Genomic DNA, 71,482 nt, shown 5'->3' with positions numbered 1-71,482 from the left:
TCTTAGAAAATAAAAAGAGACACCAGGTGAATAATTGGAGACAGTGAGTAGAGACCACTGTTTTGAGAAGCTCAGTTGTAAAGCAGAGAGAGGTAGCTAAGCGTGGGATTTAAAGTACTTTTTTTTTTAAGCTGGGAGAAGTTATAGCATGTTTGTATACTGCTGGGAATGATCCAGTAGAGAGACATTTCATCTGTAATAACAGGAGGGGGGGCAGCAGGAAGGTGAGGAAATATGCTGGGGCAGCTTGTGGAAGTTCCCTTCTGACAGCTTCTATTTTCTCAGTGAGGTAGAAGGAAGGTCATCAGTCAAGAGTGAGGATGGGGACAAAGTGTTGGAGGCTGAGAAAAGGTACGAAGTGGTGGCTTATGAAAGACAGAGGGGAATGGGCTTGGGACTGGTCCTCACGGGTCGGATGGATCCCCAGACCTGCACAGTAGCATCACCTGGGCATTGTTGGAAATGCAAACGATCAGGCCCACCCCTTCTTATCAGGGATTCAGAAACCCAGGGCGTGGGGCCAGCCATCTGCTTAACAAGCCCTCCAGGTGCATCCACTGCCTGGTCTGATCTGAGAAGGTCCAGTCTACTTCAATATGATGTAATGGCTGGGTATTAGCATCCGTAGGAGGTTAGTGGACCTGAGAGGCTGGTGTAGTGGTTCTGAATGTAGATTCTGGAGCCAAGCTGCCCGGGTTCTGTTCTAATTCTTCCACTTAATTTTGTGATCTTGACCTTGCTGTTCCTCCATGCTCTCATCTTGAAAATGGGGATGATGATGATAGTACCTTATAGGATTGTTATGAGGAAAAAATGACTTATTACATGTAAAGCACTTAAAATTTGCTGTACACCTAAAACTAACACAACACTGTAAATCAATTATACCCCAATAAATTTTTTTTTTTTAAAGTATGTTTGGGCTTCCCTGGTGGCGCAGTGGTTGAGAGCCCGCCTGCCGATGCAGGGGACACGGGTTCGTGCCCCGGTCCACGAAGATCCCACATGCCGCAGAGCAGCTGGTCCCGTGAGCCATGGCTGCTGAGCCTGCGCGTCCGGAGCCTGTGCTCCGCAACGGGAGAGGCCACAACAGTGAGAGGCCCGCGTACCGCAGAAAAAAAAAAAAAAAGTATGTTTTTAGGATTTTATTTATAAAACACAATGTGTTACCAATAACTCTCAGTCATATTTTAAAATATCAACAATAAAAGCCTGGTTAAATAAATGATTTAGCAACATGAGAGAATATTATGCAGCCACTGAAATTATTACTTTTTTTTTTTTTTTTTTTTAACCTCACTGTGCGGCTTGCAGGATCTCAGTTCCCTGACCAGGGATTGAACCCGGGCCACTGCAGTGAAAGCCCAGAATCCTAACCACTAGGACACCAGAGAACTCCCTGAAAATATTTTTGAAAGATATTTTTGAGATATCTCCTGAAAAATGCTCATGAGATAATTTGGGGCTTAGAAGCAGCAGAGTACAAAGCTGCATTCAGGTGATTACAACTCCATGATTATATCGTCATTAGGGCTCACACTCAGTGACCTCTGCATACCACGCATGATATGATTTGATCTTCATATAACTCTATAAAGGAGCTACCCCTGATTATCCCCATTCTACAAATCATTCGGTTAAGTAAGTTGCCTGAGATCATCGACTAGAAGGAAGCAAGGTCAAGGCTGCAGTCTGGGCAGTCTCTCTCAGAGCCCTGATTTAAGCACTGAGCTGGCGGGAGGTAGAGAGGCCAGGGTCGGGGGAGGGCAAGACATCAAAAATGTCCTGGGTCATGGGATTAAGGTCTCAGGAAATGAGAACTACCACCTTCAGGTGCTCAGACCTAAAACCTTGGGGTCATCTTGATTCCCCTCTTTCACACTCCACATCTGTTCCATCAGCAGATCCTGTCGGCTCTGACTTCCAAATATGCTCAGTCTGGCCCCTTCTCACCTCCTCCACCGCTTCCACCTGGAGCCGCCGACATAGTCTCTCTCTCTCTCTCTTTTTTTTTTTTTTACATCTTTATTCGAGTATAATTGCTTTACAATGGTGTGTTAGTTTCTGCTTTATAACAAAGTGAATGTTATACATATACATATGTTCCCATATCTCTTCCCTCTTGCATCTCCCTCCCTCCCACCCTCCCTATCCCACCCCTCTAGGTGGTCACAAAGCACCCTGATCTCCCCGTGCTATGCGGCTGCTTCCCACTAGCTATCTACCTTACGTTTGGTAGTGTATATATGTCCATGCCACTCTCTCACTTTGTCCCAGCTTACCCTTCCCCCTCCCCATATCCTCAAGTCCATTCTCTAGTAGGTCTGTGTCTTTATTCCTGTCTTACCCCTAGGTTCTTCTTGACATTTTTTTTCTTAAATTCCATATATATGTGTTAGTATACGGTATTTGTCTTTCTCTTTCTGACTTACTTCACTCTGTATGACAGACTCTAGGTCTGTCCACCTCATTACAAATAGCTCAATTTCGTTTCTTTTTATGGCCGAGTAATATTCCATTGTACATATGTGCCACATCTTCTTTATCCATTCATCCGATGATGGACACTTAAGTTGTTTCCATCTCCTGGCTATTGTAAATAGAGCTGCAATGAACATTTTGGTACATGACTCTTTTTGAATTATGGTTTTCTCAGGGTATATGCCCCCGACCTTCCATGTGCCCAGCCCCAGATACCATCACATTGATATCACATAGTTGCCTAATGGTGGTAGAAGAGTGGGGTTGTTCAGGATCTTCAACATATTTTAATCAAGTTTTAATAGTGTTACAAGGAGAGTGATACCCGTGTAATCCAAAAATGTCAAAATAGAAGATTGCCTAGCGCCCTCCCCTAACCCCCAGCCTCAGGCCCCCCAAGCTGAGCAGCTGCTGCCCTAATTCTTGGCTCTTCGAGCCTGGGTCTCTGCACACCTGCAAGCTTTGGAAGCCCCTCATAGAAGGTGACCTCTTGGCATCCCGTGGCCTGAGGAAATCAGCAGCCGGCTGCTGGGGGTGAGGACCTCCTCAACTTGAGGGTCCTACCGGCAGGCCCCAGCAGGCTTGTCTGGTTGCTTTATACTGTCCAGTTTCAGTTTCCTTCCTGTTCATTGTCTGTCAGGGGAGGGGCGTCTGGCAGGCTCAGGGGCTTTTAAGTTAATGGCTGCTTTTATTTCCTCCTGGAGTCTGGGGAGCTCTTAGGCTCTTGTTCCATTGTTCCCCACAGACTCCTAGTCAGGCTGGAATGCTCCTTATCACACACCTAGTCCAGCATTCACAAAATGGGTCTGATGCTGAGCTGAGGGTGGCTATAAGCATTAAAAAAAAAGAAGAAAAGGAAAGGAAAAAAAGCCAGTATCTTAAAAATCAGGAGATATCTTGGTTTCCTCTTTCTCTGAGAAATCTAACAAACTGGGAATAATGGACCCAAACTCTGGAGCTGGAACAATCAGGGCAGGACAGCGGGCGCCTCACTTGGGATGCGCCGTGAGCTGTCTGGTTCACCGCAATCCTCACCACTCCCTGTTGTCCCCCGGCACCTCGGCTGCATGGCCCTTGAACATGCTATTAGGAGGTGCTGTTGTCTTCCTTACAGAGCAGAGTACTTCTCTATCCCTGTGTCTCCTTCAGAGTGGGGAGTGGGGGTAGGGAAGTTACACAGGAGGGCTGTGAGAGCTTTCTTCCACCCAGCAAGATTCTCTCACATTGTCTTCCTGACCCCTTGGTCCCCCTGGGTTTGTTTCTCACCCTGGGGATCTAATCCCATCCCCTCCTTTGACAGAGGAGAAACTGAGCCCTGTGGAAGGAGAGCTGCTTGCCAACTCCCCACAGTGAGTTTACACAGCACTTGTTTTAGGCTCTAAAGAGCAATGTCCTGGGACTTCCCGGGTGGTCCAGCGGTTAAGACTCTACCCTTCCACTGCAGGGGGCCCAGGCTTGATCCCTGGTCGGGGAACTAGATCCTGTGTGATGCAATGAAGAACCGGCACATGGCAACTAAGACCTGGCACAGACAAATAAATTAATTAATATTAAAAAAAAAAAAAAGCAATGTCCTAGGAAGGTTCTGGCATGTTTTGAGTGACACATATTAGAGAGAAGTTTGTACTTCCATGTACCTTTCTTCTTTTCATAGTCACAACAGTCTTTTAAGGAAACAATAGTTCCTCCTTTTTACTACCAGAGAGCATAAGTGTCCAGGGTCTTACAACTTTCTGAGTCTCTTTTGAAAACTGGGGATAATGCCTTACCAAGCTGAAGTCTGAGCCAGCTGATTCCTTCAGACTCCATTAGCTCTGCGGCCCATATGTCCCTCATTTATCTATTAATGCAGGAAAACTGTATGGACCACCTCCTTTACGTAAGGCACTGTCCTTGTCTTCAAGGAGCCTAAATGGTGTGAGGGTAAATTGTAATGTTGGGGAGAAGGGGAAATTTTTGCCCCAAGGATTGCCCATGGAGGGGGATGGGTGAGTTCAGATTAAGAATCAAGGTATAGAATATCTTTGGGAGGAAACATAAAGGGGTGTCTTAGTCTATTCAGGCTACTATAACAAAATACCACAGACTGGGTCATTTATAAACAAGAGGAATTTATTTCTCAGAAGTTCTGGAGGCTGGGAACACAAAGAACAAGGTGCCAGCATGGTCACATTCTAGTGACCTCCTGGTTCATAGCCAGCACCTTCCCGCTGTGTCCTCAACATGGCGGAAGGGGCCAGGGGTCCCTCCAGGGTCTCTTTTATAAGGCACCACCCTCATGACCTAATCGTCTCCCAAAGCCCCCACCTCCTAATAGCATCACCTGGGGGTGTTAGGATTTCAACATATGAATTTAGGAGATGGTGGGGACACAAACATTCAGACCATAGCAATGGGCTTCCTCTGGGGTAGAGTTCAGAGGGACCAGAGGTGGGAGATGGGTTAGCTCCATTTGCAGGACCCAGTGCTCAATGAAAACATGGCGCTCCTTGTTCAAAAAGCAGCGAAAAGTGCTGTTAAAGTTATTAAAATATAAAGTTTTTTTCCTTTCTTCTGCCATCTCTCAACTTGTCTTTGTTTTATTTGCTATTTAAGGTTCTAAGTAAAGAAAAACTGGGAATTCCCTGGCAGTCCAGTGATTAGGACTCTGTGCTTTCACTGCCAAAGCCCAAGGCGTGGGTTCAGTTCCTGGCCGGGGAACTGAGATCCCACAGACCACATGGCATGACCAAAAATTTAAAAAAAGAAAAATTTAAATATTACTGTGAGTTTTATCATTCATCTTTATATTGTGCATTGCCACTTTTCAATGCAAAAGTAAAAGTATTTAACTCATATGCAGGATCCCTGAAATCACACAATTCATATTTCACAGTTTTTACGTTCAAATGTATTTAGTTTATATAATAGCAGTGGAAATGCCGCACACAACTAATGAAACTTTTAATTTCACCCCTTTTTGTTTTGGGTTTTTTTTGTTTCTGTTTTCTAATAAAAATTGTATACATTTAAGGTGTACAACATGTGTTTTGACATACATATACATAGAGAAATGATCACTACAGTTGAGCTAATTAACATATCCATCACCCCATCATTGTACATAGTTACCTGTTTTTGTTGTTGTTGTGTTTTTTGTTTTTTGGCTCCCCCACTTGTGGAATCCTTGTGGCCAGGGATGGAACCCGTGCCCCCTGCCTTGGAAGCATGGAGTCTTATCCACTGGACCACCAGGGAAGTCCCTAAAATGCAGTTTTACTATCTACAGACACTATGCCGTGCATTAGATCCCCAGAACCTACCCATCTTACAGGACTGCAACTTTGTACCCTTTGACCAACATCTTCCCGTTTTCCCCAGCTCCCCACCCCTGATAACCACTGTTCTCCTATCTGCTTCTATGAATTCAAGTCTTTTAGCTTCCACGTGTGATACCATGCAGTACTTGTCTTATTGTGTTTGGCTTATTTCGCTTAGCTTAATGCCTTGCAGGTTCATCCATATTGTTATGCATGACAGGATTCCCTTCTTTTTTAAGGCTGAATAATATTCCATTGTGTATATATACTACAATTTCTTTATTCATTCATCCATAAATGGGCACTTAGCCATGTCTTGGCAATTGTGAATACTGTTGCAATGAGCTTCTTGAGATGTGCACATCTTATCAATACTCTCTACCTCTGGCTCACTCATGAGTCGGGAAGAGAGGAAAGGAAAAAGAATGACAGGTTGCCCCACCTTTTCCTTTCCTTCTGTGTCATGATACATGGTAGCTTAATACAAGGAAGCAACACCAGTAAGAAAGGCTGTGATAGGCTTCCTGGGTCATTCGTATTTCTCAGAATGTTATTGCCTTCTGTTATGGGTTGAATTGTGTCCTCTCCCCCAGATATGTTGAAGTCCTAATATTTTATTTGGACATAGGGTCATTCCAGATATAGTTAGTTAAGATGAGATCCTACTGGAGTGGGGTGAGCCCTTAATCCTAGATGGCTGACTACTGTCCTTATAAGAATGTTGTGAAGATAGGGGCAGACAGTGGAGTGATGCAGCCATAAGCAACAGATGGACGGCCACCACCAGAAGCTCAAAGAGGCAAGGAAGGCTTCTACCCAGAGTCTCAGGGGGAGCATAGCCCCACTGACACCTTGATTTCAGGGTTCTAGCCTCCAGAATTGTGAGAGAATAAATTTCTGTTGTTTTAAACCACCCAGTTTGTGGTATTTTGTTTACAGCAGCCTTTAGGAAATGGTCACACCTTCTTTTTGCATTCAAAGCAAGTCTAGTGCAGTGCAAGTATAGCGTCTCAGGGTTGTCAGTTCCTCCTGCCCTCCAGGTATAGAGGTAACATGCTTACCTTCTACTTCTTTGGATTTCACTAAACTCCCAGGCCTAGGAGGTCCACTAGAATTCCATGCTCACGGGGCAGCAAGGAACAGCAGACACCTATGTCACAGATGTCATCTGCTCATATGCATGCTCCTCTGTCCTCCTGGACTTTGTTTACAAAACACAGGTTCAAAGACAAAACTCTTAAGAATTTCAAGGTGGGGACAGTAGAACATTAAAGTCAAGCACAAGGCCCTCCTGAGCTTGAGCCTGTACAACTCAACCCAGGAACTGGCCCAGCGAGAGGGAAATTTTTTTTTTTTCTTATTCCTTTTGTGCCTTTTTGATCTCATACTATTTTTTTTAATGTATTTATTTATTTATTTTTGGCTGCATTGGGTCTTCACTGCTGCATGCAGGCTTTCTCTAGTTGTGGTGAGCGAGGGTTGCTCTTCGTTGTGGTGTGCGGGCTTTCATTGTGGTGGCTTCACTTGTTGGGGCACTTGGGCTCTAGGGTGCACAGGCTTCAGTATTTTTGGCATGTGGGCTCCGTAGTTGTGGCTCACAGGCTCTCGAGCGCAGGCTCAGTAGTTGTGGCGCATGGGCTTAGTTGCTGCAAGGCATGTGGGATCTTCCTGGACCAGGGCTCGAACCCGTGTCCCCTGCATTGGCAGGCAGATTCTTAAATTAACCACCGCGCCACCAGGGAAGTCCTCTCATACTATTTTTTTAATTGAAAAAAGTAGTATGGACCAGCTTTATAAATATCCTAGGTTCTGAGTTTTGTTTGCAAAATGCTGCTTTTTAAAATTCTTCCTGCTGGGGTCTCAGACCTAATCTGTAGAAATATATCTCAAGAATTTCTAATCAAGGATCATAAAGGATTTGGCCAATGTCCTTTAGACTATGTAGAGCACAGAGCTAGAAAGAGTTTAACGGGGTTGGCTTGGTTTTTGGTTAAAGACCAAAGTGGTAAACAAGGCTTATGTCTCAAAGTTTATAACCCAGATGTCTTCCTTCTGTCCCTATAAACTGAGCCAGGCTTCATGCCTTTGGTCCTAAATGGAGCAATGCAAACCATTAAGACCCTAAGGAAGTACTACTCAAAGTCTTTGCCTCAGCTTAGGACCTGTAAAGCTGAGTGGCTGAAGAATTTATGTCACTGACCATCCTGCCACCCAGGATATTCACTGCAGTGTGGTTATGGCAGCAAAAGACTGGAAACAACCTAAGTATCCAGCAAAAGAAGACTGGTTACATACATCATGATGGATCCATACTATGGGACTATGGGATAACTGTGCAGCTCTGCAGGCACTGCCATGAAACAACCAAGAGGGAACAAGAAGGTGCAGAAGGATGCATTCCATATGCTGCCATTTGTGTAAAGGGGGGAAAGGCATGGGTGTTCATGTTGGTAAGTGTGTGGATCACTTCTGGAAGGAAACACAAGGCGCTGCTTACCCTTGGGGAGGAGAACAAGGCCTAGGACCAGGATGAGAACACGTTCATTTCACCATAAATATATTTTTAATGTGAGAGCTTATACCCTATGGAAAAAAAAAGACAAAGGAAAGTTAAAGTGAGCAGTTTATAATATTAGATTGATTTGTCCTCTGTGGAAGATTGGAAAGGTCAGAGGAAAAAAAAATTTTTCTCATTTTATACCTGGTAAAGTTTGAGGTAGGATGGCCTTGCTCTAAATCTTTGGTTCCGAACCTGTGAGCTTCAGAGATTGGAAGTGGGAGGGTGGTAATCGGCTCACAGTAAGCACTTGATACAGTTTTACTTTTTGAGTGAATCAATGAATAAATGAATGGATACTTCTTAGCTTAGTTGGGAATGGAGTGGGTGGGAGAAGTAACTCCAGTTGTGTTGTTCCCCTGCTGTGCACCAGAGAAAGCTTCCTCTGCTGAGGGCACCAACATCATTTCTACCTGCGGACAGGACTCACTACCAAAACCATCAGTGCAACACGTTTTTATCTTTCAGAGACACTGGGAAAACGAGAGACTCCTGAGAATGATACAAAAAGGACTGCAGAATACGAATGATGTTTAGTATCTTCTTAAAATACCCTGGTACAAAAGCCCCAAAATTCTGTCTCCCTCTCACCTATCGGAACTCCAGATAACTGAGAGCTGAAGTTTAGGAAAAGAAGACTCCAGATCAGTGAATAATAAAGGTCTGTCCTCTTTTGGTGTAGCCTGAGAAAGAAATAATACTGCTATGAAAAAAACAAAACAAAACCAAAAACAAAACAACACTGTGAATTGTTATTCAATGGAAGGCCACTCTAGTAAATATATCGGTGATTACTTAAAAATAACATTCACTCTTTTTTCCTTTTTGCGAAAGTAATGCATGTTTCTTATAGAAATTTAGAAAATTCAGATATACTAGAATAAAAAGTTAATTAGAATTACCCATAATCCTACCACTCTGATTACACAGTTAATATTTTTACGGACTTTTTTTTTGTTTCTTTTGTGTTTGTGTGTGAATGTAATATACAATTGGGATCATAATCTAATCTCCTTTTTCACTTAATGTCTTGTGAACATTTTAAGTCATTATTCATTCTCTTTAAAAATGGTAAGAGCCAAATTACAGTCCCTGTTCTAATAGTTCACTATGATAAAAGAGCATTTGTTGATGAAACCCCTTGTAAAGAAATCTTTCGGGGCTTCCCTGGTGGCGCAGGGGTTGAGAGTCCGCCTGCCGATGCAGGGGACACGGGTTCGTGCCCCGGTCCGGGAGGATCCCACATGCCGCGGAGCGGCTGGGCCCGTGAGCCATGGCCGCTGAGCCTGCGCGTCCGGAGCCTGTCCTCGGCAATGGGAGAGACCACAGCAGTGAGAGGCCCGCGAACCATAAAAAAAAAAAGAAATCATTGTGCTCATCTGCATATTTTTTTATAATAAATTTCCATAAGTGGAATAGTTGGATACAATGATACTTTTTTTTTTTTTTTTTTGCGGTGGCACGTGGGATCTTAGTTCCCTGACCAGGGATCGAACCTGCGTCCCCTGCATTAGAAGGTGGATTCCTTACCACTGGACCACCAGGGAAGTCCCTGAATTTCTTCTATCATGCATGCCTGTTCATCCTTTTCTGCATTTCAGGTATTAGCGTTTTATAATATGTATTGATTTACAATAGGTCTATATAGTAAGATCAACCTTTACCATGTTTGTTAAAAACATTTTCTCCAATTTGTCATTTTCCCTTTTGGTGATATTTGATGTCTAAGTCTCGCATATTTATTAAAATATATATACTCATCCCGGCCTTTTGTTTCTTCCTATGCCTTAAGCTCTAGGCCTTCTCCTCTGAAATAACCTGCGTTTTCTTTTAGTTCTCTTGTGATTTTTTTTGGGGGGGGTGTTGATATTTCATTGTAGTTCTTTGGGTTTGAAAAAGTTAAATTGTATGTTGGGACCCACCAAATGGAGGCTGCCCCAGTGGCCTGGCCTACATCACAAATCTAAACTTAAATCAGTCTGCACTTATGGGAAACACCTCGCTGTCTAGAAAACCTAACTACACCAATCACAGTCCTCCAGCTCAGTTAAAGCTGGCTCACCTTACCCTAGAAAACAGGACCTCCTACCCAATCATGCCCTGTTTCCTCGTTGCCTCTTCTAATGCTCTACAAAACTCGCTTTTGCCCCAAATCCCTTGGGAAGAATGTTCCACCACTTGTGAGGCACTGCACTCTCCCAATTCATGAATTGTTTTCCCTTCAATAAAGAACATCAAACTCATTACTAAATTGTCTTAGTTTTGTCATTTGACAAGTTCTTATATTTATTTTGATGATGCTTTAAATAAATCCCTAGTTTTACTTTTTCCCCCCAAGTTAACTAATTTCCCCTGCCCAATTTATTGAAGAATTTATCCTTTTCCCCTCAAAAGTGAAATGCCACATTTCTCACACAGTTAGTTTTTAAGTATGTAGGATGTTTCTAAACTTTCAATTATTCCACTGATACTTATCCATCCATTCTTTTTTTTTTAATCCATCCATTCTTGTGTCAACACCACTGTTTGAACTATAGCTTTGCAATATGTTTTAAGATTTGGCAATATATAGATCTATACCCCATTTTTAAAATATAAAAATCTTAGCTTTTGCCATAGATATTCCTCCATTTGAGTGTTAGAAAAAGTGTCATCCCTCCCCCACCCCCATCTACCCACAATCGTTAGAATTTTATTGCGTTAATTTGAGTAAAGTTGATATTTTCACCTATTTCTATTTCTTCAAGCCTTTCTTATTATGTTTAACCTTTATAATTTCTTTATTAAGAGCCTGCACTTATTGTTTATTCTTAGATATTTTTCACTTTCACAGTAGTTTTTTTTTTAAACTAGATCCTTTATCTACAATTTCCCCTTTCTTCTTTTGCCTTTAATATTTATTTATTTATTTTTGGCTGTGTTGGCTCTTCGTTTCTGTGCGAGGGCTTTCTCTAGTTGCGGCAAGCGGGGGCCACTCTTCATCGCGGTGCGCCGGCCTCTCACTATCGCGGCCTCTCTTGCTGCGGAGCACAGGCTCCAGACGCGCAGGCTCAGCAGTTGTGGCTCACGGGCCTAGTTGCTCCGCGGCATGTGGGATCCTCCCAGATCAAGGCTCGAACCTGTGCCCCCTGCATTGGCAGGCAGATTCTCAACGACTGCGCCACCAGGGAAGCCCCTCACAGTAGTTTTTAAAATTTATTTTTTACATTAAAACTTCTCTTTAAGCACCTATTGAAGCTTATTAAAGCTGATTTAAACATTTTTTTTCCAGGTGGGTACTTGGGTACCAGTCAGAAACCAAAGGCTCTTTAGTGGCAGCTATTTGTTGTTTGTTTTATACTCGGCATGGCGATTATCCCTTTATATGAAGTATCTTATTTAATGATACAGTATCTCCAGCAGGTTGGTGCAATTTTTATTCCCAATTTACACATGAGGGTTCCAAGCTTACAGAGTCTGAGGAACATGGCAAAAGTCACCCAGTTGCTAGCTGGATTTGAAACAGATCTGTGAACGTCCAGAAGAATCACAAAAACCAATCAATCTTCTGTGCCATCAGAGGAGCTAATTAAAGGGCGTGCCTTTCCGAAAACAATCAACTCAATTAAAAAGACAATGCCTTCCATCCAGCGGGTCCTCCAAAAAGACTGGTTTTCTCCCAATGTAAGGCGTACAATTTATACCTTGCAGGAGCACAAAAAAAAAATCCGTTGATTTACTGAGCCTCCTTTAGAATCAGGGACTCGTGAATAATCAAGAGCGGATTTTCTGGCGATTTCGTGGGAACTGTCCGTTTGGAAATCCACCTCCCCATTGCAGGGCCGGTTAAAAAAAAAAAGAAATAAATAACCAGGTGGAACCGACGAAAGGTTGGCTAGAACAGCGCACGCGGGAGAACTTTCTGGGGGCATTCTGCCCGCGCCTTTCACGAGTGGCGCGCGCAGGTGGCGCCGCCGTCCCGGCGCCGCGGTCCCAGCGCTGCCCGCGTGAGTCCGCGGGGTGCCCAGGAGGCCACCCGGCGCCCACGCGAAGGTGAGAGGAAGCTTTCCACAGAGGCGGGGGAGGAGGGCTGACAGGAAACGCAGCCAGCGCCGGCGAAAGAAAGACTCCAGTTCCCAGCCCCCCGCCCCGCGGGGTGCGGGGGCCGGCGGCGCATGCGCGAGGCCCGGCCCCCAATTCCCCCGGCGAGGGAGGAAGGCCCCCGGCGGCCCCGAAGCTGCGAGCTGCGGCGGGACCCGAGCGCACGCAGGGGCGCGGCGGTGGCGGGGGCTAGCCGGGCTACGGAGGCGGCAGTCAAGAGCGTGGAGCGCCCAGCGCTAGGGCCCATCCGCGTGCAGGCACCCCAGGGCACAGCCAGCTCGGCCCTGGGCCGGGGGGGCCTGGCGCCCGCAGCCCCCCACGCCCGGAGAGGGATGCGTGAGTTTCGCCCCGGCTGGAGGGCAGGATGTGGGAGCAGGACAAAGGCTGGGCGGCGGGGGAGGAGTTGGGGACGGCGAGCCGGTGGCCGCTGCCTGAGCCCTGGCCTCTGGAGAGCTAGCGAAGTCGGCAACTTTCTCTGCAACTTTTGCAAAAGGGAAGATAAAAATTCTGCAAGTTGTTGCACAGCTCCAGGTCGCCTCAGGTCCCGCGAATAGAGGGGAGGGGGCACTGCAACCTTCCCGGGATGGGAGGCGACCGCCAGCTCCGCTGAGCGGGACAGGAGGGGGCGCCCGGCAGAGACCCCGGCCGAGGACGAGAGAGGATGGGATGCCGGGGGGCGCGCTACGGCCGCTGAAGTTGCCCGTGTCCACACAGGGTGCGCCCTGAGAGCCCGCTAGCCTCGCGTCGCGGCGCTGTAGACTCGATGATGGATGAGCCGTGGTGGGAAGGGCGTGTCGCCTCGGACGTCCACTGCACCCTGCGCGAGAAGGTCAGTCCGTCCCCGCCCTTGTCACTCGCAGGTCTGGGTATTTAAAGTCCCTTTCGCTCTCGACTCCGTATCCTCAGGTCGCCCTGCGTGGGAACTAGGAACTCCCGGTGCTTTTCTTTCCTCCTGCTCTTAGCCTCCTCCTGGGACAGTCGTGAGGTGAGAAAGGAGACTGGAGAGCTTAAATTGGTTTTACTGCTTAGGAGCCCAGAGTTCTCAGACAACTAAACTGTACCCCTTAAGGTGGTATTTCCCATAGTACTGTCACCCGAGATTATTTTAAAGGGTGCATGAATGAACTTAAAAAAAATAATCATCGTGTATTTACTTTAACGTGCAATTTAAAAACGTATATATCGAGCAAGTTCTGCATAGGCTAACTGATGATGATTTTCCATATATTGTAACGATGTAGTTCCTTTTAAAATAAATTTAAGTAAAAGTAGTGACTTTACATAAAGAATAATTAGGTAAATGATAGTATAATGCATACGTAGTTAATGCCCCCACCCCAAATATATCTAGGATGGGACTGAATAAGATTTAAGGAACACTAAAGTAGAGGCTACACAGCACTATTTACAGTAGCCAGGACATGGAAGCAACCTAATCGACAGATGAATGGATAAAGATGTGGCACATATATACAATGGAATATTACTCAGCCATAAAAAGAAACGAAATTGAGTTATTTGTAGTGAGGTGGATGGACCTAGAGTCTGTCATACAGAGTGAAGTAAGTCAGAAAGAGAAAAACAAATACCGTATGCTAACACGTATATATGGAATCTAAAAAAAAAAAAAGAAAAAATGGTTCTGATGAACCTAGGGGCAGGACAGGAATAAAGACGCAGACATAGAGAATGGGCTTGAGGACATGGTAGGGAGGGGGAAGCTGGGGCGAAGTGATAGTAGCATCGACATATATACACTGGTATATATACATATATACCAGATGTAAAATAGATAGCTATGTGGCTAGTGGGAAGCAGCCACATAGCACAGGGAGATCAGTTCGGTGCTTTGTGACCACCCAGAGGGGTGGGACAGGGAGGGTGGGAGGGAGGGAGATGCAAGAGGGAAGAGATATGGGGATATATGTATATGTATAGCTGATTCACTTTGTTACACAGCAGAAACTAACACACCACTGTAAAGCAATTATACTCCGATAAAGATGTTAAAAAAAATAATAAAATAATTAAATAAATAAAGGAGAGGCTACAAAACTAAGAGAATATGGGGAGACAACAAACACTCCCCTGCCAGTTTGCCGTTGGTGGCAGAAGGTGGAGGCACCTGAAATGTGATCTCTGCTTTCCCCTCACCTCAAAGGGAGAAGTGCTGATGGGCTCCTGGAAGGTGGAAGAGTCCAGGTGGGTTAGAGATGTGGCCTGTGTGTCTTGTCTCCTGCCCCTGGGCTGAGACTGGGAAGGGTGGTTTGGGGAACAGGTGTGAAATAAAGGTGTGTATTGGTTTCCTAGGGCTGCTGGGACAAAGTACCATAAACCTGGGGACTTACACAATAAAAATATGCTCTCTTACAGTTCTGGAGGCTAGAAGTCCAAAATCAAGGTGTTGGCAAGGCCATGCTACTCCTTGGCATTCCTTGGCTCGTGAGGCATCACTCCCATCTCTGTCTCTGTTGTCACATGGTGTTCTATCTGTATCTATTTTCTCTCCTTATAAGGACACCTGTCATTGGAATAGGGGCTACTTTAATCCAGTGTGACCTCATCTTAATTTAACTAATTAATCTGAAAAGACCCTATTTCCAAATAAGACCATTTTTAGGTTCTGGGTAGACATGAATTCTGGGGGACACCATTCAACCCAGTACAGGGAGGGAGAGGTCTTCTTAGTGGATTAACTGGCTCCCTACACAAACAGGTCTCATATCCAGTGCATTTGCACCCGATGTCTATGGAGTTCTGCTTAAAAAGTCACCAGCTTTTCAGGGTTTTTTCCTCATCAGGGGGTAGCTGTCTTCTAGTAAAATTATTTTTTCTTTTTTCCTGTACCTAGTCTGTCTCCATCTTGCATTGCTTGTCTGGGCTGTGGCTTTCCTCTGCTCCCCTTGGTCTTCTTCCCAGAACAGAATGGCCCAAGGTGCAAGCATATTTTAGGCATCTGGAGAAGAAATCCAGGTCTTGGTGTTTCAATTAAAAAGCTGGGGCAGTGGGATGGTGGACCAGGCAGTAAGGTCTTGGTCCTTTTCTGGAGGTGGTGGCTAAATAAATTAGTGAGGTCTGCCGTGGAAATTGGGCTTCCTTGTTCATTGTAGGCTCAAGTGGTTGTTAGTTCTGCTCATAGCTTAGGAGGAATGGCTTTGACCTCATTGGTCCTTTCTTGCAGGAAGGATTTCTGAGAGCAGTATAAACTCAACCAGCTCAACTACCTGAGAATCCTCAACCTTTTGTATATAAGCAAGATTGTTCTAATCTCTCTTCCAGCCACTCAGAGGAGCAGGGCAGGCAGTTCCCCATTAATTGTGCCTCACCCATGCCATAATGCCATATTGGTTCACTGTTGGGCTGCCTACCTTGAAGGAGGACGGGTTTGTCCAGGTTTTTCAGGTTAGAGATAGAAAACTCACTCGGGTTGATACTCGGGGTCACCTGTGACTTGAAGCTGGTCTTATTAGGGTAAATCCTGGGTTTCTTTTTTTTTTTTAATTGAAGTATATTTGATTTACAATGTTGTGTTAGTTTCTGGTGTACAGGAAAGTGATTCAGTTATACATACATATACATATTCTTTTTCATATTCTTTTCTGTTATGGTTTGTTACAAGATATTGAATATAGTTGCCTGTGCTATACTACAGGACATTGTTGTTTATCTACGCTATAGGTAATAGTTTGCATCTGCTAATTCCAAACTCCTAATTTATCCTTTCCTCACCCTCTTCCCCCTTTGGTAACCATAAGTTTGTTCTCTGTGTCTGTGAGTCTGTTTCTGTTTTGTAAATAAGTTCATTTGTATCATATTTTAGATTCCACATATAAGTGATATATGGTATTTGCCTTTCTCTTTCTGACTTACTTCTTTTAGTATTATAATCTCTATGTTCATCCATGTTGCTGTAAATGACATTATTTCATTCTTTTTTATGGCCAAGTAGTATTCCATTGTATATATATATCACATCTTCTTCATCCATTCATCTGTTGATGGACATTTAGGTTGCTTCCTTGTCTTGGCTATTGTAAACAGTGCTGCTGTGAACATAGGGGTGCCTGTGTCTTTTCTGTTCATTTCTTTTTTTAAAATTAATTAATATTTTATTTTTGGCTGCGTTGGGTCTTTGTGGCTGCGCACGGGCTTTCTCTGGTTGCTGCAAGCGGGGCTACTCTTCGTTGCTGTGCGCAGGCTTCTCGTTGTGGTGGCTTCTCTTGTTGAGGAGCACGGGCTCTAGGTGCACTGGCTTCAGCAGTTGTGGCTCGCGGGCTCTGGAGCGCAGGCTCAGTAGTTGTGGCGCATGGGCTTAGTTGCTCCACGGCATCTGGGATCTTCCCGGACCTGGGATCAAACCCGTGGCCCTTGCATTGGCAGGCAGATTCTTAACGACTGAGCCACCAGGGAAGTACTGCATGTATCTTTTCAAATTAGAATTTTCTCTGGATATGTGCCCAGGAGTGGGATTGCTTGATCATGTGGCAACTCTAGTTTAAGTTTTTTGAGGAACCTCCATACTGTTTTCCATAGTGGCTGTACCAATTTATATTCCCACCAACAATGTAGGAGGGTTCCCTTTTCTCCACACTGGTTTTCCTTGCTTATAATGTCATACTCTTTGTTGAATGCTGCCAGATGAATACAAAGTGTGTTTCCATCTAGGCTGTTGAATTGTCATCATAGAACCAGGAGCAGTTATCCTCACTTGACTGGTACAGGAAGCAAGCCTGGGATGACAGAGATAGTGGGAGCCCCCCTCTTTGTCAGATATGAGATTCCAGTATAGTGTTATACTACAGTATATAAAATGTGACACTGGGGAAACAAACCTTGGTGTTGAATGCAAGCTACTAATGGCAGTGAAACCTTGAGGTGCTTATTTAGCCTCTCTAAACCTCTTTAAACCTGGCCCCATTGTTCATTCTTCCCACAACAGGCAGAACTTAGATTGTGTCACTTCTCTGCTTAAAGACCTCTACCGTCATCCCATTGCAGTTATAATTTCCAGTCCTTATCACCACCTCTGTTACCTGACACAGTCCAGCCCTGGCCTGCTCTCCTGCCTTGTCTCCTACCCCATACCGTTCTGACCTCCTTTCTCTTCCTTGAATAAGTCAAGCTCCTTCATGCCTCAGGGCCTTTGCACAAGCTGTTGTTCCCTCTATCTGGAGTCTCCTTTTCTCTATAACTGTTCCTCTGTGTCCCTCAATCGAATCATCCTGTTTTGTTTTCTATATAGCGTTTAACGAGTATCTGGGATTATTTTCTGTTTGCTTATTATCTTTTCCCCCACACGAGAATGTACATTCCACAAGAACAAGCCTGTGTTTGTCGTGTTCAGTGCGGGGCCGCAGTGTCCAGAACAGAGCCCCCCTCTGCAGAAGGATGAGATGAGTGAATCTTCTTTAATTTCCTCTTCTGTAAACTGGGGGAAATGTTTTCTAGGAATGTTAGGATTCAGTGAGAGAACCTGAGAGCCGTGTGAGGCACGTGGTGGCTACTTGACAGGTGCTGTGCTTTTCTATGCTTTTCCACTTAACGACCACTCCGGGGGAGGCCGACAGCCCCTTTTGTGACATGCGTGGTTAGGGTAAGGCTTGGAGTTTGTGACCACCCTCTCTGAGGGTTCGCGAGTGTGACAGGGTCTTCATAAGAAAGGTAGCAGTGGACCTTTGGATGGTGTTGGGGCTGAGGCTGGGAAGGGCAGCGGTGGGCCATAAGTCATGTGCCTGCCGAGGGGTAGGACACAGGAACTAGACCCCATCCGCAAGATCTTCTACCCAGCCCCGGGAAGGCTTTCTGACTAGTGAATGGGAGGGTGGAACCTCTTCCCGCCCAAATTGCTATGGAGAGATGGCTCCCTTTCCTCTCTGTGCAGGCCCCCTTTATCCGGTGCTCAACCTTAAAGTACTCCTATTTATTTATTTTATTGAAATATAGTTGATTTACAATGTTATGTTAGTTTCTTGTGTACACCAAGTGATTCAGTTTTTTATATATATATATACTTTTTCATATTCTTTTCCACTATGGTTTATTACAGGGTATTGAGGGACTTCCCTGACGGTCCAGTGGTTAAGACTCCACGCTTCCACTGCAGGGGGTGTGGGTTCAGTCCCTGGTCAGGGAACTAACATCCGGCATGCCACGTGGTGCAGTTAAAAAAAAAAAAAAAAGATACTGAATATAATTCCCTGTGCTCTACAGTGGGTCCTTGTTTATCTATTTTATATGTAGTAGTGTGTATATGTTAATCCCAAACTCCTAATTTATCCCTTCCCACCCACCTTTTCCCTTTGGTAACCTAAGTTTGTTTTCTACGTCTATGAGTCTGTTTCTGCTTCCTAAATAAATTAACTTGTATCATATTTTAGATTCTGCATATAAGTGATATCATATGGTATTTGTCTTTCTTTCTGTCTTACTTTACTTAGGATGATAATCTCTAGGTCCATCCATGTTGCTGCAAATGGCATTATTTCATTCTTTTTAATGGCTGAGTAACATTCCATTGTATATATATGTACCACATCTTCTTTATCCATTCCTCTGTTGATGGACATTTACGTTGCTTCCATGTCTTGGCTATTGTAAATAGAGCTGCTGTGACCTTTGGGGTGCATATACCCTTTTGGACCATGTTTTTCTCCAGATATATGCCCAGGAGTGGGATTGCTGGATCATATGGCGACTCTATTTTTTCATTTTTTAAGGAACCTCCATACTGCATACTGTTTTCCATAGTGGCTGCACCAACTTACATTCCCACCAACAGTGTAGGAGGATTCCCTTTTATCCATACTCTCTCTAGTATTTATTATTTGTAGACTTTTTAATGGCAGCCGTTCTGACCAATATGAGGTAATACCTCATTGTAGTTTTGATTTGCATTTCTCTAATAATTAGCAATGTTGAGCATCTTTTCATGTGCCTGTTGGCCATCTGTTTGTCTTCTTTGGAGAAATGTCTGTTTAGGTCTTCTGGCCAATTTTTGATTGGGTTGTTTGTTTTTTTGTTATTGAGTTGTATGAACTGTTTGTATATTTTGGAAATTAAGACCTTGTAGGTCACATTGTTTTCAAATATTAAATTACTCCTTTGATCATCCTACCTGGACTTACTGCTTCTGCTGGAGCAGAGCTAGAGCCCTCCTCCTTTGACTACTTTTCTGCTGGGGCTGGGGGTGCCAGTCAGTACAGGGGAGTCAGGATTCTTCCTCATCACACCTGTGCCCTTGAACTTCTTCACTGAACATGGGGGGAGGAGCAGATCATCCCCACCATGCTGGTGGTGACAAAGAGGCTGTTGGTGTTTTTCTGGTAACCAGCTGTATGCCCCAAGGAGTGTTCAGATTAGACTGACAGCCACTTTTTTTTTTTTTTTTTTTTTTTGCCAAAAGATGCATCCACCCAAGTTTAAAATTAGCAGGTTCTGGGTACACATGATGAAATTAGGTCATGGGATGGCTGTCAGCTTGAGGGCCAACTTCCTGGTCCTTCAAGCCTCTCTCCCTTACCCCATGTGTCCTGGCCCCAACCACATGCTTCTTTCGTTGTCCTTGTCACCTGTGTAGTAACTTGTCCTACTCACTAGATTGTGAGCCCCTCGCAGGCATGAGGTGTGTGTGATATCTCGGGATTCCCAGACCAGTGTGATGAGGTGTGGAGGGAGGGCAAGGGGTGTCCATCCCTTCACCTGCTGCAGACACAGCCACTGGGGGAGCACAGAATGGAAGGACGAGGCTCAGGTGTACTTGCAGGGGCACGGTGAACGGCGGTGCAGGAATGCTTCCCAGGGACCCTCCGTTGGGTCTTGGGCATGTCCCAGGAGGTGGTATTTGTCTTTTTGAAGAAAGTAAAATTCCCCCCGACAATCCCACCCCTTGGAAGTAATTTGTTGACATTTTGGTGTAGGTTCTTCTGTTCCTTTGTGTGCCTGTCATCACAATACATTTTTATTTTGGAGTGTTTTTTAGTAAAAATGGAAAATATCTTTTCTCAGAACACTTTGTTGATTTTGTAGTATGTCATGCTCACATTTCCATATCATTCTTCTCCACCCAACTCCTGATTATTGGACTTTAGCAAAAAATTAGAAACGATTGTGTTTATTTAGAATAGACAATATGAGAACATGGCAAAAAGGAAAAACACCCAGGTTATATGAAAGGGTGGATGGTGAAGAGGCTCTAGTTTTCCTCCCTGAAAGGTACCACTGATCCCAGTTTCTCATGAATCCTTCCAGAGTTGTTCTCTGCATGAACAAACCAAGTGTGTGTGTTCTAACACAAGTGGTAGTAGCATTTACACACTTCCCTGTACCATTTGATGTTTTTAAATGTGTACAGTTTAATAATTTAAATATTTTTTATGAAACGACCAAACAGAGGCTCCATGACGAGAAGGGATTTTTTTTTTGGTCTTTTCTGCTCATTGTAACAATAAAGGTATAGTGTAGATACTCAATATATTTGTGTTGAATGAATGAACAAAATATTTCTTTTTGGTAATTTTTTATCCAAATATATACATTTTATTTTATATAAATGTTATCATAGTATATTATAGTTTCATAACAATTTTTTTCTTAACTGCATATACTAAGTAACTTTGTATGTAATTAACTATTCTTCTCCGGTATCATGCATAATGTTTTATTGTATGGATATACCATGATTTAACTCGTTTCTTTGTTAGATACTTAGATGGAGCTGCGTTTTCATTTTTTTAAATTGAAGTTAATTTATATACAATACAATGTACAGATCTTAAGTGCATATGCAGTTTCGAGTATACAGTGAGTTTTGACAAATGTATATACTCATGTAACTACCACCATAGTCAAGATACAGAACATTGCCATCAACCTAGAAAGTTCCCAGGTACCTTTTCTCAGTCACTCACCCCATGATGCTCCCAGCCCTAGGCAATCACTGATCTGTTTTTTTGTCTGTGTGGATTAGTTTGTGTTTTCCAGAGTGTCATATAAATGGAGTTACATGTATGTGCTCTTTTCTGTCTGCCTTTTTTAACTTAGAGATGCACTTTTTTTTTTTTTTTCCTTAGAGATGCACTTTTGAGATTCACTTTTTTTTTTTTTTGCGGTACGCGGGCCTCTCACTGTTGTGGCCTCTCCCGTTGCGGAGCACAGGCTCCGGACGCGCAGGCTCAGCGGCCATGGCTCACGGGCCCAGCCACTCCGCGGCGTGTGGGATCTTCCCGGACCGGGGCACGAACCCGTGTCCCCTGCATCGGCAGGCGGACTCTCAACCACTGCGCCACCAGGGAAGCCCCTGAGATTCACTTTTGAGAACATTTTTGAGATTCACCTATGTTGTATCAGGAGTTTATTTCTTTTTTATTGCTGAGTAATATTCCACAGTATGTGTATTACATAATTTGTTCATTCATCTCCCTCTTGATGGTCTTTTGTGTCATTTCTCCTGTACCATTTGATTTTACACAGCACTGCAGTGGTGATCCTATTCTTCTGTCTGCAAGTGTGCTCATGAGAATAAATGCCTAAAATGGAATTGCTGGTCTTGGGGTGTGATTTTAAGAACTTTGAGTTTCACCAGTTGATAAATTATCAAAACTTGCACCAGCCTGCACTTGCACCAGTGGTGTGGGAGGGTGTCAGCTTCCCAGTAACTTCGCTAACCCTGGATATTAGCCTTTAAAAAAAAAAAGAAAAGTCCATGCCGGGCTTCCCTCGTGGCTCAGAGGTTAAGAATCCACCTGCCAGTGCAGGGGACACAGGTTCAAGCCCTGGTCCGGGAAGATCCCACGTGCTGCAGAGCAACTAAGCTCGTGCACCACAACTACTGAAGCCCGTGCGCCTAGAGCCCATGCTCTGCAACAAGAGAAGCCACCTCAGTGAGAAGCCCACACACTGCAACGGAGAGCAGCCCCCGCTCACTGAACTAGAGAAAGCCAACACGCAGCAACAAAGACCCAAGGCAGCCAAAAATAAATAAATAAAATAAACATAAAAAAAAAAAATTCCATGCCATTTCAGTAGGTCAAAATGGTGTCCCTTGGCTATGTTTAAAAGAATCAGGAACCCAGAATGGGAAAAGCGCTAACGGATGGAAAGGAAGGGGTAGAGAACTCTGAATACTTTCCAGGATCTGGGGAGGCCCATATGCAGCAGGGCACCAGCCTGAGACCTGTGTCAGGCTGGGTGAGGGCTGCTGACCTTCGGCCCTGGCCAGAAAACTCCCCAGGCTCCCTCTGAGCCCCATTGTTGCAGTGTGTGCTTCCCTCTACCCCCAAGTGGCAGTTACTTGGAAACTTGAATCTTGAGGCGGAATTTGAATTGTCCTGCGGCACTGGCTCCCTTGCAAGGTCACTGGAGCAGATGGTACCAGGGCCTGGACCTTCTTTGTGGTAGGGACATCTCCCCTGGTAGCACCAGCTACTTACTTAGTCCAAAAACGGTCATCCATTGACTTGCGTGGGTGGGTTGGGATGACAAGGAGTGAGGTGGATCCTAAGAACAGAGAAAAGCATCAGGAATTGGATGGATTCACTTATTGTAAGGAAAACTTGGAGAAAACCTAAATGCCCATCAGAGGGGAATTGGTTTCACTGTGGTTCATGCATACACTAAACTAGGTGGAGTTATCAAATATGATGAGGTAGATAACTTTCTGCTTAATATCAATTAATTTCCTGATCCTTGTAAAAAAAAAAATGCAAGTAACTCAGTACTGCTGACTCTTTGGAGTGCACCACTGTGTTTTCCTTTTTATTATAGAAATTTAAAAGGATACACAAAAGTAGAAAGAAAAGTGGAATGAATCCCCATGTACCCTCTACCCAGCTTCAGTACCTGTTTCATCTTCCCCAGACAGCATGTCATTTCACCCATAAATATCTACTAAGCAATAAAAGCCTCTTTTTTTGACATAACAACTATGCCATTATTACAAAACTCACTGTCATTCATTAATAATCTGTTGCTCAGTCCATAATTCAGTTCTCACAGCTGTCTCAGAAATGGCATTTATAGTTGGCATTGTTCAGAATCACAATCCAGATAAGATCCATGCATTATATTTTTTTAATTGAATGTAAGTTTCTTTAAATTCTATAGTGCTTTATTAATTTTCAAAAGTTTCACATACATGATTTCATATAATCCTGTAATAACCCTTTTTTTAAATCCCCTGCTTCTATATTGTCCCACCCTCTCCCCACTGATAACCACTAGTTTGTTCTCTATATCTGTAAGTCTGCTTTTTTGTTATATTCACTAGTCTGTTGTATTTTTTAGGTTCCACATATGATATCATACAGTATTTGTCTTTCTTTGTCTGACTTATTTCACTTATCATAATGCCCTCCAAGTCCAGCCATGTTGCTGCAAATGGCAAAATTTCATTCTTTTTTATGGCTGAGTAGTATTCCGTTGTATATATGTACCACATCTTCTTTATCTGTTCATCTGTTGAAGGACACTTAGGTTGCTCCCATACCTTGGCAATTGTAAATAACGCTGCTATGAACATGGAGGTACCTGTATCTTTTTGAATTAGTGTTTCTGTTTTTTGGGTTTTGTTTTTCCACATATATACCCAGGAGTGGAATTGCTGGGTCATATGGTAGTTCTGGTTTTAGTTTTTTGGGAAATCTCTTACTGTTCTCCACAGTGGCTGCACCGATTTGCATTCCCACAAACAGTGTAGGTGGGTTCTCTTTTCTCCACATTCTTGCCAACATTTGTTACTTGTGCTCTTTTGATGATGGCCATTCTACAGGTGTGAGGTGATAATCTATCTCGTTGTGGTTTTCATTTACATTTCCCTGATAATTAGTGATGTTGAGTGTCTTTTCATGTGCCTGTTGGCCATCTTCATTTCCTCTTTGGAAAAATGTCTGTTCAGTTCTTCTGCCCATTTTTTAATTGGACTGTTTGTTTCTTTGATGTTGAGTTGTATGAGCTGTTTATATATGTTGGATATTAACCCCTTATCAGTCATATCATTTGCAAATATCTTCTATTCAGTAGGTTTTTAAAAAAAATTACTTTTAAGTCTTTTTTTTTTTTTTTTTTTGCGGTACACAGGCCTCTCACTGTTGTGGCCTCTCCCGTTGCGGAGCACAGGCTCCAGACGCGCAGGCTCAGCGGCCATGGCTCACGGGCCCAGCCGCTCCGCGGCATGTGGGATCTTCCGGGACCGGGGCACGAACTCGCGTCCCCTGCATCGGCAGGCGGACTCTCAACCACTGCGCCACCAGGGAAGCCCTACTTTTAAGTCTTTTATTCTGTAATGGTTTCCCTGTCTCCCAGCTCCTTAAAATTGTTTTTTTTCATGCCATTGGGTTTTGGAGAAACCAGGTCATTTGTCCTGAGGACACCCCCTGTTCTTAATTTGGCCTGTGACTTCCTCATGGTATCCTTAACTTGCGTTCACTGTTAACAGTTTGGCTTGTATACTTCCCTACTCTGTGGGACTAGAATATGCTGCAATCTCCTTGTTCTCTAGTTGGCCGTCAAACATCACTTCCTCAGAGGAACCTTCTCCCACTCGCACACAAGGTCAGTCTACACCCCAGTGACGTTCTCAGACTACGCTCGATTATGCCTTCAGCACCGGGCATGACTTGTAATTGTACATTTCTTAGTGGGATTGTTCCATTTGGATTTGGCTCCGTCTCTGGACGGCAGGTGCGTGAGAGCAGGCTGGGGCCGTGTTTCCCCAGTTCTGAGCAGAGTAGCCACAAGCCCCTTGGTGTGTGCTCATCACGGATGCCTGGTCTGGGGTCTGTGCCCACACACACATCGCCTTCCTGGACCTCACTGTCTGGTGGGGTAGGTTACTGGCTGCCAGTTACTGGCTGTTACTGGTAGTTACTGGCTGCCAGTAACTCCATCTACTGGGAGAGAAACAGCCTCCAAGGGCTTCAGCACTTGGCCAAGGCCCCCATTAAGTGGGGGAGCTGGGACCTTAAGACCTCGCGGTCTGCTGTCTGGAGTCTGACTTTGAAAAAGCAGAGGAGTCGCACGCAGCCTTGAAGGCAGCGATGTGTAACAGGGACTTCCCCTCAGTGGGGGTTCCACCCCCGGGCGAGTGGTACAGAGCTGTTGGCTCTGAATGGAAATCTCTTGTTGGTCTTTTCTTTTGTGTTAACTTTCTGTTTTGAAGTATTATCAAACTTAGCAGAGTTGCCAGCACAGTACACAGTTGTAAACACTTTAACACATTTGCCTTATCATCCCCTTTTTCTGTCAGGTGGTTTTTTTCCCCTCTTGGACCAAGATGCAGACATAATACTCCATTATCCCTTAATATTTCAGGGTTTATCTTGCATGGTTACTTTTAAGATGGGCCATAAAGCACTTTCTGGGGGAACTTGAGTCAAACCCCTAGCGACACCTTCTCAGGTAGGAATCCTCCCTGGAAGGCTGGTTCAGGTGAAGGGGATTCAGCATTTGGATCAGGAGGGAGGAAGCCGGGTGGCCACAGGTGGCCTGGCCGTGAATCTGGAAAGGCAGAGTTCTGGCTCATTTCCTTGGACCATCCCCGTGGCTTATTGGCAGACGGCTTCTTCATTAGGCAGTCATTTACTGAACCCTGTGTATGACCTGCAGACCCTAAGAGGCTCTCCCAGGAGATACCACAGCCCCAAGCCCCACTCCGGTCCTGGGGGTTGGGAGTGGGGGGGTGTTCTTAGCACAGCTGAGGCTAATCATCTCAAACCACTTCTGGCCATTCTATTTGTTAATGGTCCTAAAAGCCAGTGAAATGTAGCAATGCTGTTCCCCGTTAATGGGTGCTTGTTGTATGCTTGATGTATGTTCCCTCCTGTTATCTAAATCCTCTGGCAACCCCCTCTAGTAAGTACTAAATTATCCTCATTTTATCCCCACTTTCCAGATGAGCCTGCTAAAGTACAGAGAGTTAAATAACTTACCCAAGGTCATACAGCAGGTAGATGGCAGAGCCAAGATTTGAACCCAGTCAACCTGGCTCCAAAGCACACACTCTATTTTTTTTTTTTTTTTTTTTTGTGGTACGCGGGCCTCTCACTGTCGCGGCCCTTCCCGTTGCGGAGCACAGGCTCCGGATGCGCAGGCTCAGCGGCCATGGCTCACGGGCCCAGCCGCTCCGCGGCACGTGGGATCCTCCCAGACTGGGCATGAACCCGCGTTCCCTGCATCGGCAGGCGGACTCTCAACCACTGTGCCACCAGGGAAGCCCCAAAGCACACACTCTTAACCACTGTACCAGCGGTGACACCCCATTGCCTAGGGAAGTGTGAAGAGCTTCCAAGAGAAGGTGAGATGTGGAGGAAGTTCATCTACCAGGGCTCAGGGCCGCGTGTGATAGTCACACATCAGTGACCTGCCAGGGGCGCTCTGGTGAGTAGGGGAGGAGGGGGAGATGGACCGGGAGCATTGGCTCTGGGATGCAGGTCTCTGTAGGTGTTTACATTTATCCTGAGACACATGGAGAGCTGTGAGGAGCGAGGGCTGAATCACTGGAAAATGACCTTGGCCTTGGAGACCTGGGTGTTAGTAATGATCCAAGGAGATGGCTTCTGAACCAGGGCAGGAAGTGGGGAGACTTGAGAGTTTTAGGAAATAGGGTCAAAAGGACTAGTTAACAAACAGTGAAAGATTTCATGTTTCTTACTTGTTGGAACAAGGAGATTTTCCATTGCTGAGGGATTGGCCTTTTTCATCATGAGCGGTGTTCTTAGAAAGCTCCTTCCAGAAATTAATTGCTAGTTTCTGTGTAATCTTTCAAGACTCCCACTGCCCTCTAATTTAAGGGAGTAGGCGTTTATTGGGCACAGTATGCCAGACGTTGTTGAATGTTTGTTGCACATTATCTTATTTGATAATTAAAGTTGCCTTAATGTCCTGACCAAGCAAGGCACTAATAGTTCTCGCGCATCGGCGCAGGTTCATTCTTGCATTCAACACGTTTTTTAGCAGCCGACCACATGCCACACACTGCTAGCTACTGGGGATATAAGTGATGAACAAAACAAAATTGTCTTCACGGAGCTTATAGTCAAGCATCAGGCTCATATGAAGTGCTTGTAAAGCATATTTAGGTGCCCGACTCCATCCCAGGACGTCTGATTCAGTAAGTCAGGAAATGGGGAGTGTAATAGATTCCTAGGGCTGCCTCAAACTGGGTGACTTAAAACAACAGAAGTTTATTCCCTCACAGTTCTAGAGGCCCGAAGTTTGAAATCAAGGTGTCTGCAGGGCCATGATCCCTCCAAAGGCTCGCAGGGAGGATCTTTCCTTGTTTCTTCCAACATCTGGTGGTTGCCGGCCACCCTGGGCGTTCCTTGGCGTGTAGCTGCATCCCTCCGTTCTCTGCTTCCATCCTCACCTGGCCCTCTGCATCTGTTTGTCTTTGCCTAGTCTTCCCTTTGTATGTTTGTGCGTCTCTGTTTTCTCTTCCTATAAGGACACCAGTCATTGGATTAGGCTCCACACTAATCCAATGTGACCTCATTTTAACTTGATTGCATCTGTAAAGACTGTTTCCAAATAAGGTCACATTCTGAGGTTTTGGGTGGACATGAATCTGGGTGAAACGCTATCCAACTCAGTACCTGGGGGCAGCCTCCATGTTTCAGTAGATCCCCAGGAGATTCCAGTGCCTGTGATCAACTGACCACGGTTGCAGAAACCCAGGTCAGCAAGGGACTGGAGTCCCAGCTGGAGTGACCAGGGGTTAGTGGTGGTGGTTACCCTAACTGACGCGTTTTGGGCTGCACAGTAGGGTCTGGGTGCCCAGGAGAATCCATCAGAAGGAATCTGGAAATTGGGGAGGGGAGCTGGAAGTGTGGAGTGAAGAGCTTTTGAGGCCACAGCTTAGGAATGGTGACCCAGGGGAACAGGAAGAGAGAGTCAAGGGTTGGACCTGTTGCAGAGAACCACCGTAGAAGGGGGCACATCATGACCCCTACCCCTAGGTGATGGAGGGTGTGGGAGAATGAGGGGCACCCCCAGTCGAGAAGGTGTGGGGCATGGTCATATCAGGAAGCTGCTGAATGCAAGAACTCTGGGGGCGTTTAATAAAAAGGTTGTGGGTGTTTTCGGTTCTGGGAATGAGGAGGTGTGTTTGGAGCTGGCCTTCCTGCCATTTGCAGAGTTCAGGGGGCCCGGGAGAGATGGGGTGGCTGGGGGTGACCTTTCTCTCTGCTGGAAGGAAGCTGCAGGCCAGATATCAGCAGGAGAGGATGTCACCAGCATTGTTGGCTTCATGTACTGCAAGCCACCCTCTCGAGAATGTTGAAATAGCGTTCCCGCAGAGAAGTTGATTCTTTACGGAAAATGTCTCCTCGGGGTTTATGAAGCAATCGGGCAAGAGTGGAAGGGAGGGTGAGTGATCCTCCGGCTTTGCAGGGCCTCCTAGGTCTGTGGTGTGTCCTCCTGAGGCCTCTGAAGAACCAACCCACCTCGTCCCCTTTCTTTTTCCCTTTCAATTTGCATGTCTCCACTTCCTGTTGGTCACCTTGGTTACCCATGGCGTTTCTTCATGTCTTGCTGCTCTTTGTTCTCAGGCCGACTCAACCCCTGCAGTTGTTTCCCAAGGAGCTGGCCCAGAGCCTGGAGGCCCAGCCTCCCTCGGGAGGTAGCCGTTGGCAGCAGGGAGGATGAGCATGGTGGGAAGCACGGGAGGAGACCCAGAGTGGTTTTCTTTCAGTGGCTGGTGTGGGAGAGCAGCTCAGCCGTGCTCTGCACCTTGGGCTGTATGAAGCAATTGTCACATTCAAAGCAATGTCACACCCCGGGCCCGGCCAGCTCCTCTGATGTCCAAGCCAGGATTTGCCACTAACCTGGAATGTGGCCTTGGCCACTGAACTTCTGTGCCTCAGTCTCCTGGGTACTATTGTTAGTGGCAGTACCTCTGCCCGGGCCCATGTCAAGATGGTGGGTGTTGGGATGGAGAGCCTAAATTGGGTTAAATTGTCAGGGGTGTCTGTGTGCAGAGAAACAGTGTCAGAAGGGCATATATCGACACTCATACATACTCACAGTTATCTCCTGGTGGAGAGATTGCTGGTGATTTAAATTTTCTTTGTGTTCATCGTATTTTCTACAATTTCTGTAGTGATGAGATATTTTATAATCAGTTAACTATAGCATTATTTTGGAAGGAAAACACAAACCTAAACTATCCCATGGGGACCCCAAAACATAGTGTTAAGATCACGGAGTCAGAAAGCCCAGATTCACATCCGTCATTTATTTAATTTAATTTATTTATTGATTTTTGCGGTACGTGGGCTTCTCACTGTTGTGGCCTCTCCCGTTGCGGAGCACAGGCTCCGGACGCGCAGGCTCAGCGGCCATGGCTCACAGGCCCAGCCACTCCGCGGCATGTGGGATCCTCCCGGACTGGGGCACGAACCCGTGTCCCCTGCATCGGCAGGCGGACTCTCAACCACTGCGCCACCAGGGAAGCCCACATCCATCCTTTATTAACTAGGAGCCCTTCGGCAGGTTACTTAGCCTCTCTGAGCCATCCTTGTCTGGAATACTGGCATGCTGACAATCCCCATCTCCTGGGTCTGTTGGAGGATGAGAGGACAAAATGCATGGGATGCAGTGTCTGGCAAATGACATAGAAGCTTTCAAATTATAAATATACATATATATAAAATGGTATGTATAATATGATACGTATATATAAGCTTTCAAATTATAAATATGATACATGTTTTCAAATTGTAAATATGATACATTCGTCATAATGAGCAAGTCCAGGTACTCATGAAGACCAGAGGGGAGGTATAAAACTCAGGGAGCTGAATTCCAGGGGAAAGAGAAAGCTCTGTCTTTGCCTTGGGGTGACATGTGCCTCAGTCTATCCAGTAGCAACAGAGGGTAACCAAGGAGGAACCAGGTCTGTGGTTTACGGAGAATTGGGAGCTGCCAAAGTTATAAATATATATATATATATATATATATATATATATATATATATATATATATATATATATGAGATGGGACAGGGGCAGGAGATTTAATCTTGAGCCCAGTCCCTGGACCCCGCAAGGCAGGGCAGCCAGCACTTGGCTGCCCGGGGCTTCTGTGGCTGGCATCTGTGGCCTCTTGTGCCCCTCCTAGGCTCCTAATACCACAGCCATGTGGAAATTCTTACCAGGGGCCATTCTTCAGGTGGAAGCTGTGGTTTTTAATCTCAGCAAGCTTTTCAGTTAATCTCTTGATTTCGAATCATCAAATTATTAGGCAGTGAGCCAAGGATTTTCACCAGAGTCTTGCCTTGCAGATGTGCCGGCGTTTCATTTTCCCCAGCGCACCAGGGCCCAGCTGCCAGCACCCTAAAGCACCATTTCACAGAACAAGCTCTCTGGTATGTTGTTAGTCTGCCCCTGAAAAAGGACAGCAGGTGGTGGTGGTCTGTGGATAAATAAATTTAACCTAGCGTTTCTCAAGACTATGTAAGTTTTTTCCTGAACAAATGTTTCAGGGCCTCTAATGGGCTAATATGTATGTAGTGTTTCCCGAACTAATGGTCCAGAGAACCCTTTTTTCGGGGGCTGGGGTGTCATGGAACACATGTTGGGAAGCATTACCTTTGGAATGACCAAGTGTGGAGGGCATAATTTATGATTCTTAAAGCTCCCAGCCCTCTGTAAACACTGACCTTCTTCCTCCTCGGTCACCCTGTGTTGCTGTTGAGTAGACTGAGGTACACACCACCCCAAGGCAAGGACAGCTTTCTCTTCCCCTGGAATTCAGCATTTCCCCCACCCCCACCCCCCCTGCCCTCACACTGCCAGGCTTTGTGAGTAGTTGGAATTGCTCAACTAGATGAATAGTTTTATTCAACCTGAGATCAGGAGCAGCTCATTTTTTCTTACCTTTTCATTTCAAGCATTTGCGGTTCCCCAAATTTGGAGATTTGGGTAAGTATTGAGTATCTCTTTTGTGTCAGGCGCTGGGGTCACAGAGCCGAACAAGATGAACCCAGTCCCTGCCCTCGTGATGCCCAGTCAGGGGTGAAGAAGGTGGTGCTTGTATAGGGAGAGGGAGGGAGGGGTGGATGGAGGGATAGATGGATGGATGGCTGGAAAGTCCTGGATGCTCGGAGACTGACAGGGGCATGACCAGGGAACACTTTTCAGAAGTGACTTTTAAGCAGAGATCGGAAGAAAGAGTGGGTTAATAGTCAATTAGAAAGTAACACAGTGCAGGACACCAAGAGGTCAAATGAAGACTTCCCTTTCTCCCCTAATATGAGAAACCAGGGGTGACTGGCTGAACTTTCACAGTACGCATGACCTTCAGAGCCCTCTGAGGTAAGCCTTAAAATGCCGGCGGAGGCTGTTTGTGAGGGGCACACACTGAATTTTCTTCCCCGTCTCTCCTGCAACAGTGATGGGCTGGGGTCCTGGCTACGGGCTCAGGGTCTGTTGAAGTGCACTTGGGGCTGGCCTTGCCCATGTTCCCACGCACATCTGAGCCCAGCACAGGTGCAGAGGGTTTGCCAACCTCTGCCAAGGTCAGCACCTCTGTGCTGGGGGCAGGGGAGGGGGAAGCATGGAAACCTCCAAAGCCTCTACAGGTGGCCCTGCTGCCTCTGTGTGTAGCTCGGTTTGGGGCTTCATGTGGGTCATGATTCACTTGTCCCTGGCCTCTCTTGGAGCCCTGCACCTCTCAGGTGGTCCTCTTTCTGCTTTGAAAGCCTCAGGCAGAGCTCTTAGGCAGCAAGGAGAGTGTTTCTAAAGGACTCAAGCCTGTCTTGACAGTCACCGCCTTCCTCTCCCCCAAAATGGCACCTCTGGTATCCCTGGGGTTTCCCACTCGGGGGCCGTTCCCCCACCCCGTTGGTTACCCCAGGGAAGGGTGCAGGACCAGGTAAGGGAGACTCGGGGGAGGAGGTTAGAGAAGGCCCCAGGTGGAGGGAAGTTTCCCCAGTTGGTGTTTGCTTGGGTCGCAGCTGTGTTCATCACAGAACACTCCATTCATTCATTCATACATTCATGCACTCATTCAACAGATACTCATTCGCCCTCACTGTGTGCCGGGTACCAGGGGTACAACCAAGACCTGGAAAGAGGTGGCTCCCTCCCTCCCGGAGATCACATTGTGGGTGGTGGGGGCAGGGAGGGGGCGACAGATGGAACACTTGAGTCAGCAGTAACCGCTGATTGTAGGGGTGCTGCAGCAGAGGGGGGGTCAGGGAAGGCCTCTCAGACGACACCCGAAGGAAGATAGGAGATACAGCCCACATGTCCAGAATCGGGGTCTGGTTAAGTCACAGCACAACCTCACAGTGAAACTCCAGGCAGCCATTGAAACCACAGATTCCTGTGAAAGGGACGTGCTTGTAGATGAGGATCCTGTTCTGTGAAAGTTTGCACAGAGAAACATCCGAAGAATCCATGTGAAACTTAATAGTACTTCTCGCTGCACCGGGGATTATCAGTGATATTTGTTATTCTTTTTTACTTTAGAAGATTTATCAGTGAGCACCTAATTTATAATTAGTAAAAAGAAGAAACAAAGAAAAACACTACTTCTGGGTAGTGCCTTGGTGGGGTCTATGCATCTTGTGAGGGTGAAGCGGGATATTTAGCCCAGCACTGGCAGGGGGGATGCTATTATTAAAGAGCTGATTTTGTCAAAGTGATGATGCAGGGTTGCCAGGGAATCCTCGGGGATAAGGTTTGAGCTGGGCCTTATTATAGTGGGTATCCAGTCCCTCTCTCCATTTTTTTCAAACTGGAAACACAGTAATTGAAGTAATAAAGCGAATGTTTTTTTTTTTTTACAGTGAATGTTTTTTAAAAATCTGGGCAGTGTTAAAAAGCGTGAAAGTAAAAATCATGTGGGATCCCAGCCCTCTGAGATAACCACTGTAACCACTTTGGTATACGTCTAATAGTTTTTTTCCTAGTCCATTGTTATTATTTTTAAAAATATGATAAACTACTGAGATAACAAGAGCAGGGTTTTTTTTAAGGTGGATCCCCCTGCCCTCACCCTATCATGGCCATCTGTCCCTGTGCTCCCGCCTCTAGATGTACCTGAGGCACAGGTGCTCTCCCGTCTGGATCAGGTGATAAAGAGCCAGAACTGGGGAGGGAGAGTTTCAGGAAGCTTCTGCCTGCCCCTCCACCCCTCCTCTCAGTGCCTTCTCCGCAGCTTTTGTGCTGGCCACACCGATGCTGCCCCTGGCCCCAGCTGGAGCAAAGTCACCCTGCCTGACTGGTTCCTGCCCCCTTTCTGCCCGCGCCAGCTGCTGCGTGCCTGCCAAGTGCCTGCCTAATCCAGGAGAGCTTCCTGAGCCGCCTCTCAGCAGGCTGCTCTTTGGTTTCTGGAATCCAGGCCACTCAGCACTCAACGGAGGGTCTGGCTTCATGCACCCGGAGCTGACTTAGGTCAAGAGTGCTTGGGGAGGAATGCGATCCTTAGAGCAAAGCCCTTGTAATGAATGCCTTTCCCCGCTAATTGGGTTAGGGGAGTAATCGGCTGGACTGTCAACTAAGCAGGGTAGGCATGCTGGCATCCCGCATTGTTGTTCATTTGCCAAAGAATTGCCCTGCTCTGAGGTGCAGGAGAAAAGCAGAGGCTCAGAGCTCCTAATTCCCTTTGGTTCCGGGGCTCCACAGAGCACGTGGAGTGGTCAGGCTTCCTTTTCTGCACAGACCCCCAGGCCCAGCTATAACCCCTCAGGTAGAATGTCTCGTTCCACCGTACAAAGCAGCTTCCTATGAGAGCCCGACAGAGACAGATAAGCTCAACTTACCTGAGATTTGATTGCCCAGTTTGAGGGAAAGGCCACTGACGCTTGCTTAAGTGCTGTTAAGTGCCAGATGCTTTACATTATGGCACTGTGACCCCGGTTTTTTGCATGAGGACACGGGTTCAGAATTCACATGCCCAAGGTTAGTAAATAGTGGAGGTGAGACTCCACCCCAGAACTGCCTGACTTTACAATCTGTGCCAAGTTGCTCCCCTATATATGGCAGGGATGGGTGTATTTGGAACAGGGAGGGATGTCCTTGTGTTCATTCTTTTTTTTTTTTTTTTAAATTGACTTTGTTTTTTAGGGCAGTTTTTGGTTCACAGCAGTACTGAACGGAGGGTACAGAGATTCCCCATGTACCCCTGCCACCCCCTGACATACACACAGCCTCCTTCACTATCAACAACCCCCCCACCAGAGGGGTCCATTGGTACAGCCAATGAACCTACATGGACACATTATTGTCACCCAAAGTCCACAGTTTACATTGGAGTTCACTCTTGGTGTTGCACATTCTGTGAGTTTGGACATGTATCCATCATTATAGTATCACACAGAGTAGTTTCACTGCCCTAAAAATTCTCTGTGCTCCCCCTGTTCATCTCCTCCCCACCAAACTCCTGGCTACCACTGATCTTTTCTCATTCTCTCCATAGTTTTTCCTTTCCTAGAGTGTCATATAGTTGGAGTCATAGCATGCAGCCTTTTCAGATTGACTTCTTTCACTTAGTCATATGCATGTAAGTTCCCTCCATGACTTTTGATGGCTGTTCATTCCTTTTTGCTCATGCAGATATTTTTTTGAGCACCTGCCCCTGGGCCAGGCTCTGGGCGCTGGGCAGATGGTATCGGCAAGATGGACGTGGCTCCTGTTCTCTGAAGCTAGTGTTTAGCAGGAAAAGACACATAAATAAGTAAATACCTGGCTGTGAAGAACAGCGTGCTAAGAGAGAAAACAAGGGGCACCTGATCTGGAATGATGAAGGGTCAGAGAAAGCCTCTCTCAGGAAGTGACCTTTAAACCCGTGTCTGAGGGAGGAGAAGAAATGGGGCTGGGAAGCATCGCAGGCATCTGTTCTAGTGTTCAGAAGCCTGCCCACACTTGAGACCAGCCTTTTCCAGGAAGCCCTACCTGCTAACTCCTTCCGGAGCTATTGTTGCCTGTTCTGAAGGTCCATAGCTTTTACTTTTATGCACCGATGGCCTCCTGTGAGAATCTGCTCAAGCCAGTGGGCCCTTTTCGCAGGGGAGTGTTCAGAGGAAAGACTAACAACGTATTGCTTTGAGTTTCTCTGGACACAAGGGAAAATCCAGAGGGAGGGAGTGAAGCTTGGCTGGGCTGAGCTGAGCCGGGAGGGAAGTCAGGACATTGCATATCTGACTTACTGTGTTTGGGGCCTTTGAACTGCCTTGATGAGGGCAGCGCGGCCTGGGCCAAAGGTCGCTTGGCTAATTTCCCCCAGCTGCTGCCTGTGGAACACCAAGGATCTGTGGTGTGACTGCTTGCTTCTTGTCAAGAGCCGTAGAGCCCTCTGCTTAGAGGAAGTGCCCAAGTAGGCTGCAAGCTTGTGGAGGCTGCTGGAGGGTGGGGAGAGGGCCCTGTCGTTGAGGGGCTGCAGCCACACGCTGGCTGCTGATACCAGCTGTCTGGCTGTAGCCCAGGACGAGCCTGGCTGAGAGGTCTTCCCGCATGGCTGCTGCGCCCGTGTCAGTGCCCTGCTCTCAACCCTTCGCTGGCTCCCCATTGCCCTCAGGGCAGGCCGGATATCTTAGCAGGACATACAGTCTGGGACCCTGCCCACCCTCGCAGCCTGCTTTGTTCAAGCATACCCTCCCTCTCCGGCTGTTCCAAGGGCTCCAGATTCCCCAGACGGGACACCAGTGTGGCCTTGCAGGTGCTGTTTTTCCTGCTGAACTTCCTTTCCTTTCTGCTTCTTCAGCAGGTTAATTCCTAGACATCCTTCCAGAATTTGGCTAGACAGGTCTCTTCTCCTTGAAGTCCCCACGGACCTGCTACTCTACACAGATAGCCACACCTTCCTCTGGGCCCCGGGTGGTTGATACTCATCACTGCAGTCCCTCCCTTCCTGTTCCCCTCCCTTCCTTCACTCCTTCACTATTTAGTTTCGGGCACCTGACCATGTTCTCATCACACCAGGGTGGTGGCAAAACAAACATAAGCAAGAGCAGACCCAGACCCCCACATTCAAGGAGCAGCATGAACCCATCAAACAGTGCAGATGAGTAATACACAGAGAAGTCAGATCTTTTCCACAAAGAAGTTAAGATTTTCTCCATGATTGAAAAAGTCTACAAATCATAAATGCTGGAGAGGATGGGGAGAAAAGGGAACCCTCCTGTACTTGGTGGGTATGTGAATTGGTGCAGCCACTATGGAAAACAGTATGGAGGTTCCTTAAAAAACTAAAAATATAATTGCCGTATGATCCAGCAATCCCACTCCTGAGCATATATCCTGAAAAGACAAAAGCTCTAACTCAAAAATATATATGCTCCCCAATGTTCATAGCAGCACTATTTACAATAGCCAAGACATGGAAGCAACCTAAGTGTCCACTGACAGATGACTGGGTAAAGAAGATGTGGCACATATATGCAATGGAATATTACTCAGCCATAAAAAAGCATGAAATAATGCCATTTGCAGCAACCTGGATGGACTGACCTAGAGATTGTCATATTAAGTGAAGTGAGTCAGGTAGAGAAAGACAAATATGTGATATCACTTATATGTGGAATCTAAAAAACAATGCAGATGAATTTATTTATAAAACAGAAACAGATTCACTGACATAGAAAACAAATTTATGGTTACCAAAGGGGAAGAGGGAGGGTGGATAAATTAGGAGTATGGAATTAATAGATACGTACTACTATATATAAAATAGATAAACAATAAGGATTGTTTACTGTATAGTATAGGAAACTATGTTCAATATCTTGTAATAACCTATAGTGGAAAAGAATCTGAAAATATATATATATATATATGTTAACCAAATCACTTCGCTGTACACCTGAAACTAACAAAATATTGTGAATCAACTATACTTCAATTAAAAAATTGTTTATTAAAAAAAGATTTTCTCCATGATTTAAAAAAAATAAAAGGTTGAGGAAGAGGCTACATTAAAATTCTTCTAGTCTCAGATCTAATATTGCTAGTTAGTTAAGCCCTGGGGTTTGTAGGACTTTGTCAAACTCAGTTTCTTCATGTATAATGTTAGGAACAGGAAATAATTGATTGAGGCTTTGGGCATCTTCCTTGAGCACAGCCCTAGGGCTACTGAGAGAGCTGTGTGGTGGACTCAGGGCTCTGGGGGAATAAGCCAGAAGAAAAGAGATCCCAGCATGAAATCTCCACCAGGCTTTGCTTTCAGAGGAGCTTTCCCAGAGTCCACAGCTTTCCTCCGTAGTGTTGATCATGGTTTGGAATTCTGCAGTTGCCTTATTCTTTGATGGCCAGCTCTTTCTAACTGGGCCATAAACTCCATGAGAGTGGGTGATGTGTCCATCTTATTTTTTTATAATAGCTTTATTGAGATGTAAGTCACACACCATAAAATTCACCCATTTGAAGTACACATTCAGTTGCTTTTAGGGTATTCACAGAGTTGTGCAACCATCCACACTATCTAATTTCAGAACATTTTCATCATCCCTGAAAGAAACCCCATATCCATTGGCAGGTCCCCCCGCCACTAACCTCCCCAACTGCCCCCAGCTCCCAGCAGTTGCTAATCTGCTTTCTGTTTGTATGGATTTGTTACCGAAAGGGGGGCCGCTTCCAGGGCCCAAGAGTGGGCTCTTGTCTAACGCTCGGAAATGTATTGTCCGAGGAGACACGTTATCCTTACAGGGCGAAAGGCTTTATTGGGAAGGGGCGCCTGGGCAGAGAACAGTGGAATAAGGGAGCCCAGGAGAACTGCTGTGCCGCGTGGCTCACAGTCTCAGGTTTTATGGTGATGGGGTTAGCTTTCCAGGTTGTCTCTGGCCAGTCATCTTGCTTGTGCCCCTGTTTGGTCTGACTAAGGTCCTTCCTGATGGTGTGTGCATCTCTCAGCCAAGATGGATTCCAGCGTGAGGGTTTCTGGGAGGTTGGCAGGACATATTATGGGCCAGCGTCTCCTCCCTCCTTTTGGCCCCTCCCGAATTCTCCTGGTTAGTTTGCAGCGGCAGTGTGCCCTATCGGGACCTCCTGTTGTGACACAACTCATGCAAGTGGTTATTATTGTGCCTGGCTGAGGCAGGCAGTTTTGGTCAACAGATTTTCCTATACTGGACATTTCATATAAAGGGAATCACAGGATATGTGGCCTTTTATGATTGGATTTTTTTTTACTTAACATAATGTTTTCAAGGTTCATCCATGTCGTAACACGTATCAGTATTTCATTTGTTTTTGTGGCCTAATAATATTCCATGGGATGGACAGACCATATTTTTCCATTCATCAGTTGATGGACAGTTGGGTTGTTTCCATTTGGGGGCTATTATGAATAGTGCCACTATCAACATTCCAGTACAAGGTTTTGTGTGGTCCTGTGTTTCCATCTCTTGGGAATACACCAAGGATTGGAACTGCTGGGTCATGTGGTAACTCTGTGTTTCACGTTTTGAGCAGCTGCCAGATCGTTTTCCACACTGGCTGCACTATTTTACTTTTCCACCAGCAGTGCATTGAGGCTTCCAGTTTGTTCCATTTTGTCCACATTCTCGCTAACACTTGTTTATTTTCTCTTGTTTTGGTTTTTATAATAGCCATTCTAATGGATGTGAGGTGGTATCTGATTGTGCTTTTGATTTGCATTTTCCTAATGATTAGTAATGTGAGAATCTTTTCATGTGCTTATTGGCAATTTCTATATCTTCTGTGAAGAAATATCTATTCAGTCCTTTGCCCTTTTTTTTTTTTTTTTTTGTGGTACGTGGGCCTCTCACTGTTGTGGCCTCTCCCATTGTGGAGCACAGGCTCCAGGCTCAGCGGCCATGGCTCATGGGTCCAGCCGCTCTGCGGCATAGGGGATCTTCCCGGACCGGGGCACAAACCCACGTCCCCTGCATCGGCAGGCGGACTCTCAACCACTGTGCCACCAGGGAAGCCCTTGATGTTATCTTTTGAAAGTTTAAAATTTTGAAGTCTAACTTATGCATTTTTTTCTTTTTTTGTTCCTTCTGTCTTGGATGTCAGATCAGAGAAGCCATTGCCTAATCTAAAGTCATGAAGATTTGCTCCTGTGTTTTTTCCAAGAGTTTTATAGTTTTAATCTTACATTTAGGTCTGTGTCTATCTCATTCCAGATTGTACCTCCTGTGCCTAAAATAATGCCTGATGTATAGGAGGTACTTGATACTGAGTGAAATGAATGAACTGATATCTCTTGAATGAGTGAGTGAACAGATATCTTCTCATCCCAGAGCTGTTGCTATTTAAGTAAAGCCCCAGGGTTAAGAGAGGGCATTAGACGGAGGATGGGCACCAATTTGTTTTAATCTCCTCCCCCAGGGAAGCTGCCCTTAGTGAGCTCTCACAATTCCCTTTCTGCCAGCTTTTCTTTTCCTGTTTTTCCTCAGTTTTGTTTCCCTATTTGACAAAATGTTGCTAAGACATTTCCTAAATAAATTGTGTCTTGTCTACTTTGGTTAAATTATAAATATGGTAGATATACAAGAAAAATTTTTCCGTCATAAAAATCTTGGTTGGGTGACATTTCTCTTGTTGGTTTTTATTGCGTTAGACTAAATAAATTCAGGTGACACGGCAGTGTATGAATTACAAAGGAAAAGTCACCTCCTAGGGGGATATATGATGTCTAGAACTTACTTTTAGAAAAAAGCACGTATGTCTGCAGAGAGAAAACGTAATATGTCAACAACTAATGAATCTGGGTGAAGGCTATCTGGGAGTTCTTTGTACTGTTATTTTAACAACTTTTTTATGGTGAATTTTTTCAAGATAGGTGCTTCACATCCATTTTTCATTTAATCCTCTGCTGTTGAGGAAGAAATGAAGGTGAAGGCAGGCTGACCAAGGTCCGTCAGACTGGTTGAGTAGAGGAACCAAGATTTGGATGTGGGTCTCCAACTCAAGGCCTCCTACATGTTTTATGGCCTCGTGCATCTCAGATAGTCGAGCTTTTGCTGGGAATGACCCGCTCCTTCACCTGCCTCTGTCTTCATGTTCTTGACACTTTACAAGCCTATGCTCAGTGAGGGCAGGTGGGAGACGGTCCAGGAGTTTCTAGAATAGAGGAACTGCCATCCTGGGACTTGAAGGAAAACGAAGAGGGTGTGGAGGGAATCAGTGCTTCCTCACCAGCCAGCAGGTGGGCCTCTGAGGCTCTCGGGAGACAGCCCTGACCCCCCTTCTGCCCTGCCTGTTCCAGGAGCTGAAGCTGCCCACCTTCCGAGCCCACTCCCCGCTCCTGAAGAGCCGCCGGTTCTTTGTTGACATCTTAACCCTGCTGAGCAGTCACTGCCAGCTCTGCCCCGCTGCCCGGCACCTGGCCGTCTACCTGCTGGACCACTTCCTGGATCGCTATAACATCACCACCTCCAAGCAGCTCTACGCCGTGGCAGTCTCCTGTCTTCTGCTCGCAAGTACGTGGAACCCACTTCTTTCCCCGTGCTGTTTCCTCAGCCGGTGAGCCCGGGCGCTCCCGAATCGTTCTACATTTCCATGGTCTTTGCACGTCTTCCGTGCTCATCCTTAGCTGGATGCGAACCACAGTGATAACAACCAACATTTTCTTTAGCATCTGTAACGTACCAGGCCAAGGGATGGGGATTTTAGCAGCTTGACCTTAATGAATCCACACAGTGACACTAGAAGACAGATACTTTTAGTACCCCCGTTTCACCGAGGCACAGAGAGGTTAAGAAACTTGCCTTGGGTCACCCAGCTCATCTATAGCAGACAGGATTTGAGCCCAGAACTGCATGGTGCCAGAACCTGTGTCTTAACCCCATGTTACCTGCTTTCTGACATAGGGCTTCTGAAATTGCTGGGGGGGGTTGAGGGGGGGAGCCCTAGCAACCACTGTTCTTAGAGGTGTTTAGAAATGTGACTGTTTGTGTGGGCCCCAAGCAGGACCCATTGTGTAATTCTCCAGGCCTGGGCGCAGGCCTCTTGGAGTTTGTATCTTCCAGTGAGGCCTCACTAACACACGGCATGGGGACTTCCCTGGCGGTCCAGTGGTTAAAACTTCGCCTTCCGATGCAGGGGGTGTAGGTTCGATCCCTGGTCGGGGAGCTAAGATCCCACATGCCTCACGGCCGAAAAACCGAAACATAAAACAGAAGCAATATTGTAACAAATTCAACAAAGACTTTAAAAATGGTCCACATCCAAAAAAAAAAACTTAAAAAAACAAAACAAAACACGGCATGGCTTTGACCATCTGTCTGCCTAGGTAGGAAATGAATATGCCACTACTCTGGTCATCTGCTTAAAGCACAGTCTGCCGTGCCACGCTGCAACTAAAAATTGCCCCCGATTTACCGACAGTCTTAGAACGACCGTCCGTCAGGGTCCTGCCTCTCTGACCTCAGGCCTTTCTCCTCTTCCATCCCTAGGTTCCAGCCAAGCCCCTCCTGTCACAGATCTTTGCACATGCTGTTCCCTCTGCCCACAGGACTTCCCATTCCTTCCCCCTGCCCATCTGGTCCTGGTTAAATGGCGCTCGGGCCCTGTACTCACATCCCTGAGAAAGCCTCCCCTGCCGCCTTGGGAGTGGGGTGTACATAAGGCCTCCCTGAGGTACAGCTGCACGGCCTCATGGACTTTCGATTGACACTCACCTCCCCCTGCTAAGCAGTGAGTTTCAGGGAGGGAAAGGAACACATAGTAAGGCCTCAAAAAATAAGATTTGTGGACTCTCGTGCTTCCAGAGCCGGGGGCGGGAGTTCTATCCCTGGTTGGGGAACTAGGATCCCACATGCCGTGTGGTGTGGCCAAAGAAAATAAAATGAAATAAAATGAAAACAATATTTGTGGGCTAAAGGAAATGAATGGAGCCAGAGTTTCCCTTAGAGTTGGGCCAAGTTGCCCTTCATGCAGACGGGTGGGACACCCCAAAGTGGCCAGCTGCAGTCACATTTCTTTGACATCTAGTCTTTTCTCCTTAAAATTCAATCACATCTTACATTCTCCGCTACAATATGTTATTGTCCTATTTTATTTTATGGGTCCCTTCCCCATTCCCCAGTGCTTGATTCCCTCTGATGCTTTGAGACCACCATGCCCATTTTCTCCTGTGGCTTTGTCTGTCCCTGGCATGCTGCTACAGACCCTCCAGCACAATCACCCAGGTCCAGACACGTGGCTTTAGAGTTTTCAGAATTCTGCCTTGTTTTCCACCCTGGCACCTGCCACCTGCTGTTATCTTAATCCCTTTGGCTGCTCTGGGTTTACAGCCTCCTGACTTGTGATTTTCTCTACCTTGAGCCAACTGGATTTCCCATGTTATACAGGGTAGCCTGTCTTGCTGGGAGTCCAGCCTGCTCACTACTTCAAAGTCTCAAATCAGCACGCAGCTCTGTTTTGTCTTGGGAGGAGCTGGGGGGTTTGTCCCCGCTGCAGCGGCCCTCGAGGAGTCTGCGGCCCTCGAGGAGTCTGCACCGTGGCCTCTGGCCTGCTGCCGTCTGTGATCTGTGGGTTGCCTCGAGGGCCCTGGGGGCAGGGGACTCGGATTTCCATGGGTTCACCGAGGCTCCCAGCATCTGTCTGGGGAGCTGGGATGAGAGGTGCGCACTGGGGACTCCTTTGTGCCTGCTGCCGTGGCAGAGGGAGGGGGCCTTTCAGAGGGAGAGGCAGAGGCCCTCACCCACATGTCTGAGGACAGCAGCCAGCCTTGGGCAGCAGGAACGGATTTTTCAGGACACCTGCCATATGCTCAGAGGCCCCAGGAAAGAAAAGTTTCCATGACAGCCTGAAATCCTATTCATTCCTCCCTCCCCTCTCGCCAGGCCGACTGTCAGCCACAAGGGGGTTCACCTTGCCTCAGGAAGTTCTGGGTTCTGCTAATTTTGTTGCAAATAATTAATTCCCAGATAAGAAGGGGGATAGTCCTTCTTGCCCCCATCTGTCCATTCTTAGGTTTTTAAAGCTGCTTCCAGGTAAGGGCCTTTGCATAGGTGGAGCCCTCTCACCTACACATAGCCCCTTCTGCCCCCATAAAACAGGAGCCAGTCAAGGACGCATGTCTCCAAGCCTGGGGAAGGGGGCAGAAAAGCAAGAGCTTGTGGGTTGTTCCTTGGGGGACCACTGGCAAAGCCACCCTTTGCCTTTCTAGGACCAAGTTAACTTCATTTCCTACCTTGACAGAGGAGAGAATTCTAGTATAAATATAATCTAGATATAAATATACCATAAATAGGGAAGAGCCACTCTCTTCTTTAGTCTTTCATCTCACACAGCACCCCTCCCCAACTGTCTTTTGCTTGTTGGTGTTTAACTAAAAGGACAATTTGACAACACAGAAACCCCACCACTTGCAGGTGAGTTGGCTTTCACAGTGCCACGTAATAATCGTCGTCCCGGCGGGGGCAGCTTCATTGCTCACTGGTCCCCTTCTATGCGCCCAGCCCCGTGCCACGCACTTTACACACACATCACTTGGAAGCCTCACGACCAGCCTGTGTGATTGTGCTGTCATCTGACCATTCTGTAGGCTCAGAGAGGCCCAAGGTCACACAGTTTGGAACTTTGCTTTATTTTTTTTCAATTGAGGTAGAAGTCATATCACAACATAGACTCTACCATTTTAACCACTGTAGAGTGTATAGTTCCATGACATTTAGTACATTAACGCTGTTGTGCAGACATCACCTCTCTCTAGATCCAGAACATGTTCATCACCCCAAAAGGAGCCCATGTATCCATTAGGCAGTAACTCCCCATTCCTTCCCACCCCTGGCCCCTGGCAACCACCAGTCTGTTCTGTGTCTGTATAGAGTTGACTGTTATGGGTATTTCATATGAAAAGGAGTCATACAACACGTGACCTTTTATGTCTGGTTTCTTTCACGTTCTGTTTTCAGGGTTCATCCGTGTTGTAGCATGTATCAGTATTTCATTCCTTGTTACGGCTAGATAATCTCTGTTGTATGGATAGACCACGTTTGTTTTTATCCGTTCCTCTGTTGATGGACATTTGGGTTGTTTTCACGTTTTGGCTATTAGGATTAGTGCTGCTGTGAATACTCGGGCACCAGTTTGTTTGAACATCTATTTTCAATTCTTTTGCGTAGCAACCTAGGAGTGGAATTGCTGGTCATATATGGTCATTCTATGTTGAACTTTTTAAGGAAACTTGGAGTTTTACTTTTGCCTGGTTGTCACTGCTCGGAGATGACTGGGTGCTGAGTTCTTAGCTTCAGGGCATGGACCAGCCTGAGGAAGGAGAGAGGGAGGGAAAGAAAACCGGAAAGACAAGAGGCATGCTTGCTATGCTATGTTATGCTATGTAGCGTGGCCTTAAATGTGATGATACAAAAAGTATGAAATACATTTTTATTGTTAGAAACATACAAAAGATACAGAAGGACTTACTGTAAAAAAATTGTTTCCCCCCAAATCCATAGTCCCATTCCCAAAGTTTGGGGTGTATCCTTCCAGTTCTAGATGTACTTACGTATTTTCAGAATTTGGAAAACAAACCTATTTTCATTTCCGGGGGTGAGAGGAGGGAATGAATCATAGATTAACAGCCGTATAAACCGCCCGTAAAGGGACTTCCCTGGTGGTCTGGTGGTTAAGACTCCTTGCTTCCAATGCAGGGGGCACGGGTTCGATCCCTGGTCGGGGAACTAAGATCCCACATGCCACGTGGTGTGGCCAAAAAAAACCCCAAAAACTGCCCTTAAACAAAATTGCCAGATTCCCTCCCTTCCTCCTTTTTCTATTCTTTTTTTTTTTTTTTTTTTTTTTTTTTTTTTTTTTTTTTTTATTATGCGTTACGTGGGCCTCTCACTGCTGTGGCCTCTCCCGCTGCGGAGGACAGGCTCCGGACGCGCAGGCTCAGCGGCCATGGCCCACGGGCCCAGCCGCTCCGCGGCACGCGGGATCCTCCCAGACCGGGGCACGAACCCGCGTCCCCCGCATCGGCAGGCGGACTCTCAACCACTGCGCCACCAGGGAAGCCCTATTCTTTTTTTTCCTTTCTAATCCCAATTCCGTCATACTTTCTCTTTACAGACTTCTGTTTTCTTTCATTGTGACTTCCAGACCCCCACCCCACTCCCTGGGAAAGCAAGGTTTCTTTTTTTTTTACCCCGGTACGCAGACCTCTCACTGTTGTGGCCTCTCCCGGATTGTGGCCTCTCCCGTTGCGGAGCACAGGCTCCGGATGCGCAGGCTCAGCGGCCATGGCTCACGTGCCCAGCTGCTCCGCGGCATGTGGCATCTTCCCAGACCGGGGCATGAACCCGTGTCCCCTGCATCGGCAGGTGGACTCTCAACCACTGCGCCACCAGGGAAGCCCCTAAACAAGGTTTCTTAGTGCTGAGTTGTTGGTGAGCCCTGTCCTGCTCCTGGCTTCTGGCTTGTGAAAAGCTGTGAAAGCTCAGGGAGACAAGTCCATCTGTTTCTTGGGATAAAGTTCTGACTTCCATATTTTTGTAGGTGAGCCTGAGTCCAATGCTGGCCTTCATCTCAGCCCTCATCCTCCTCCCCAGGAGAGGGAAACATCAAGCAGGAGGGTGGTCCCACGGCCTCTGCAAGGGAAGGACCCCTCTCTGCACATGGGTCCTCCTGTAGGGCAGGGTCCCGTAGCCCGGCGTGAGTCTGTCATGCTCTGCTGTGCTTACCTGCAGAAAGGCCCATCTCCCTCCTGTAGAGTTTTAAAATTAGAAATGGTGTGTTCACTTGTAAATGAGATTCAAAGAATAAAATTAAAAATCTGTTACCCATCTCATTCTCCAGAGATAACTTCTGGCAACAGTCCCTTACCTCTTTTTCCAAAATGGGTCGAGTGTATTTTCTAGAAATGTTCTGTGCATATACAAACATACAGTCAGCCCTCATGAGGCCAAGATTCCATACTTGTGAATTCGCCTACTCACTAAAATTTATTTGTAACCCCAGAATCAATACTCCCGGAACTTTTCGGGTCATTCGTGGACACGTGCCGAGCAGCAGAAGATGTGAATCGCCTGGCGTGCGTGTTCCCAGCTGAGGTCGAACAAGGCAGCGCTGTGCCTTCTCAGCTCTCATACTAATAACAGGTGTCCTTTTTTTGCTGTTTAGTGCCATGTTTTCTCATTTTTCTGCTTGTTGGTGTTTTTGCTGCGTAAAACGGGCCCTAACCAGCGTGCTGAATTGCAGTGTCGTGTTCCTACGTTTGGGAAGGCTGTGGTGTGTGTACCTTAGGAGAAAAATGTGTGTGTTAGGTAAGCTTTGCTCAGGTATAAGGTGTAAGTGCTGTTGGCTGTGAATTCAGTGGTCATGAGTCAACAATACAGTAAACAGAAATACACAAAAAAGGTTATGTGTTGATCGGTTGTGATCAGAGGCTCAAAGGGACCTAACCCTGTATCTTCCCCTAGGAGCGTGGTTCTGTATTCACCACATCAGTGTGCACAGTGAATAATCAGAATCCATTACATTTGCACAAGTGGATTAATACCAAAGGTGTTTTCTTCATGGTACCTTAGGGAACATCTTTCCTGTCTGTATGGATTTACCTTACTCTTTTTACTGACTGCAGAGTTCTCCATATTATAAACACTGACATTTATAGAATGATTCCCTGTCGATGGATATTTACATTGCCATCTTTTTCTTTCTTTGTTTTTACTGCTTTAAACAACATGACAACCGCTGTCCTTTCCTCTGCATCTTTGCACACTGAGGTATGTCTGTGGGATTGCTTTGGTCAGAGGTGTGTGCATTTAAGATTTTGGTGGGTAGCACTGAATTGCCTTGCAGAGGTTTTGACCAACAGCTGAGCAGATCCCTTTTTTCTTAAATTGAACTTAATGTGTGGGAGCCTTTGGAAGCATGTGCTTCTCCACGAGAGCAACACACCATCAGAAGAGGAGCGTTGTCCCTCCCCCATCCTGGCCCCTCATCACTGCCCACTTTGAGCTTCTGTCTATGCTCCCAGCAGAGAGTACATTTGCATCCTGCCTTTCTGCCTTGTCCTGTCCAGGGTGTCCAGGTGAGAAATGAGTTCCCAGACCAACTGCTTTTAAGGCTCCTTAAGCCAGAAATCAGTAGCCTCATTTCTTAGGTCAGGTACCAAAAAAGGCACTGCCTCTGGGTCTCGGGAGATTCTAGGAGAGGCCTGTCTTTCTCCTAGGAAAGTGCCTCACTCCCCCTCTCTCATCCCTGCATCCCTCCCCTCCCCTCCCCTCCCCTCCCCCTGCTTTGATGACTGAGAAGCAGCTTCTTTGACAGCAAAGTGGGGGGAAGCAGTCCTAATCCCTCCTGGATTTCCCTTCTGGACAAGGATGAAGGAAGGCACCCCAGCTCCCCCCAAAGCTAGGAATGCTTGGGACCCCTCTGGGGCACTAATTGTAGGCAGCAGATGCAAAGGGAGCAATTTTTCCAGGTGGCCTTGTTCAGGGGTGTACTTCAGACAAAGCCTAAGATTTATTTATAGGATTAAACCCAAATCTGTGAGGAAATGTGGCTGCCCCCGTGCAGGAAATAATTTAACACTCCCTGCCTCTCATGCAAGAGTGGCCAGCACTCAGTTTCCTCCCTGCCATGGTTTCACATTTCAGAAACCAGGATAGGTCTTACCTTTGATGTGTGCGCTTCATATGACCATAGTTTATTATTTCCTCCAAAAAGCTGCTGCAACATCAGTGGTACCTCTTCTAATCGGTGACATTTTGGCAGTGGCCGCACAGCATGGGCGGACTGAAAACAGTGGTCTGTCACGTGAGGGCCACGCTGAGCAGATCCGGGCTCGGGGCTCCAGTGTTACGGCGCAGTGAGTGAGGACACGGTGATTTTCCATTTCCTGTTCCCATCTCTGCAGACTGGCAGGCTTAGAACTATTTGGGGGGAGGGATTTTGTGTGACGTGCCGGTTGGATAGCTGGCTGGGCTGGAAATTCAGAAATCACACCATTTGCCTTAGCAATTCTAATGCCCAGACCTGTTTGGCCAAGGCCTGGGGTTTTTTGAGAGGAGGGGGAATCTTGAGCTGCACGGGTTCATTAATCATGCAGTGTTCAGGGGCCCTTGACCCTGCATGGGTAAACCAGTCAAAAAACATTTATTCCACCTCTGCGATACGCCAGGTGCTGTGTTCAGCCCCGGGGAGATGCGGGTAAACAGTAGGGGTGCCTACAGGCCCTTTTGTTGACGATGGTTCATTCCACGCACATGTACCTACTATGCACTGAGCCTGGGAGACTGTAGGGCACAAAGCAGATCAAGTCCCCGTCCTAAAGAAGCAGACTTCAAGCCAAGCATGACCAGCAGGTCTCTGGGCACCTGCCTGGAACAAGCCAGTTGCCCTTCTGAGAAAATCCAAGTGTCCTTACTGTTAGGAGAACAGCCCGGCTCACACGAAGACCCAGACATTGACGTTGGGCAGCCTGTCCACTCCTCACGCTGTCTGCAGTTTGGCTGCTGGGAGCTAGGCATTCATCTTTATTTTCTTTTTATTTGCAGTAGCCTTGAACCCTCTCTGTAGTGAATACTCGTGTCTTGTAGTACCTTCTCCGCTCTTATGGCCAGAATTGCATTATACGTATTCTCCTGCTGCTGCTGAAGTCTGAGAGGGCAGAGCTCAGAGTTCTTCATTAGGCACCCGTTCCCCACGCCCAGAGACTGTCTTCCTGATTAGAGCCCCTCCTTGCCTTGCCTAGGAGACTCGGACTCCACGTGGTGGGTGTTCACTCCCCTGGTCACAGCACCCTGCCCTCCACGGGACACCCACCGCCTGGTCAGCATTGGTCTCGATCGTACCAGCAAGGCACCTTTCAGTTGATTTTAAAACCCCTTCCAAATAAATAACTAATAAGAACCTGCTGTGTAGCACAGGGAACTCCATTCAATACTCTGTGATGGCCTATATGGGAAAAGAATCTAAAAAAAAAAAAAGAAGAAGAGTGGATATGTGGATATGTATAACTGATTCACTTTGCTGTACACCTGAAACTAATACAACATTGTAAATCAACTATATGGTGGTGCAGTGGTTAAGGGTCTGCCTGCTAATGTAGGGGACACGGGTTCGAGCCCTGGTCCGGGAAGACCCCCACATGCCGTGGAGCAACTAAGCCCACGAGCCACAACTGGTGAGCCTGCGCTCTAGAGACCGCGAGCCACAGCTACTGAAGCCCGCGTGCCTAGAGCCCGTGCTCCACAACAAAAGAAGCCACCTCAATGAGAAGCCCGCGCACCGCAACGAAGAGTAGCCCCCGCTTGCCGCAGCTAGAGAAAGCCCGCGCACAGCAATGAAGACCCAACACAGCCAAAAATAAATAAGTAAATAAATGAAATAAATTTATTTTTAAAAAATAAAAAAATGAAGATCACTGTCCTCTAAACAAAAGCCCCTTCCAGGCCCAAAGGAAATATGCCAGCCTGTCCCCTCTCTGGGTGGTGAGATGAGATTATTTTCATGTTAGGAGTGGATTTTCAAGATGGTCTTCAAGGAGCATGCCTTGCCTTTCCCTATGTCCTAGTCCTGGACTAGGGCAGATCCACATTCGGGAACCTTCTCTGGCAGTTACTTTGCCGGTTGTGGCTTCTAGGGGCCCATCTTCTGAGAAGTTGAAACTGCTTTTCCTCAGCAGGAGACTGGTATTTGTCCCTTGTAGAAAATTAGAAAATAGAAAAAAATATAAAGAATAAAATAAAAACTACTTGCAAACTCACTGCATTTTTTTCTATAATCAGAATTTGCGGGTGGAGGGCAGATCCTGGCCTCAGGGATCACGGAATGGTTAATATTTATTGTTTCTGTGCCAGGCAGTGTTTTGAATTCTTTGTGTGGGTTTGCTCATTTAATCCTCAGAACAATCCTGTGAAGTAGGCACTGTTATTTTCCTCAGTTGACAGAGGATGCAACCGAGGCCCAGTAGTTGGGTAACTTGCCCATGGGCACACAGCTAGGATGGGGACCCAGGTGGCCATCACCGCCCCCCAACCCTGCCCCCCGAGTCCTTGCTCTCAGCTGCTACACAACAGCAGCACTTGTCCCACAGCAGATCACTTTCTTATTTATTTATTTTTAAATTTAATTTTGGCTGCATTGGGTCTTCGTTGCTGTGCGTGGGCTTTTCTCTAGTTGCAGCGAGCGGGTGCTACTCTTCGTTGCAGTGCGCGGGCTTCTCATTGCGGTGGCTTCTCCTGGTGTGGAGCACGGGCTCTAGGCACGTGGGCTTCAGTAGTTGTGGCTCGTGGACTCTAGAGCGCAGGCTCAGTAGTTGTGGCACACGGGCTTAGCTGCTTCACGGCATGTGGGATCTTCCCGGACCAGGGCTCAGACCCGTGTCCCCTGCATTGGCAGGCGGATTCTTAACCGCTGTGCCACCAGGGAGGTCCCAGATCACTTTCTTCCTTGGCTCTAGCAAGAAGACTCAAACCAGCAGATGAAGAGGTTGCTGGGAGATGCCTGGCTCCTCTGCTTTCCGAGGCTGCAGAGTGCGTTTTAGCTGACCTGGATGAAAACTTCGGCCCTAAGGACGGTGTTTCACGTCTGGAAGTGACTCCCCTTCTAACCTTGAGAGAGGGGGCCAAGATTGCTGCACTCCTCCCCTCCCCCTCCCCTTCCCTCCCCCTTCCCCTCCCCCTCCCCTTCCCCCTTCTCCTCTTCCTCTTTCTCCTCCCTTCTCCAAGCAGAGGGGTTGGAACAACAAAGGATCCAGGACCCCTCCATCCATGCCTTCAGCACCACAGCCTAGAAGAGCTCTCTCTCAGCTCTTCCTGCAGCCCGGCAGCCTGGTCAGGCCCAGTCCAGGGCAGCCCCTGGTGAGCCAGGAGTGGGTATTCTGCAAAGCAGTGACCCTCATTACAGGGGAGAACTCTGTGATGTAATCCAGGCCCCAGATGCCAGCCGTGTACATGACAAGGGGCCACATCCCATGGCCTCTTACAGTCAATGATATTATTTGGGTCCCTTGTAAAGAGGAGCACAAAGGAGCCTGGACGTTGCTGGGGCCACCGTGTGAAGTCATGCCACCAGTTGCTCCATCCTGAGACGGGGAAGTCCTCACAGCCAGAAGGGAAGCCAGTGTCTGACCCAGCTGGCCGAATGCCACCTCTGACCTCGGAGACATTTTTACAGTTTCCTCCTGGAGAAAACCACCACCTGCAACCTCATCTCCGATCCAGAGTTGGACTCAGGAACTGAGTCAGCCTGTCAGAAATGTGTTTCCATTCATTCGTGCATTCAGTATTTATTGAGCTCTGCTCCGTGCGGGAGACTGGAGATGCAGCCTTGCTGTGAGGAGGGGAAAGAGGGAGACCCTGTAAGGCAGGGTACGTGTGTGTGGAAGGAATCTTCAGTGACAGGGACTGTGGACATTCCTTAAGGATGTCTTTGTGTCCTGAGGAAGGAAGGGAGCTCAACCAGGGAAGGTGGCCGAGCTTCACCTTCATGCTGGGTCTCCCTGACCCCCAGGTCTGGCTGAGATTACAGGCTTGTTTCTGCAGGACGTTTCCTAACCTCCAGGTCTCTGGAGGGGCTGGAGCTCTTGGACGCAGCATGTCTGCAGCAGGATAGCGTGGGGGAGACACATCCTCCCCGCTTCCCACCGCTATGGTCTTCACATCTACCTCCCTTCCCTGAAAACCACCACCGAAGCACTGTCTTAAAGCTGGAGGGTTTTCTTGCTCTGTCCCTGGCTTTCTCTCTCTCCCACCTCAAATCCTGTTCACAAATTAAGCTGTTATTGCACCTGTGACTGTGACTGCACGGTTGGTCCTGAAGCGAGCAGAGGTTTATAAAGCAGCTCACGTTCCAATGTTTGTTGAGCGCCGGGCCCTGTTCTGAGCACACCGAGCCCTTGTGTCATCCTCACCACCATTCTGTCTCCTTCTGTTTCTCCCATTGCACCAGCCCCAGAGGTTGAGACTTGCCCCAGACCACACAGCCAGTGAGTGGCTGAGCCTCTGGAGAACCCAGGGTGACCCTCGGCACCGTACTTGCTCTGCCTCTCCGTGCTGCATCGCAAAGTCAAACAGCCTCTCGGAGGGTGCTGTCCCCAGAGTAGTTTCCTAGCTTCTCCATCAGATTGCTCAAAATCTGTCTCCCCTGGTTCCTCGGAAAGACACTTGTCTGCTGGACATATGGGCATGGCCCTTTGGGGACAAGTAGGAAGCAAGCTTCTGGCCTCAATAACTACAAAAAGCCAAAGAGCTTTTTTTTAAAAAAAAAAATTGAAGTATCGTTGATTTACAGTGTTGTGTTCATTACTGCTTTACAGCAAAGTGAATCAGTTATACATATATATATATACATTCTTTTTTAAATATTTTCTTTTCCATCATGGTTTATCACAGGATATTGAATATAGTTCTCTGTGCTATACTGTAGGACTTTGTTGTTTATCCATCCTATATATAAAAGGTTATATCTGCTAACCCCACTTCCCACTCCATCCCTCCCCCACCTCCCTCCCCCTTGGCAATCACCAGTCTGTTCTCTATGTTAGTGATTCTGTTTCTGTTTCATAGTTAAGTTCATTTGTGTCTTATTTTAGATTCCACATATAAGTGATATCGTATGGTATTTGTCCTCTTTCTGACTTACTTCACTTAGCATGATAATCTCTAGGTCCATCCATGTAGCTGCAAACAGCATTATTTCAGTCTTTTTTATGGTTGAGTAGTATTCCATTGTGTATATGTACTATATCTTCTTTATCCATTCATCTGTCGATGGACATTTCTGTTGCTTCCATGTCTTGGCTATTGTAAGTAGTGCTGCAATGAACATTGAGGTGCATGTATCCTTTTGGACCATGTTTTTCTCTGGATATATGCCCAGGAGTGGAATGGTAGCTCTATTTTTAGTTTTCTGAGGAACCTCCATATTGTTTTCCACAGTGGCTGCACCAACTTACATTCCCACCAACAGTGTAGGAGGGTTCCCTTTTCTCCACACCCTCTAGGGGAGGCTGTTCTTTATTACAGAAAGCATCCCTGTTGGAGATGTACTCTTCAACGTCAGTTCTGCCATTGGAAATAAAAACTGAGTCTTGTTGATCATACAGATCTTTAGTGGAAAGGCTCTGGAATAAATAGGAGGATTGATGAAGATGAGTATTTGTAGAGAACATGGTGGTTAGATGGGGAGGCTGCAGCTTACCTGACACCCACATCCATGGGAATTCCTGCACCCAGGTAGGTAAACTCACTATGGAGACTTTCTGGAATTGCAGGGATCTTCGTGATTGTATCTGAGATTTCCTGCTTGTGGTATAGAAAGCTCTGGACTTTGGAGCCATTTATGTATTTGTTTAAAAAAAACCTGTTAAGTATTGAATTTGTGCTGGCTGCTGTGCTAGGTGAAGGGGATCTATAATGTTCTACAAGACAGATGTGGTCCCCATGCTCATGGAATAAGTAGCCAGCCAGACTTTTCATTTTGCTCTCGCCCTTCACAGCTGGGTGATTGGGACAACTCACTTAACCTTTCTGAGCTTCTGATTCCATGTGGAAAACACTCCCAGCCCCTGGGGTTGTTCCCAGAATGCACTGAATTCACTTGTCAAGGGCATAACAAGCGTGGTCCATGGAGGCTGCCCCTCCCTCAGGACTGCCTGTATTGCTCGATGCCTGCTGTGCTGTGCGTGGAGCCTGAGATGCAGAGGGGAACCAAGTGTGAAACTCCCTGCCCTCCGGGGCTCACATCCTAGTGTGTGGATTCCCTGCTTCTTGTTAACCAGCTGGGACACCTGGGAAACTCCCACCCCTGCGGGGAAGACCCATCCGAGAAAGGCCTTGGACCCCACACTGCCCTTGGCCTCCCTCTCTGTGAACCTTGGAACCACCAGCAGGAGGGTGGAATTCAAGGTCACAATCCAGGGGAAGGAAGCTGGGGCCACTCTGGCGTCCTCTCTGGGGGTCCCTCACAGCCCAGCCGGTGGAATTGGTGGAGCTGGGGGAGCCTTTGGTTGGACTTATTTCCACCCCTTTTTCAGAGCCTGTAAGAAAATGTCTGTAGCGTCGGCTGCCAACTCTAGTTCATCTCTACCCAACTAACAGGACTTTAGAAGAAAGATCAGAGGTCCGGGGTGCAAGGAGTAAATAACAATGTTCAGTAAATAATAGCAGCATCTGCTACCATTTATGGAGCGCTTCCTATGCCCTGGGTCCTGTGCCAGTCACGTACCTACTGTCTCCTTGAGCCCTCCTGACCACCCTTTGGGCTGTGGGTTTCCAAGTGATTGCCCAAAGTCATACAGGTCATAACAGCAGTAAGGATGGAGAACTAGAACTGGAGCCTGAACTCAAAGTCCTTGGAGGGAAAAGGGGAGCATTCTTGCCTGTTTCCAGTCAGGACCTCCCCCAGAATCCGGGTTCACCCTGGTTAACAGGATATGCTCAGCCCTTATTAAATATCCTCAGGACTAGCTGTAAATAAAGCTGGCCGGTTCTGCCCCACCTAATGGCCACTGCTCTCCCCTTTGATGAAGGAAGGATCTGAAGAAGGAAGAATTAGTATCAGAAAGATCTCCACTCAGCCTGGCCCAGCCTGGGGACTAAAGGGCCCAGTGCTTTCTCTCCCAAGTACTGGTGAAAAGCCCTTTCCACCAGGGCTTTCTCTTTCCTCTTGGGTCCTCAGCTCCTCTACCGCCCAGCTCTTTTCTACAGTCAGCTCAGAAGATGTCAGGTCCACCTGGAGGGGCAGGCAGCCACTGGGGTGGCTCTTTACCCTCTGACCTGCCTCCCTCCCTTCCCTTTATCATCAGCAGCATACAGAGTAGGGCTGGGAGCTGCGGGAAGCGGGAGGGTAGCCATGGGGTCTCAATTCCTCATCAAATTTTGTTTCTCTTTCTTAGATGAAGGGTGGGGGGAGGACTTCAAATAGGAGAGAGGCCTTTCTTCAGAAAGGGCAGTTTTGACTGCTTTTAAAGGCATTGTACTTCTTTAGCAAAGAAGAATAGTTTTAATAGCTATTGCATTAAAACCTGGTTCTCTTTAGCCGGGGAACTTTGGCCTCATGTCTGAGCCTAGGTTTACCTCCTGAATGGGCAGCAGGTAATCCTGAATGAGTCTATAAATGGGCATCTTGCCAGGCATGAAGGACTGTTGGGGGGATTAACTGGGACCTGTCTAGTAGAGAGTGGGCAGCACTAGGCCTGGGCTTGAGAAACGGGCAACACTGGCTCCCATTCTGTGCTGTTTATGTTTTTGTTTAAGAATTTTTCTAAAGTCAGTGTAAATGTGGATGAGTGTTAGAGTCGCATAATGCATTCATGGGGCTTCATTATAACATTTTCTCTATTTTTTGGGTATTTAAAAATTTTTCCAAAATAAAGAGTTTGGTTTTTGTTTTGTTTTGTTTTTTAAGCAATTAAAAATACTGCTTCTCTTGACCCTACTTCAGAAAAGTCAGGAATCTGTTTGGTCTGTTTTAAGGCTTGATTGTCAGGACAGTAGGTAGAAGAAGAAAGAGCCAGTCTTTAGTCAATTCATAGAGACAGAAAGTAGAAAGGTGGTTATCAGGGGTTGGTGGAGGGAAACAGGGAGCTGTTTAATGGGTATAGAGTTTCCGTTTCGCAAGATGGAAAGAGTTCTGGAGATTGGCTACACAACAGTGTGGATGTACTTAATGCTACTGAACAGTACAGTTAAAAACGGTTAAAATGGTACATTTTCTGTTATGTGCATTTTAATATAATTTCTTTAAATGCCATTTAAAAAAAGAGAGAGGAAAAAAAAAAAAAAGCCAGTGTGTGAGTGTCACTCCTGAGGCTTGCTGGCTTACAGTGTCTGGCCGCTGTGGCCTAGTCTGTGGTTAAGAGTTTAGATCACTTGGTGGCCTCACGGTCATCAGTCCACTAACTAACTCTATGACCTGCCAAGTGTGGCTCAGGCTCTCTTTGCACCAGCCCCTGGGAGCATGGGAGCAATCAGTCAGCTGGTGTGCAGAGCATCCTCAGAGGTGTTGTTTGTATGTTTCACCACTGCCACCAACACTAGGGGCTCGCGTGCATGTGGCTGGCCTCCCAGATTCAGGGTGAGTGCTCTGATAGGCTTAGGATTTTTTTTCTTAACCTTAGTGTGTTGACAGTGCTCCCAGTGTTCAAATTTGGGACAGTGTGAATATCCAAAAAGAAAAATGTAGATGAAATGGTAGAATTGTTAAAAATTCTTTTTTTCAACCCCAATGTAATAATTTATTCAGGAAGGGATCCTCCATGGATGCGAAACCGTTGAGTTAAAGGCTGTTGGGAAACAGGATATTCACTTATTCTTGAGGTGTCACCTCACAGATGACTTATTAATTTCACAGGAGAATGGTACCTTTAACATGGAGAGATCTGATGTCAGCACCTTAACCAAGCGATCAAATGTAGCATCGCTATTGCTGGGACAAACTGATGTTGTTTAATTCCTGATGTGATCTGTTAAGAGGGACAAAACGTCACCTCTGTAGTTTTCTTGCTCAAACCGTTTGATCATGAGGAAACAATCAGGGAATCCAGAATATGGGACATTGTACGACTGGCCTGGATTCATCCAAAGAGTCCATGTCATGAAAAACAAACAAAGAATGGGACCAAAGGGATGTAACAGACACCATGTGTAGCCTTTTGGATCTGGATCAAAAAAACAAAGGTTATAAAGGCATTTTGGGGACCCTTGGGGAAAGTCAAATATGGATTGAATGTTAGAAAATGTTAACTCCATTAATGCAGATGTTCTTGCAATTGCTAGTAACATTATGATTAGGTCGGAAAATGACCTCAGGGATGGATGCTGAAATATCCAGGGGTGGCATGTCATGCCTGCAACTTAATTAAAAAATGGTCCAGTAAAACCAATATTTATATACCACACACACACACACACACACACACACACACACACACGGCAGTTGTGTGGCTCCATGTCAGCTGTTGGTGAATCTGGGGAAGGGTCATCGGGGTTCATTGTTCAGTTCTTTCTTCTTTCCTGTGGATTTGAAACTTTTCCAAACAAAAAGTACATCAAACAAGTTGAAGACAGTCTGTGGCTCTTGTCTGACTTGCAAAGACTCGGACTAGTGTACCCCACCCCTCCTGGGGGACCTGCCTAAAGACTCCCAGGCATCTGCTGTCTGTGCCATTTGTCAATAGGGAGCAAACAGCTGAGTGGCGGTGCTCGGTGGTGGCGGGCTGGGGACAAAGGGCTGCCCGGCTCACGGTCATGGGAGGAGGGGAGGAAACGTCTGCCGGGCACGTGCAACACCAGGAAACTCATAAAATCTTTGCTGGCTGTGAAATGTGTTGTTCGCTAAGAGCAGGGGCTGTAAGGTCACTCCTAGGTGTGGAGCTGAGTGCTTGCGTGAGCTTTTTCTCTGAGCCTCTGGGGCTCCGAACAGAACCTACCTGGGAGGATCTGTTGTGTGTCCAGCGCAAAGCCTGGTTCCCAGCCCCAGCATGGGAGCTCTGTCCATTTCTGTGTGCTGGGTACTTCTTACAGCACTTTGCATCCTGCATAGCTATGCTTTCTCCGTGTGGGGCGGATTCCTAGAGAAGAAATGAACAACCTGTGGAGTTTAGTGCTATTAGGTCCAGGGTCAACCTGTCGAGGATTCAGACCCAGCTCTGCCCTGCTCTGCAGTGCGGTGGGTCCCCATGTAGCCTCCCCAGTGTGGGGAGCAGAGAGAGCAGATGAATCAGATTCCTCAGTAATCCACGGCCCCTTCCATTTGAGGGTGATCCCTTTGGGGCCTGGTGGCTGCGGAAAAGGCAGAACTCTGAAAGGTTTGAAAAGCACTGAGGGCAGGGAGAAATTAATCTGATTGAGCACATCTGCCATCGGAATAGATTGCTGGCTGCCAGCAAGACCGTGGAAGGGTCTTGGTGCCACCGCTGGCACAATGCAATAGCGATGCTACATTTGCTCGCTTGGTTAAGGTGCTGACACCAGATCTCTCCATTTTAAAGGTCCCAGATGCAAAGGTTTCTGCCAGAGCGGTGACCTTCACCGTGCCACCCTCTGCTCTGGGAAGAAAAGAGCTCTAGCTATCGAGTGCCTGCGAACAGCATTGGCTCAGGTCAGCCCAAGGTTCAGGGAAACCTTGACAATTGTGCAAGAAAAATATTATTTTCTTTCTTTTTAATTTGCATAAAGAATAAGTGAATTGTTGGAGAAAAAAAGAGCAGACACAGATAATCAGAGAGCATCGGAGAACAATTCAAATGGCCTACAATTCAGCTATCCAGAGAGAACCATTCATTCTCTCAACAAATAGGCATTGGGCATCTACTGTGTGCCGGGGACTGTGCTGGCACCTCGGGGCACACCTTCGAATACGTGGGACGTGGTTCCTATCTTTCTGGGGCTCACACTTGTTAATGACCTATTAATGGTCAGGTGCTGGCCACTGATACTGCTATTTGAGATGAAACAATCTGAGTGTGAGAAGTGCATTGATGACACCCAGCGGCCTCTGAACTGAGCTCTGGAGGACACATGATAAGGGGGTGAGGGGATGAGCACGCCCGCTGGAGGAGGGGCCAGATTCCAAGTGTGGCTGGATCTAGTGCTTGGGGACAGTGAGGGGCCCTGAGGCTGCGGAAGGCAGCAAGGCCTGGTCAGCAGGGTCCCCCCTACCCAGGATTTCAGCGTTCAGCGTTGGGAAAGGGGCAGCACTGTCCTTACCTTTTCCTGCCTGAGTTGCCCTGGTACAAGGCAAGGGAGTAAGGTGTGTGCTCCGCCGGCGGGGCCGCGGATGGGGCTCTGGAAGGAGATGAGTCTGGGTTGCTTTGCCGTAAGCCGCTTCGGAACCGGTCAGCATCGTCTCTGCTCCTCCGTGGCAAGCACTAGAGCTTCACGTCACCATCTCTGCCCACCCAGTGGGCTGTTGCCTGGCTCCCAGAGAAGAAGGATGCAGGCTTCCCAGAGTCAGTGTTTCATTTCTCAGTGACGTCTTTTGAGGCCTTCATGAGGAATGTGTTGTATCTGCTGCAAGGCCGCCTGCCTGAAGTGGTTACTTCCTTATCTCTCAGCGAGCCTGAGCGTCTGCTGAGAACTGGGTCAGGGGGAGCTGGCAGTTGAGCACAGGTGTGTGGATGATTTGTTGGCTGTTCCCTTCATCGGCACACATGTGTGCTCGGAGCTCAACTTGGTTGCCCACTGCCTCTTCCGACACCTGCTCCCGCAGCTGTTCTGCAGCCAGTGAGGTTAGGCTTGGAGGCCAAGGTGACCAGACCGAGGCCACCACCATCCGATGTGGGCATCGGGCAGCACGTGGGGACCATGGTCAGGGAAGGTTTCCAGGGGGCAGTGGCTTCGAGGTGAAGGACGGGGTGAGCTTGGCGGAGTGAAGAGGGGATGGGGAAGGGTGCTCTGCGCAGAGGGGCTGTGCGGACAAAGGCTCGTAGGTGCCAGGTGCGTGGTTCCCCCGAGTGAGGGTTCCCCCGAGTGAAGGTGTGGTGTCTGCACGCCCCCTGCCTGCAGAGCCCTCCACAGCAGAGGCTGCCACTAGGGCCTTCCACAACTGATGACTGCCAGGGGGACATTGCTATGGAAGTCCTCGATTCCTTGACCCTTGAGTGGGATAACCCCAGGCTTGTGTTTTATTTCTGTTTGTTTGTATCTAGCGTCATGCGGATTTATTTCCTGCAGATTATTTCCAGGACCTTCCAGTATGAGGTCATTGTTCTTTCAGTACTTCCCGAGCTGTGTGACATGTCTGTCTGTAGGGTTTCGCATCTTTTTGCCACTGTGCATTGATATGAATGTATTCCAGTTGTCTGTTCCTGCAAAGCAAATCACGCCAAAACTAAGTGATTTAAAACAACAACGATGTGGGTTGCTTGGTGGTTTCTGTGCTGGTATTACCTGGACTCCTTCGTACAGTTGCTGGAGGATCCGCTGGCCTGGAAGGTCCAGGGTGGCCTCATTCACGTGTGTGAGAGTCGGTGCTGGCTGGGCTGTTGCCTGGGCATCTTGGTTCTCCTCCTTGTGGCCTCTTCACCTCCAACAGGCTAGACTTGATTCCTTGCACAGAGGTCTGGGAATGGCACTCCAGGCGGGGCAAAGGCAGAAGATGCAAGACCTCTTAAAGCCTCGCTTTGGGAGTTACATGACACCACTTTTTTTGTTTTCCAGTTTTATTGAGATACAGTTGGCAGACTGCATTAGTTTAAGGTGTACAGTGGTTTGATATATGCATATATTGTGAAATGATCACCACCATAAGTTAACATCCATAATCTCACATAGTTAGACTCTTTTTTCTTGCAATGAGAACTTTTCAAATCCACTCTTTTAGGAACTTTCAAATGTGCAGTACGGTTAAGTGTAGTCAGTATGCCTGACGTTGCATCCCCAGGACTAATTTATAACTGGACGTTTGTCCTTTCTGACTATCTTCACATCCCCCACCCCCTCCGGCAACCACCAATCTGCTCTCTGTATCTGAGTTTGTTTTTTTAAGATTCCACATGTAAGAGATATCATAACAGTATTTGTCTTTCTCTGACTCTCTCATTATTCACTTAACATAATGCCCTCAAGGTCCATCCATGTTGTCCCAAATGGCAGGATTTCCTTCTTTTTAGGGCTGAATAATATCCCATTGTATTATAAATACCATATTTTCTTTATCCATTCATCTGAAAGGGGACACTTAGGTTGTCTTGGCTGTTGTGAATAATGCTGCAGTGAGCATAGGGGTGCAGAAACCTCTTCAAGATCAAGTGCCCTTTTGGCTTTTGTCCCTTTCCTGTCTTCTCCTACTTACAGATCTTTCCTAGGCTCACATCCCAAGCAAACTGTGTGTGGGGGAATCCAAACTAAAGAACCCATTGACAGTGTTTAAACTCAGTGTTGAAGATACTGGGGAGCCACTGAAGGACTTTTCCACGTCTGGAGGGACAGGACCAGATTTGCAAGGTCACCGTGACAATGGCCGCCTGACCAGTCCTGAGGCTGAATTAGTGAGGACCAGATGGGAGGGCCACCTTACTCCCCAGGCCCTTGCTGCTGTTGCTAACTGCTGTTGATCACCTTCTGTGATCCTCATTGCTGGTCTGAACATTTGGTGTGAGGTTTCCCATTGACTCTGACAAAATCTTTAGGATGTATAAGTTCCATTTTACATGTGAGAGAACTGAGGCACAGAGAGGGTGAGACACCTTTCCATGACCACACAGCACAGCTGGAAGTGATGGCCTGGGGATTCGAGCCCAGGTGTGACAGATCTGGAATGTGTGCCTTTGGGCTTGCTCTTCTCCCTGCCAGCACCGTTCAGGTACTTTAAGGTGGGCTTTTACAGCAAGTGTTGTAAAAGTCCCAGTAACCTCTGCTTCTCCCTCAGGTAAGTTCGAGGATAGGGAAGACCACGTCCCCAAGCTGGAACAGATAAACAGCACGAGGATCCTGAGCAGCCAGAACTTCTCGCTTACCAAGAAGGAGCTGTTGAGCACAGAGCTGCTGCTGCTGGAGGCCTTCGGCTGGAACCTCTGCCTGCCCACGCCTGCCCACTTCCTCGACTACTACCTCCTGGCCTCCGTCAGCCAGAAGGACCACCACTGCCACAGCTGGCCCACCACCTGCCCCCGCAAGACCAAAGAGTGCCTCAAGGAGTACGCCCACTACTTCCTAGAGGTCACCCTGCAAGGTGGGGCTGATGTCAGGGCCTGTCCGCCCTTCCCCCCCACCACATGGGGGCCGGGGTCAGGGGCCCTGAGAGACCTGCGCCAGGGAGTCCTTGCTGATGGGGGCCCATCCACCCAAATCACCAGATCACTCCACTTGGCAGGGATCAGCAGGGAAGGAGCAACGATTCAACCATGTGTTAGCAGTAACGTGTAAAAGAGAAGTAGCAGCTTGTATGCAGGCAGCTGGTAGCCTATTTACTGATCACCTGGTAGTTTTTGTTTTGTTTGTTTTTTTAGCGGTACGCGGGCCTCTCACCGTTGCGGCCTCTCCCGTTGCGGAGCACAGGCTCCGGACACGCAGGCTCAGCGACCATGGCTTACGGGCCCAGCCGCTCCGCGGCATGTGGGATCTTCCCGGACCGGAGTCCGCCTGCATTGGCAGGCGGACTCTCAACCACTGCGCCACCAGGGAAGCCCTGGTAGTTTTTTATACACTAATCTGGAACACAATGCAAATCCACAAGTAGGTCACTCCGGAAGAGCTGTCATTATACAGGTAGGGTGGGAGAGAGGATTATGTTTACATCTGCTTTAGCAATAAACTTTTGCCCTGCTTGGGGACTTTTATTTGAAGTATCTAAAGATCTAGGTATTAAGTACAACACTAGGTCAGAAATACTGTTGATACAACCACCTGATAACCCACTGCAAACCAAATATCAATAATATCAGTAACAACATCAACAATTGTGATATCAAGCATTAAATGAGCACTTACCATGTACCAGGCACCTTATTTTAGTGCTCTGCATGCATTGTCTCGTTTGAACCTCACAACGACTTCACATGAAAATCATTTGTGCTATTCTCATTTTACGAATCAGTTTCCTTAGTTGTTACTCAAGACGTGAAGTAACTTACTCAAGACGTGAAGTAACTTACCCAAGGCCATTGCTGGAATTTGAACCTGGGGAGTCTGACTCTGTGTCTGTAACCGTACCACCCTGCCTAATTCATACTTTAACAGGCAAATGTTGAAATCATTGAAAGTCATAAACAGTTTAAGACAGCATAATAATGCGCTGATAACTGACTGTTCTTCATGAGAATTGTGGGAATTTCAACGGTTTGCCTTTGCACATAAGTAGTCCCAGCTTTGCCATGTTGCCAGATATCAAAGTAGGACGTTAAGATTTCTCAGATCATTTTCCAGTGTGTACATGTACCAAAACATCACGCTGTACACTGTAAATATGTACAGGTTTTATTTGTCAATTATACATCAGTAAAGCTGGGGTGGTGGTGGGGAGGATTCCCCAGTAAACATAAGTCAAGTTCCAATTTTAGTTAAGAATATCAAACACTTACAGGCATTCATTCATTCTTTAGTTCTTTCAACAGATTGTTAGTGAGTGCCTACTGAGGGCCAGGCTTTGTTACTAAGTAGCCTTCAGTCATAACCTCAAAAAGAAGCCTTTGAAACAGTGTGTCGGTCACCCCTAACAGCCAAAGGAAGGAACAGGTGTTTGGCAGTTCTGCTTGTAGCCCATCAGCAAGCCCACTGCAGCCCCTAGAAGCCAGGGATGGTATTTTGAAAACTGCTGCTCTAGGCTGACATAAGAAATCCCAGACTGATAGAGCCAAGGTGTTTTAAGATTCAAGAATGGAAATTCATGCTGTTTTAATTTTTCATCGTGTGTGTGTGTGTGTGTGTGTGTGTGTGTGTGTGTGTGTGTTTGCGGGAGCAGTGAACAACCTTGGACCTGATCATTTGTCTACCAGGGAGCACAAGGCAGGACTCCAGGACCAGGCTTTCTGATGCTGACTCTTTCTCTGTGATTCTCTTTCAGATCATATTTTCTACAAATTCCAGCCTTCTGTGGTGGCCGCAGCCTGCGTCGGGGCCTCTAGGATTTGCCTTCAGCTTTCTCCCTACTGGACCAGAGACCTGCAGAGGATCTCAAACTACTCCCTGGAACATCTCAGCACATGCATCGAAATCCTGCTGGTGTAAGTTCCCCTCCTGATCCTTTGTGTTTCGGAAATACCGAAGTTCCACTTGCTCATAAGACCCACTTCAGGCAATTTCCTGGAGGCTTATGGTGGGTTGATGGCTCACGGAAAGTGGGCCGTGGTGACTCCTGACAGAATTGGGATTCGGGGAGTTGGTCCCTCCTATTTTGAGTAGCTTTGGGTTTGCAATTTGTAGGTCAAGAGTGTAGCCGCAGAAGGGCTCTGTGCACATCTTTCTGAGTGTCTTGGGCTCTTTGACCCAGTGTATCAGTCAGTCTTCTGGGTGATTATATTGAGACACTCTCATTATGAGCTGCTTTTCTCAGACGTGGCCACAAAGCTGACTCTTAGCCAGCTAAGCCCAGGGTGGCTTCATGTAAGAGGCCACAGCCTCCTTGCAAGGGTCCTTGGGAATCTTGAGGAGGAAGTGTTCATTGTTTCAGAGAGGATGCTTAAAGGCATCATAGACAGAACACCCTGAAACTGATATTGGAAGCAAAAGAGCTCAGTAGTGACTGCAGGGAGGAGGGCAGAGAGGACAGAAAGCCCTCGCCTGGCTGCACCTGGTCTCTCTTCCACCCAACGGCTGGTGGCATCTCCGGGATGCTGGCCCCGCTGACCACGGGGCCAGCCCCTGAAGAGCCACCTCTCAGCCTCCTGGTGCAGCTGCCTTTGTCCCATTCCTCTGGAATCAGTCCTGTGCCCTAGCCCTTATTTTAGAATCTTTGCCTTCTAGTGGGTGCCCAAAGCTGGAGAACACGGTCTAGCCTGAGTGAGGATGGGTGCCCCTGGATACTGAGCCACCAGCCCTGCCTCTTCCCCAAGGCTGTCCCTCTGGGGTAGCCCCCTGCTCAGACCTGCTGCAGCCTCCACTTGTTCCTTTCTTACCGAAGCCTCTAATTGATTTGTTTTCCCAAAAAGATTTACTATGGGAAGCTTTTTTTTTTTTTGAGATGGCAAAAGACCTGTTCCATCCCCCTTTTCAGATGGAGACACTTAGGTCCCTGGGGGCAATCTGCTTGAAATCTGCTAGCTTAGCTGGGGATGGAGCTGGCTGGAAGTGCCGTGAAGGCAGAGGTTGTGCTCACCTAAGCAAAGGGAGCTCTGCTGTCTTAGGGCAGGCGCTGTGCCCAGTGTGGGGATGCAGCGATGAGCAAAAGCAGATGGGTCGAAGCTCGAACTCTGCACGAGGGACCAGGTAGTGACCGGAAATTATCATCTGCGGTGTTGACTGCCAAGGTGGGGCAGTGCAGGGGGCTGCAGGGACAGCTAGGCTAGTCTTGAGGGGTCAGAAGAGGGTTTTTGTAGGAAGCAGATCCAAGCTGAGATCTGAGGCCTGAGTTTAGTCAGAGAACAGCTGAGGCAGTGCTTCAGGCAGTGAGCCCAGGCTGGGAGAGGCCCAGCAGTCACAACACATGGGTCTCCTGGCATCCCCCTCAGCAAGGCAGGTGTCTGGTGCTGGAGCCTCTGACCTCCCAAGTCTCACCCAAGTCCTTTCCTTTCAGAGCTTATGACAACATCCTCAAGGATGCCGTCGCGGTCAAGAGCCAGGCCCTGGCGATGGTGCCCGGCACACCCCCAGCTCCCACCCAGGTGCTGTTCCAGCCACCCGCCTACCCCGGCCTCAGCCAGCCGACAGCGATGGCCCTGGCCCAGTTCCAGACCCCTGTGCAGGACCTGTGCGTGGCCTATCGGGACTCGCTGCAGGCCCACCACTCGGGGACCCTGCTCTCAGGGGGCAGCGGCTCATCCCTCCATGCCCTGTACCCCACCCTCCAGCCCCTGGACGTGTGTCCCGTGCCGCTGCCCACGTCCCTCAGCATGCACATGGCTATTGCAGCTGAGCCCAGACACTGCCTCGCCGCCACCTACGGGAGCAGCTACTTCAGCGGGAGCCACGCGTTCCCTGCGGGCTGTTTCGACAGATAGGGCACCTTTAGCCACGCAGGGAGGCCTTGGAGATCTGGGCAGAGGAAGAGGATGCTGACGAAGGGAGCTCAGCCCAGTGAGGCGCCTGGGAGGCGCCTGTCCCCGCAGAGCCTCAGGACCCTTGAACGGAGAGGGTGCATGCTCTTTTTAAATAAAACTGACCTGGGGCAAAACAGGCAGTGACATACCTCACCCAAGAGCATTGCTCTGGAAAACGTCTTCCACGTGTGGCTGGGATGCAAGGGGATGGCTCGGTGGCCGGCCCCCGGAGAGGGGCCCAGCGGGTCGAGAAAGACCTGGGAAGAGGCCAGGAGACTGGGGACTGGATGCAGACCAGCAGTTGATGAGCACGTCCAGGTTTTAGCATCAAAGACTCCTTTATTCTTTGCCGATGGCAGCTACACCACTGAAAAGGGGGCAGCCTGATGTGTCTCCAGACCCCCGGTAGATGCTATCTGGGGTGCTTTTCTTCCCCTGGCTCCATCCACAGGGGCCTGTGTGTGTGTTCGTGCCCGAGCGTCTGTCTGCCTTCCGAGGCACAGTGGGCAGCTGTCTTGTTGCTTTGTTATGGAACCTAAAACCCTCTTCAGCCTTTTAGATATTTCACATGCTGCTGCTTCCCGAAGTGACCTAGCTTTCTGTTCAGTAAGATGTCTTGTTTACATGCTGTATCAGGGATTTTGTGATACTTGAAAAGTCCTTAGGAGAAAGATGATGGTGATTGCCACACTGCCTGTCCCACGCAAGGGCTGTAGATTTTTAACCCGGCTTGGGGCAGACCTGTGGTTAACCACAGAGCGCCCTTTGCAAAAGCGTATAGTTGGGGAGAACCACTTTCCAGGCTCTCGGTTCTGGAAGATTCCACGTCTTGGATGCTCTGTTCACCTGTAGAACTTCGATAACCACCCAGAGGAGGAAGCTTGTTGAAAAGTAGACAAAGATTTCAACCCAGCAATACTCACGTCCTTCCACCGCATGCATCTCCTGCTTGAGGCTAAACCCAGCCTCAGCCTCAAGTTTGGCTCAGAGCAGAGGCTCATAATGTGGGATTGTATGCTTGATGCCAACTGGCTTTGGGGATTTGGGGGTGTGCAGGGTCTGTTACACGACTGACAGCCAGTGACGGGATGGATCAGAAGCCAGTATTTGGGTCTCTGCAGTGAGAGGGCTCTCAGGAAGACTCTTGGAAGCATGTGCAATATGTTTTTATTCTGACTCACGGCTTGTGCTCAGCGTGTTTTATGTTTTGGTTGGTTTAGGGTCAGAGGTCCCATTATTCACCCCCTAGGACTGGGAGGTGCAGAGAACCACGAAGGCGGTTTTTGGTTGGGTTTTTTTTTTTTTTTTGAGAAGAACCCATCTTAGTTTTCTTGACTTGGTTGCCGGTCCAGGAGACTGGCAGGGGGCCTGCCAGGAGTCGGATCTGAAGGCGGTTTTCAGAGCAGATGGGAGCCTCAGCGTGGAAGCTGAGTAAGGAAGAGCCTGGACGTGGGCGGTGCGGGGCCGCTTTGTAACACTAGCATAGGAAAGTGCACATTCATTTGTTGTTTTCTCTTTTTCTTTTGCCAGCCTCCTTCCATTTATGTGCAACTGGTTTGGATTCCAAGTTATTGTGTTTGTCTTTTCTGGGGCTGGGCGCTTGGGAGGGTCCGTCCATCCGTGTCGTCGTCACCCCCCCAGTAGAACCTCACAGCCAGCCCAGCCCCTAAAAAAAGTGGTCCCGCAATAAACACATCACCTGCTCGTGGCCTCTCTGGGTTCTCTTCCTGGCCTTCTCTCAGCCAGCCCTCCCTCCCTCTCCCACGTCAGCCTCCGGGGATGGGCACCCACACTGGTGCCAAGAGGTTGTGGGCTTGGGTGACAGCAAGACGGGCTCCTGCCCTCGGAGCTGGAGCTGGGCCTCCCTGGGACGCGGGCTGGGCAGTGGGAGTGAGTGAGGCTTGACATCCCAGCTCTGAATCGGGTGGGGTTCTCCAGAAAAACAGAACCCATTATGGAGGTAGTGAGAGTGATTTAGTTTAAGGAAATCGGCTGAACATCACAAATGCCTGGATTAAGGTCAGGGTTAAGGTTCCACTTCCTCATACCCTCTGGGTTCAAAGTCCATCTCTCCAAAGCCATCTATTCTGTCATCTGAATGCTCCCCTCTCTTGATCCCTTATATCAGTGATTCTCAGCGGGGCTCCTTTGTGCCCTCCAGGGGACTTTGGGCAATGTCTGGACATATTTTTGGTCGTCACAGTTGGGAGAGGGACATGGTTGGCATTCAGCGGGCAGAAGCCAGGGATGCTGCCCAACATCCTACAACGCACAGGACAGCCCCCACACTAAAGAATGGACTGGGCCCAGATGACCGCCGTGCCATGGTTGAAAAACCTCAGCCCATAAGGTCACCTTCCAAAGAGGTCTCTGTCATCCCCCAGGTCTCTTTCCTTACCCCTTTGTTTTCATCATAGCTGTTAAATCATCTGGAACGATCTTGTTAGTTTGTTTACTGGGTTTGATGGCTGTGCCCTAAACCACCTGCAGCCGATAGAATATATAGCTACCTGGTGATCGTGACACTGATCACCCAGCTGACGTTTATTCAGCGTTTGCTGTTTATAAAGCACTCTGCTAAGGCATTTGCTCATACTATTTACTATAATCATCCTAGTAACCCTACAAGGCAGCTGTACCTTACAGATCAGAAAACAGGGCCACAGAGTTCTTTGCCTAAAGACACTGTGGTGAAGGAAGGAGGCACAATTCAAACCCAGGCAGCCTGGAGCTGCCCCGCCGCCCTGAGATGCCTCAGTCGTGTTTTGAATAAGTGCAAGGCTCCAGCTGGCCGTCCTGCTCACCTGGTGAAGAAGACACGACGGAATAATGGATATGGGTTCGCAAAAGAGTGGCCAGGCATTCGTGCTGCTGACTGACGGGGTCAAGGGGATTCTCAGAGTGTGCTCGGCAGCAAACGTACAGAAACATAGCTTTTGCACAGCTGCCACAGGCTAACGTGATTTACGGCTCCATCTGCCTGCCCCCAACAGGCTCTGATGTGGGAGGGGTTCCCCCAGCCCCATCTGTGAAGGTGAAGATCTGGGACCAGGCTTGGGGCTTCCCCAGAGCATCCCCTGGGAGGGACCCCACCTCTGGGCTGCCTCTGGTAATCCCTGGCACCAAGTTCCTGGGAAAGAATCTTACCAATCTCATTAACCTCATTCTCTGTTCCTCAGGGAAGCCATTTGTGACGAATTTCAGCAGAAAGGCCATAGCGTTTGGCAGGCGTCTCAAATCCAAAGGCCCACCAGGACCAGGCAGGTAACATAGTGAGTGAATCCGCTGGATGACTGAGACAGCGCGAGGTGATGGGGACTGATGAAGCCAGTGTGTCCCCCGTAGGGGGTGTGGCTTCTGTTCAGCTCTGGCTAATTACCTTTCAGGGATATAAGCCTTATGTTGCCACAACTTCAGGTTTTCAGAGAAACTGGATATCTGCACTTGCTAGGAAATCTAATTTTTCGTGATTTAAAAAAAATTTTTTTTTAATTGCAACGCAATAGAAGACCAATAAAACACACTGCAGGTTAAGGTGGTTCTTAGGCTGGAAGCTTGCAGCTTCTAGTGTACGGACAAGAACGTTAGCCCGAGAGGTGGAAGGTGCGAGTCTGTCTGCTCTTAGCTAGATGACCTGGAGGAAAGCTGCTTCTCCACTCTGAACTCGTCTTCTCATTTGTAAGGTGAGAAAGCTGTCAGCCTGGGCTGCATTTCAGGTTTATGATAAGAAAGCATGGAGTATGTGGCATCATTATTCAGCAGTGAGTTCTGTGACAAATACTGTAGATGAGTGGGCCTCTCCCTTTTGAGGAGGGGCCCAGATGAGCCCCAGAGCTTCACCGCCCCCCATCCCAGCTCTAGCTTTAAAGGAGGAAGAACTTAAGTGGTCAGCCATCTGCTGGCCCAGCTCGGACAATTGTTTCAGGCCCTGCCCTTACCAGAGCCACAGCAGGCAGTATGTACTGGAGTCAGGCCTGCTACTCCCCAGCTGTGTGGACGAGGGCCGGTCAGTCCTCTATTCTAGATCTCAGTTTTTTCATCTGCAAAATGGGAGGGTTGGGACTGGAATGGTCTCCAAGGTCACACCTGGCTGGGGAGCACTTCAGAACAGTGACACCTCCCTGGTCTTTGTACCCAAAGTGTCCTGTTCTGCAGGTCTGCAGTGGGGCCTGGGCTATCCTTTTAATAGGACCCCCAGGAGATGCACATGCACAGCCAGGTCTGGCCACATCTCTCTGCTCTAGAAGCTCTGACCTAGTGTGTTCCCAGTCACACCAGTAGAACCTCCAAGAAGGGCCCTGTTTAGTGAGCACTTACTGTGTTCCATGCCCTGTACTTGACACTTCTCTCATGGTCGCTTAATCTCCCTGCTCATCTTTTGTCCTCACGACAACATCATTATCACCATTTTCCAGATGAGGATACTGAGGTTCAGAGAGGCCCAGGGTCTCACCATGGGCAAGTGGTGTGGACTCAGTTTTGCACTTAGATATGCCAGACTGAGGAGCCTGTGGCCTCCGCATTGCCCCCGCCCCCAGAGGAAACACACACCCACACCATGGCCCAATCACTTGGGATTTCACTGCTCTCCCCCCTGCCCCACCCCCAGCATACAAACACCTCTTGGTATCCTTGGGGGCCACAGGTGTGTGGTGGAACGCCACCTAGTGGTAGTCTTTAAAGATGCTTTGAGAAGCCCCCATTTCACCAGATGAGCTTGGCAGGAGGGAAATGGTTGCTAGAGATGACTTCCAAGGGTCAGGGTGAAGGGCAACCGAACTGAGCAGGGAGTCACTACCGCACCTTGAACAGCACAGCAAAATGGTGAAGCGCCTCTAACTTTATGGAGGCCACTAGCGAGGATTTGTACCTTTTGACCTTGCAACTCCTCTGTCACCCGGGAAGGGAAGGTCTTATTAGCCTATTTTACACATGGACAAGACAAGATGCCAAGAAATACTGCAGCGTGCCCATGTGCCTTACAAGTGAGTGGAGGAGGCACTCCTAACACTTTGATCACCCTGGCTTGAGAATGACAGTGCTGATAATGGAGGTGTTGGTGGTCGTGGTCACAGTGGCTAGTATTTAATTTGTAGCATGGCGACTCTATTAGGTAAGCGCAGTTGTTTTCCCCGCTGACAAGGTAGGAAACTGAGGCTCAGAGAAATGGATGAACTTACCCCAAGGTGACACAGCTTCTAGGTGGTAGAAGAGGGATTTGAACCCTGCCAATGTGTCTCCAGAGTCGAAGCTCTTAACCACTGTCCCTTCTACTGGCTGAGGAAGCAACATGGACACTTCACCCCATCACACCTTACTCCACTTACCCCCATAAGCTGGAATGAGAAACTGTAGCCTCCATCAGCCAGTGATGCCCAGCCCTTCATTAATCTGCTGTGTGACCTTAGTGAATTTCTTCCCCTCTCTGAGCCTTGGTTTCTATATCTGTGTAATACAGAGTTTAAACTAGTTGAGCTCTGAGATCCTTCTAGTCCATGAATCTGTGACTCTGTAACACTGGCTGCAGTGTTTGAATTTGTCCTTGAATCGGTTACCAAAGTATAAACAATCTCTC

The 71,482-nt window shown here is 47.6% G+C and overlaps 1 protein-coding gene across 1 annotated transcript; it reads left to right on the top strand.

The window, feature by feature from the left end:
- The first annotated feature begins 13,180 nt into the window (after positions 1-13,180).
- Positions 13,181-65,868, top strand: CCNJL (cyclin J like). Its single transcript, XM_065875254.1, has 5 exons — positions 13,181-13,246; positions 40,582-40,795; positions 61,644-61,946; positions 63,777-63,936; positions 65,445-65,868. The coding sequence occupies exons 1-5, from the start codon at positions 13,181-13,183 to the stop codon at positions 65,866-65,868; spliced, it is 1,167 nt and encodes a 388-aa protein (XP_065731326.1).
- Positions 65,869-71,482: the final 5,614 nt, after the last annotated feature.

Source organism: Phocoena phocoena, chromosome 3 (genome assembly GCF_963924675.1).
Source record: "Phocoena phocoena chromosome 3, mPhoPho1.1, whole genome shotgun sequence".
NCBI classification, from domain to species: Eukaryota; Metazoa; Chordata; class Mammalia; order Artiodactyla; family Phocoenidae; genus Phocoena; species Phocoena phocoena.
The sequence above is the reverse complement of the archived record's forward strand: the minus strand, read 5'-3'. Positions and strand labels throughout refer to the sequence as shown.

Coding starts and splice junctions, on each gene's coding strand:
- CCNJL (XM_065875254.1), top strand. CDS start 13,181: ATGATGGATGAGCCGTGGTGGGAAGGGCGTGTCGCCTCGGACGTCCAC. Junction 13,247..40,581: donor ACTGCACCCTGCGCGAGAAG/GTCAGTCCGTCC, acceptor TGCCTGTTCCAG/GAGCTGAAGCTGCCCACCTT. Junction 40,796..61,643: donor CTCCTGTCTTCTGCTCGCAA/GTACGTGGAACC, acceptor CTTCTCCCTCAG/GTAAGTTCGAGGATAGGGAA.